We start from the raw sequence: 72,089 nt of genomic DNA, 5'->3' as shown, positions 1-72,089 counted from the left end.
AAAAGATCTATTTCTTTGTCCGTGCGTAAGGCCGATCACTGAACATCCCTTTACATTGTAAATTAGAAACCGTCTTATTTCCAAGTAATAAATCTCTTTTTTTGCATGATGCCTTTTGTCATGTTTGTAATGTTTTTTTTCAGCTGTTATGATCTCGTGTAAATGCAGTTTAGGTGGTGTTTTAATATTAATACAATATATTCATGAATCGTGTAATTGTATTTGTGGTGGTATTTTCATTTAAACATGAATCTTGATCAAGTCTGGAGAGGGCAGTAGCAAGATAGTTGACCAAGACTGGAACCTGTCTTGCTACGGTCAGATCACTAGATCACGACGCCCTCCACCTTTAAGAACGTTCTTTGACATTTCATGCCCGTTGTTTAAACCGTATATCTATGAACAATAGTTTAAAGTTAAAAAAAAGTTGTTTCAAAACGTTTAAGCAATTTCAAAGAGTTAAATCAGTTTCTGACAAAATTAAACAACTTGTTAGAGTGATGGGCTTTACACAACGTGCTTATAATTCATTCTAAATGGCGTTTTTCAGTGAATGTTATAGAAGATGATTTTTTAAATTCTCAGGCAATCGACCGATCGTCAAGGAGCTCTTCACCCATAAATTCGACCATCACATCAGAACGTTTCCTTTTTCCGTGATAATTCCTCCCAATGCTGCGTTCGATGTTGCTGCACAGTATACCTACGACTCTTCCACACCCGTCCAGATAATACTCAAAGAAGATGACCAATACATGGAGATCGATACCGAAAAGGCGACCTTTGTGCCAGCATCGCGTAAGTTTTGAATAATTAAGTTTAATTATTATCATTAATAATCATAATAATAATAATAGTAATGATGATAATAATGTGACTTACAAAGCGCCAAATCCACCCTGTAGAGTGCTGAAGGTGCATAATGAGCTATGAGTTAAATAAAAAAAAGTTTTTTAGAAGATTTTTAAAGTTTCATCAGAGGTACATTATTTTGTCTTCACGAAGGCTATTCCACAAAGTGGGGCATGCAAAAACAAACGATCTTTCCCCCAAGTTTTCGAAATTTTAGGCATGTCAAGGAAGCCAGAAGTGGATAAGGGCAAAGACCTGAATTTATTTTCATACTTCACAACAAAGCATAATGACATATTGCAAAAAAAAATACATTTGATAAATAAGATGACAATGGAAGTTAATAAAAAGGAAATATTAAGGAATCTGCATGAAAAGAGGAGCTTGTAGTGTCTGTAGGTTCCTTAAGTTCCTTAATTAAATCGCACGCGAAATGCCATATAGCTATTATGCTATTGATATTATGTTAAGTGTTCTAATGTATTTTTAACGAACTCCGATACCCAGAATGTGTTGCTGAGTAAGTAAATAAACTTCCAAACTTTAATAAACTTTCAAATTTTAAACTTTCATAAATTTTCAAACTTCACACAAAACAAAACTGAGAAACAGACCGATTGTTTGTTATCGGATATAACGTCATAATGGTGGCACGTCTTAAGTTGGACCACACTAATTTTCACAGTGAGTCTCACACTGTACACTGTGGAGCATTATCTGAAATCATCTTCACACTTAAATTTGACTGAGTATTTATACGGTACAAATCACGAATTCACATAGTCAACTATGTGCGCACAGTGTGTTTAAAGTATGCAGCACAATGCGTGGTCATGTTTATACAGTTTTACACAGTTTAATTTGAGCATATTAATAAAATTTTCAAAAATTTTCAAAATATTCCACCATGTTAATACACCGCAAACGCAGTGCCACACAGTGTAGGACACTGACACCCACACGCTGTAAAGGGATCAACAGTGTGGAGTCTTAAACGCACTGTGAACAGATTATAAACTCACTGTCAGCACACTGAACACACTTTGTGCACACGGTGAACACATTGTTTAGACACAGAGACCTAAATGTGAGCATACTGTGAACGCATTGTAAAACTTCTGTGAACACACTCTGGATGCACTGTGAACATACTGTGAACACACTGTGAACATAATGTGAACACACTGTGAACACTCTATGAACACACTGTGAATACACTGTGAACACACGTGAACACACTATGAACACACTATAAACACAATGTGAACATACTGTGAACACACTGTGAACACTCTTTGAACACACTGTGAACACACTGTAAGCACAACGTGAATACACTGTGAATTCATTGTAAACACACTGTGGACACACACACACAATGAATACACTGTGAACACAATGAGAAAACGCTGTGAACACATTGTGAATACATTTTGAATACATTTTGAACACACCATGAACACACGATGAATACATTGTGAACACACTATGAATCCACTTTGAATACACTGTGAACACACTATGAATACACTGTGAACACTATGAATACACTGTGAACACTATGAATACACTTTGAATACACTTTTAACACACTATGAGTACACTTTGAATACACTGTGAACACACTATGAACACACTATGAACACACCATGAACACACTATGAACACACCATGAACACACTATGAACACACTATGAACACACTATGAACACACTATGAATACACTGTGAACACACTATGAATACACTGTGAACACAATGAGAACACATTGTTTTCCAGCAGCTATCAATCTTAAGGTATAACGTTGGTCAATCGACAACCCCTATTAGTGGTGTTTCCAGTATTGCATGTTTATTCCTTCCCCCCTAGCTCTTACGGAATGTAAACCAAGGGCTTATAAAGGCACTTTTTTTCATTTCCAAGAACCGTTTACAATAAAAATACAGAGAGTATCAGAGAATGATTTATTGATGTCTATGTTGTATTGGGTGACGGAAAATAATTCTCACCATAAGAATTTTCTTCATTTGAATATTTTTAACTGTGTTTAATATTTTTTTGGTGTATTAATGCGCAAAATTCAACTCTGTTTGGGCTTAATTGAATAAACGCCCTCTGCGTGAATGTCGGGTTCTTCCTAAATTTGAAGTTTTTTCATTCCTATAATACTGGACCGATTAGGCTTACATATTAGTGTACAGATGAGAAGGAGAAGAAGGCTTCGTGCCATTTTCCATCCCCTAAATTGAATTTAACAAAGCAAAGAAAAGGGAGAAAGAAAAAAAAATGAAGGGAAAGAAAGAAAGATTGTATATAATTGTCTGAATATCATGTCAAAATCTGTCACATTGATAGATAAAAAAGTCACGATTAAGTTTTGTTCATTTGTTTCTTTTTAGAACTAATGCTGCATGTACTTACATGTCTAATGGATTTACATTTGGCCCGTACACAAATGAACTGACCAATCAATATCAATGTTACACGGGCATTCGGTTTGAAATACTGACCAGGGACCAATCAGTGCTGTTATTTCATATTTGCAATTCATCGCAAAGATGACTGTGTAACAGGGAGCCCCGGCCTACAAATGAAACAGCAACATTTTATATTTTAACATATATAAATATTTTTGTTTTGTTTTTGCATTGTATTAGAAACTTTAACTCTGAATCTCTACGAAAGAATTGACAAAAGGAATGAGGTCGGCGACGGGGGCATCCCCGTTGCCATTTCGACATCGACGCCGCACTCCAACGTCGAGAGGGACGCCGAGTCTGGAAGCTACTGCCACGACCCAATGTGCGTCGAAGGCGTCTCCGAGGGTCCTTTGGGTGTAGTTGTAAGTTTTACTTCATGTGAGCTCATCAGAGCACACTCTAAAAACAAAATAATAAAAATGACTAGGTAATAGGGTCAGCTGGGTGCACTGTTATTTTAGTCATATTTGACTATTTTCTAGTCGTATTTTACTAGAACATTGTTATTTTTACTATTTTTAGTCGTATTTACTAGAACATAGTTCTTTCTGACTAGAATATATGTCAGAATTGTGACTAGACATATCAGTTGCACCCAGCTGACTACTGATCTTGTCAATTTGACTGAGATTAAGAGTGCAACATTGAGTCATTTGGGCCCCCTCTTTTCAATATATATTATTTATACCACTTTCAAACTTGTTCCTTATCAGGCGCCAGCGCCTTTCACAAATTCAGATCATGCTACATAATTGTTTTAAGCCCTGCATGTATTCTTCTATTACCAGGCATCATACAACTTTTTGTCTATTTTTTAACCCCCTTTCTTCGCCATAGTGAACGCAAATATATGTTATTTGTTTCCATGCCAGGCTGTAAGAATTTTCTAATTGGTTGAACTTTGATTACATCCAGGTTGACTTGGTAAATGTGCATGTTCTTCTCATTTAATTATTCAAATTGTGTATTTGTATTTGCATTACACGGTTTGTATAGGGTCGGGGGGGGGGGCAATGGGGGGGGGGGGGGGAAATAAATGATAATAACTTATTTTTAAATTTCCTTACTCATTTCCTCGACTTTTAACCTGGCTCCATGAATCAATAACTCGTTTCATTTTTTTTTCACCAACTCGTTCCAGCGAAGTACTAGTTTTACAACTTAACTCGTTCACTCAAGTTTATTCTCTTGACTTTCTACTCGTTCTCTCGATTTACTTACTCACTCTCACGACCTACCAGCACGTTTTCCCGACTTACTAACTGGGTCTCCCGATTTCCTTACTCATTCTCTCCACTTACTAACTCGTTCTTTCGACTGAAGAACTTGTTCTCTCCACTTAACTCGTTACCATGGTTATTTTGACCTACTAACTCGTTCTCTCTACTTTCTTTAATGGTTCTCTCGACTTTCCAACTCATTCTCTTGATTTGTTCTCTCGATTTACGTACTGATTCTTAGGACTAACCAACGCGTTCTCTCGATTTACTGAACTCGCTTCCTCGACTTACTAACTCGTTATATCGACCAACTGACTCTTTCTTTCGACTTTACTTGTTCTCTCAATTTACGTAATCGTTCTCTAGACTTTCTAACTCTATGGCCTCCCTTTACATTATCACAACTTTTTAATCGTTCTACCGACTTTTGACTCGATCTAGACTCACTTATTCATTTTCTCGACTTACTGATTCATTCTCCCGACTTACACTCTAAAAATATATAGCGTAAAAATGCTCCATGAGGGTAGTTATGTTTCCAATCAACATTGGGCATTTCTTTTGGACATTTTTATTTATTCAGTGTGATGATTTTTTCCCCATTTTAACCCTGCCGCACAAAATGCTTCCCGTACGTAAAATACTACCCCAAATCAGAAGGACACATAATTACCCTCGTGCTGGTTATTTTTTTTTACAGGGTACTAGTTGTTCTTTCAGGATTTACTGACTCGTTTTCTTGACTTACTAACTCGTTATCGTGAATTACTTGCTCGGTCTCTCGACATGCTAACTTGATATCTCGCTTTACTTTATTATCAAAGGTTTTTCCATCCTGGATGACGGAACCGAACACTGTGATTCCACAGAATAACATGTTCTTCCTCACTAGTCTTGATCCGACAGGTGATGCTGTGTTCGAGGCTGCAAACACTCCACAAGGTATACCGAATTTATTGATAATGATGGTGGTGGTGATGGTCATGATGATAATGATGATGATTTTGATGAAGGTGATGATGACGGTGGTGGTGGTCATGATGATGATGTGATGATAGTGGTGATGATGGAGAAGATGATGAGGATGGAGATGATGATGATGGAGATGATAGTGATGATGGAGATGATGGAGATGATAGTGATGATGGAGATGATGACGATGATTGAGATGATGGTGATGATGGAGATGATGATGATGGAGATGATATTGATGATGGAGATGATGGAGATGATGATGATGGAGATGATATTGATGATGGAGATAATGGAGATGATGATGATGGAGATGATAGTGATGATGGAGATGATGATGGAGATGGTCGATCATGGAAGTGGTGATAATGGTGGCGGATATGATGATGACAATGGTGATGATGATGCTGTTGATGCTGATGACGGTGATAATAGTGACATAATACTCATTATATCACTAACATCCAAATCGTAGTATGATATGCATGGAGATAATTAAAATATAAAAAAGCTAATGATGTTAATGACGGTGAAGGTGAATCCAACCCCTTGAACGAAAAATAATGCGTAAAAATGAGTAAAAGAAAGTGTAAAATCATGAAATTACAGCGGAAAACCCGTAATTTTGATGATCACTTACACAAAAGGTATACGTGGGACTATGTATCATTATTATTGGGAATAAATACCCCACACCTGGAGTTCTGCGCTTAGTTTGCTAATTTCTCAGTAATTAAGCATTTTTTCCAAGAGTTTTTTTGTATGTATATTTGTGTTTACAAACACTCCGGTGGCCATTTTATTGGCTTTTGTTCGAACTCATTTGAGGTCCTAACCACAACTGGTATTTGTATTTTGTCCAAGGGTGGAAATCTCTCCCAGAAGCTGGGGGGGGGGGGACAAGGGGCTGGAAAATTTAACAAGCAAACAAAAAAGAAAAAGGTTATCACCCCAAAGTTGGTCATTTCGACGAAAATGAATTTGACAAAAAAAATGTCATTATCCCAAAAGTAAGGTCATCTCGTGCTAAAATGTTTTTATTTTGATTTTGAATGATGTATTTCTTACCATCATAAAAGACCACAAATAGTAGGGGGATATTTCATATTGTCCCCCCCCCCCCTTCGTGGCGTATCTAGGATTTTTCACAGGGGGTGGGGGCAAAATCGTCCGCCACAAAAAATTTGACAAGCAAAAAAAAAGGGTCCTCAACGGGATATAAAGGCTATTTCACAGCAGAACAAAAAATTGAAAAGCAAAAGAAGAAAAGAAAAAAAAAGCGATTCAACTTCTCGTCGGGGAGGGGTGGGGGCTGGGATACTACTTTGCATGGGTTGTGACTCGTAGGTACGCTAGTGCCCCCCCCCTACTATTTCGAGTAGGCCATCCTCCCCCCCCCTGGGATTTCCGCCCATGATTTTGTCTACCCCTTTCCGTTTCCTTTCAACAGAACTGTACATGATATCATCAGTCGATAACCAAGACCCAAGCGTGTTGCTTGCTAGCCTTGGAAAATCCATCGCCGACTTCAGGGTAATCCGCGTAGATTCGGGAAGCCAGACGTCACTCAAGGACATTTTCTTGAGGCTTGCAGATTCAGAACAACGACCGGAATCCTAGACTACAGCAATGGTTGTTGACGATCAAATCGAAATACATCACAAGGTGGAGGTATGTGTGTGTGAGGGTATGTGTGCGGGTGTGTGTGTGTGTAAGGGTGTGTGGGCAGGGGGTGTTTGTGCGTGAATCGGTTTGAGTGTGATGGGGGTGGGATGTGAGTGTGCGGGAAGGTCCGAAGATTATCAATAGTAATTCTTCTCTCATAAATCCCATATTTTAATAAACTTACAGGTTTCTTTACAGAGTTTTCTTTGTGATAAATGGTGAATAATTTGATTTTAGGCTGTACTTTTTTTTCGCTTCAATTAACATATGTATTATGTATATATAAAAATGTAAGAGAAAAGAATGTACATCAGACACTTACAACAAATTGAATTGATTTAGAATTTATTTATGACATTGTTTAAATTCATTTTTGTTAAGAATTGTCAAATGTAACCATAATATTTGTAAGTTCAAATCAAACTTTGTAATGAACGTTATATTTTACTATGTTCAATTGTGTTTTATGAGAGAAGAGAATAAAAGATTACTAAAAAAAAAAAAAAAAAAAGAAAGAGATTATGACAGAGAGAAAAAAGGGGGGAGACGGGGAAATCAGAAATGAATAAAATTGATTGTACTTGTGTATATGGTGTCTGGAAATAATACACTGTTAAGAACCATGAATCCACAGGGAGAAAAACAAGATTTGCAGAAAGCAATAACCGACTCATTCTGTAAATTCATAAAACAGGTTTTTTCTACAATTCAACAGAACAGGTTTGTATAAAAAGGGACAATGGTCTTTTATATAAGGAGGTTTAAAGGTTCCATATACCAATATCCTGTAATTTTTACATGATATTATGTAAGATTACGCAATCTGGTAAGATTATACAAGTGTTCTCGAGACTCTGCTGCAGGAACTTCTTTTATTTTAAGGATAAAATAGTCAGTTGCCAAATAAAAAGAATTTAAGAAGGAGAAGAAGACGAAGAAGAAAAAGAGAAGAAAAGAAGAAGAAATATCTTGGGCCCTTCAACAAAAATCTCAGCGATAGATTATACATGTAATCGTCGGATATCTATCTCGTTTTCAACTATTTCTACGCCTAGTAATTTCAAATTTCCAGATTATACATTGAAAATTGATGGAATTGCTCAGAGCATTTGAAATTATGACAATAAATCCATGATTTAACACTCTTATACTTGACAAGCCATGCTTTTAATCAACAACTTGGACTCCTGGCAAAGCACATCATATCGAAAAATGTGGTGGCATGTATTCAGACATAAAATCAAGTTTTTAATTTGCATATTCGTGTAGCATTACAAAAAATAATTCAGGGAAATTTTAATCAAATAATTTTCACAGAAGTAAGGAGTTTTAGACATATTAAAAATCAGAAACTCTGTTTCCAAAGCGTCGTGGTCTAGTGGTTCTGACTCTCGCCTTTAAAACATAGGGTCGTGGGTTCAAATCTTAACCATGGCGTGTTTTCCTTCAGCAAGAAATTTATCCGCAATGTGCTGCACTCGACCCAGGTGAGGTGAATGGGTACCCGGCAGGATTAATTCCTTGCATGCACTGAGCGCCGGTGATGGCAGCTCGAGCTAAAGCCAGGGTAATAATAGCAGCGCTTTGTATCCTCAGGCAAAAGGCGCTTTATAAATACCGCTATTATTATTATTATTTAAAATCCAAAGCTGAGAAATGTTGCACAAGGTATTACATGCTGTTATGTGTGCCAGCGCTATCACTGGTATGTTGTGAAAAGTCACTTATCACTTGAAAAATAATAAATTGTGTAGTTTGTTTGCATTTGTGTATCTTGTATTAATATTAATTAGCCTCACATTTCAAAGCTTCTAGGGGCTCCGCCCCCTCGACATTGGCGGCGGAAGCCCATAAAATTAGTGGGTGGTCTGCCTGAAATTTTGTGATGGACACATGTAAAACAAAATTGACAAGCCCCCCCCCCAAAAAAAAAAAGGTTATCAACTAAAAATTTAGGGGGAGGGGGAACGTCCCCACCTAAAATTTTGGGGGGACCTGTCTCCCCACCCCCCCCCCCGCTTCCTCCGCTTATGCCCCTCGAGCTCACCAGGGGCCCCATAGCAATATTTCGCTCGTGAGCAGTACAGATTCTCAACAAGAAATGTGGAGCTTCAACAAAAGTAATTGAGAATGACTGCTTTAGCATGTTGTTATGACCGCATACATTTGTAATTCAGAAGCTTCGTAATTACGAAGGTTCGGTTATTCCGAAGGTTCGTAATTCCGAAGGTTCGTCTATCCGAAAACGAAATAAGGTTCGTAATTCCGAAGGTTCGTTGATCCGAAAACGAAATAAGGTTCGTAATTCCGATGGTTCTAACAACGAACAACGAAATAAGGTTCGTAATTCCGATGGTTCTTAAATCCGAAAACGAAATGAGGTTCGTAATTTTGAAGGTTCGTCAATCCGAAAACGAAATAAGTTTCGTTAATCCGAAAATTAAATAAAGTTCGTATTTCCGAAAACGAAAACGGTGTTGTCATTACAAGATTACACGATATTATGCAGTTATAGTAATAACGATCGATGATACATGCGTGTGTTGTGGCCAAAAGCATGTATTTCATTAAGAATAGGCGCCCTGATCAAGCATAGGCTAATTTCGATTTTATCTGAGCAATTGCTGCCTAAGCAAATGGTTTAAAGATGCAGGGGATCAAGTGTGTTGGTCGCGTGCGAGTAATCTCTAGAATAGGATTTGCATTGGAGGGGATGTCATTTTTAATAACAGCTTCTGCTGGTAATAAAATAATACTAATAATGATCCTTGTGAGACGTTGAAAGCGCGAATCGCAAGCTCAAACTAGTAGACCAGTCATTCTCAATTACTTTAATTGAAGCTCCACATTTCTTGTTGAGAAGCTGTACTGCTCCACTAGCGCTAACGAGCAAAATATTGCTGAGGGGCCCCTGACCAGTGGGCTCGATGGGCCGGAGCCCCTTGAAGCTTTGGAATATTAGGATTTTTAAATTCTAAAGAGGGGATCTAATTAATATCAATACAAGAAACACAAATGCAACAAACTACACAATTTATTATTTTTCAAATGATAAGTGACTTTTCACAACGTACCAGTGATACCGCTAGTTCACTAGGGCATGCACGCATCACAGCAGGCAATACTTTGCAGCATTTCTCTTTCACAACCTTGGATTTAAATAATCGGATTCGGAAACAAAGTTTCTGATTTTCAACATGTCTAAAACCCCTACCTCTGTGAAAATTATTTGATGGTTAAAACTTACCCGACTTACTTTTCATGATGCCACACTAATATGCAAATTAAGAACTTTATTTCTTATCTGTATATATGTCACCACATTTTCCGATATGATATGCTTTGCCTGGAGTCCAAGTTGTTGATTAAAAGCATGGCTTGTCAAGTATAAGAGTGTTAAATCATGGACTTATTGTCATCCTAGTTGAAACTAGTTGAAACCGTGATAAATATCCGACGAACGGGGCTATTAGATCACGTGATCATAGAAATAATTTGTATACCTCTGTGGTAATTACTATTGACAGTCCTACATGAATTCATACACCAAGCATGTAAAAACCATAACGTTAGAATAAAATGAAATCATTAGAGATTTAGGTTCAAAATATAACTGACTTGTTTTTCCATTTGTATAAAATTATCATCAAATATCCATTCTTCATACATATTTTCCGATTTTTTTTCATACCGGCTCCCACGCACCACTCCGCAAGGCTATAGGTGCGCCACAAGTGGCGCGTGCGCCGCTATTTGAGAATCCCTGTTTTAAAATATACAAGTTCAGTCTTCAGGCTGGAATATTGCAAATTTTCAGCTTGCGCTTCGCACTCTCATTCGATTGGTGAAATATGCATCCTAAAGAGGTCACTAAATGCTTTCTTTAACAGGTTCCTTTTCTGGTCAGTATGTTTAAGCTCGCGTTTTGCGCTCGTGTTAATTCTTTAGTTAGATGCACATCTTTTTAATGACAGCAGAAATCTACTCGGATTTTTAAAAACTTACTTTCATTTTTTATTGACGTATGACTTTTATTTGTTGGCTTTACCCCCCAAACGAAAATCGTTTGGCCGCCCTTGCCTTCCCATCCTCATAACAATTGAACGGCAACAGTGTCCCCTGCCCCCCCCCCCCCCGCCTCTGCTTTCCCGGTTTTCATTTTTCGGATTAACGAACCTTATTTTGTTTTCGGATTAACGAACCTTACTTTGTTTTCGGATTAACGAACCTTCGGAACAACGAACCTTATTTCGTTTTCGGATTATCGAACCTTCGGAACAACGAACCTTATTTCGTTTTCGGATTATCGAACCTTCGGAGTAACGAACCGTCGGAATAATGCCACAAATGTTCGGATTAACGAACCCTTTTTCTTTTTCGGATTAATGAACATCGAGGTATAGGCAATTTACGTGTTTCGGAATTACGAACCTTCGTAATAAAGAACCTTCGGAATTACGAAGTGTAACCGTTATGACAATGTACTTAGAAAAACTGTGAAATACCAGTCGCTAGTGAACTCATTGTTGTTTTATGTGGATCTAAACAAAAACACAATTGAAAAGATTATGAATAATCAAAACAATCAAATTTGGTGCTTGTCTCATTGAATATTTAATCACCATGTCGCTGCAGTAGTACGAATTACCTATTTCCGATCATGCGCAGAATGGAACTCCGAACTTGCTTATTACAAGAGGAAGGGGGGGGGGGCATACTGCGGCTGCGTGGACAAAGACATCATCTGAGCAATATTTGTATTCTCTATCCCTTGCTATAAAAGGTGAAATAATGCAGTCGCAGAGAACAGTTATTTCATGAGAAAGTTTTAAAAAGTAAAAGATTGTCAACATCTTATCATAGATCTATAACTTATTTTGTGAAATCATGAGACCTTATAGGTGAAAACTGACGAGATCTATGATCACTAACACAGATAGGTATATGTGGGACAGTGTAAGTATTGCTCGGAAAAATGTCCGATATTTGAACGAATCCTTCTTTCTTTGCTTATTCCCCGCCAGCTATTACATGTTTTCTTCCTAAGCAATTTGAAACGTATTATATATTTATACATACAAATATTTAGGTGATCTTCTGAATGGATTCTCCATTTTGAGATCGTAGCATATGCACTGGCATTTCTCTGAAAAGGGGCCGGTACATGGTCCAGGATAGATATATATTTTATATCTTTATTATTTATATCTCAATAAATAGGGTAAAATTCACAACGCAAAACCAGGTGGGCTGATGATGTCACATCCCCACTTTCCTTTTTCTTATGCAGTTACCCTACATGAAATACTTTTTTTTTACTGAAACTAAGTTACAGGGGTTTGCCACGCAAGCTTTGGATTGGAAACTAGGTGTGCACTTGTTTATTGTTTGATTTTGTTGTGCTTTGTGAACGGAAAATGAATAAATCTAATCTAAATCATGTGTTTTTATTTCACACATGTGTAAATGATGTGTCTCCATTATTTTGTTTTGCTTACATTGACTTTCCTTTATAAACATCATATTAGCCGTATTACATCTCCTCTCTGTAATTATTAGCTCCTGATGGAATTCTTTGTGCAGCACCTTACTGTTGATCTCCGATAGAAGCGGAGGAAGAAGAAGAAGACGATGAAGCCGCGGCGATAAAATCCACATTTCTATTGTTCGAAATAGACATGAAATGAAATACTCCGAAAATTTGCATTTGCATTGCCCAATTGATCGTGGGCCCGGCAGCCGCTGTGCAGCACCAGATCGACGAGGCTCTATCCCTTCAATCTGTGAACGCCAAACAGGGTAGTAGCAATTTCCATCTTTTAACGTCTCTTGGTCTAGAAGCGGCGGTAGTTTGAATCCCCGATTGTGAAACGGACTCTCTACCAGCTGAGCCAACACACCGGTTTATAAAAACCTAATGCACTTAATAAGCTGCCAATCCAATTGTACTAGTTCATGGAAGAAACACTTTGAATAAATTCTGAATATAATACAAATACGGGGATCTGACATCATTAGCCCACCTAATGAACCACAGGGTTACACTGGAATAATGCAATTTTTTTTAATTCAATAACTCGTTGTTATCCGAATTCGACTATAATCAATGCCAGCCAACCTGGTAACTACCTAGACCTACGTTATTTTGAAAGGAACAACAAAGAATTCCTTTCGACAAATTTTTTATACAATCTTTTGTTATTTTTCCAATGCGGGGTGAATATGATTCATAATGTGTATTATTGTAGGCATACATTAACTTCCAAATTTTATTTAGTGGTGTAGGATTAAAGTTTGATAAAAAAATATAATAAAATGCAACTTGACGATTTTTAATTTATGTAAATCTTTTTCACTGTTTTTTCTTTTATTTGAAATGAAAAAATAATTTTGTTTTAAGTGTGAAAATTTCTAGTGATCTGCAAAATTGAAATGTATAGATTTGTAGAATCGATTACAAATCGGGACCAGTCGGATGGGAGTCAATAGACTCTCTCAGTGGATTGAGCAATGAAGTAGTCTACATGCACAGACTTGGGTTTTCTCTTGATACTTGGTGCATATTACAGGGTCTGAAAAGTGGGACTAGATTCACTATGAACTGTGGCTGCCAGACGGATGATTTGGAGCCTAGTCCTTACTCTAGACGTCATAATGATAATAATAATAATAAAATAGTAATAATCATAATAATGATAATAGTGATAATGATAATAATGATAACAGTAATAATAATAATAATAGTGATTATGATAGAGTATTTCTAATGCGCCAAATCCACACTGATTATGTGTTCAAGGCGCTGAGAAAAGAAGAAGTTTAAAGAATGCATAATATTCAAGTTTTTAATGGTTCGTGATCAATCATTTTTCTTATAGGAACGGGTGTGGAATGATATGTTTTTTCATGTACTAAATGCATAGCAATAAACATATTCAATTTTCTGGAAAAAAAAAGAAAATGACATTTCATTTAACTCTTACCATTCGCTCTGTACGAAAGCTGCATAAAAAATAAACCTTAACCAAATCTTCCGTAACAATCGATTACAACTTCATATTTTAATCGATTAGTCCGTAAACTTTATTGTTTCTTATGTTAGTAGCAAGGGTCAATATCATACATAACTATACAATTTTATTCTTTTAATAATCAAATTTAAGATAATCCTTTAATATTGAACTGTGACAGCACAATTTATATAGATTTTTTTTTTATTAACTTTCTTGCTTATCTTACTTACTTAAACTAATTCTAACTGTCAATTACTATTAAAAAATTGCTATAATGACATATGTCACACAAGATGAATGTACGACACTGACAAGGTGTTACGACTCTTAATTTTGAAAGAGGAAAGTCTTATTACTTTTAGATTTCCTCTATACATGTAACTCTTAGGCCCTTGCATCAGGGGTTATAGATTTGGAGGTGGCTCATGTTTTCATTCTTCCCGTAATTAGGGAGAGATCGACTTTTTCAGGATAAGTCCAAATATGTAAATGCCAAGAATTTTTTGGGGAAATCGGAAAATCACAAAAGATATGGATGTGTTGGCGGGAAGTGTATCGAGCCGTCCTCCTTGGTATAATTATGAAGATTGATGAAGAGAAGCAGTGTTCGAGTTTTGGACAGTGACTCTCGAGTGGTGAGCTGCTGCAGTAAAGCGTGTCAAACGGACATTGGCGACCAAGGAGGGGAGGGGGGGGGGGGGGAGAATTCCTGACAACTCAAGAGGTGGTTTCAGGAAGAAGTGGCGGAGTGCTTTTCGCTGTAACCTTACAAGAAGTTCAAATACACTGGTTCCAGCTCCAGCCTAAATCGGACATATTAGGGGGCCTAATAGTTGTAGATTGTAAATCTTGCCTTGAATGGAAGGAGCCCTCTCGAGCCGCCAAGGATGTCTCACCTTTTCGCAACCTTTTTTGGTAAGGCATGTTACGTAGGTCAAAGTGTTGTTGAAGCTCAGTAGTATGATTAGCTTTGTTGGTTTTAAGGCTGAGTTCATGAAGGTGAGAGGAGGTGTTAAGAATTGGTTGCCTGGCAGGTCACGTATTAAGTTCAAGATCTTACTACTCTCTTTTCAGTGTTTTCGACAAATGGCTCCATCTTATGTGTCAGAGGTACTTGTAAAATATGAACCTATTCGAAATCTTAAATCACTTCATAAGGATTTATATAACGTACCGATTGTTAAGACAAAGTTTTATGGTGAACGGGGGTTCGCACATGCGAAGGCATGTTGACACAATTGGGCAGTTTAAAACTGCATTGAAAACATATTTATTTAACTGAAAAGAATATTAAAGCATTACCAGCAGCTTACCCTTCACCTTTTTTTTTCGTCTAAAGCGCATTGAGACCTTTGTAAGGTGTAATGCGCTATACAAAAGCTGTTCTATTATTATTACTATATTCATTCTGACCCGCTTAGTAACGATTTTATTGCGATCAGTAAGCTGTGTAATCGATTCAAATATTTTCATTTCTAACGCATAAGACAGTGTAAAGAAAAGAAACACATTCTTTTATTTTTTAAACACTGTGTTATGCATACAAAATGTACGTAATTATTCATCGAAAAATAGCTTCTATTATGTTAATTTTCAGCTTAGTATCTACAACACAGTGTGAAAAATATAGGCCTACATGAAAAGTCCGGGGTTCGATCCTTGGCCGCAGCACCTATGCCCATGAGCAAGGCATTTAATCTACAATGCTCTTTTATCCTGTTTTCAAATAAATGGAAATGCTATATGCATTATTGGTAACTGCACTCGTTTAAAAACAATAGATAAATAGCCAGGCGCCTTCGACCATTCGACCACAGCATTCCTTACTTTGTAATCGATCTGTCTGTTGCTGTGTAATCGATCAAAATATTTTTAATTCTTTACGTCTTGCATTTCTTTTTTTACACCGTGTTTTAGATACTTAGCTTACGTCATTACTAATCTAAAAAATATAGTTACTTTATGTTCATTATAATAGCACGGAATCATCGTGACATTAGCTAGTTATTTGTTACTGTAGTTTTTAAATATGCTATACATTAAAGGGGTGGTCCGGGATGAAAACATTTATATTTAGATTAATAGAGTAAGATTCACTTAGCAATAGATGTTACATGTACTAGTATCAAAATACTAAATAATGAAACAAACATTTTAATAAAATCTAAACCAACTGGTCCACAACAACTTATTTCAACAAATCATCACTTCTTTGTAATCAATTAAAACAAAATAATGTAGTGCTCCCCCACGTTCGTAAGAGAAAGGGTCAATATCATACATAACAATACATTTTTTTGCTTTCTAATTGAATTTATAACAGTTTCTTAATATCAAATTGTGATGACACAATGTAAAAGAGTTTTTTTTTATTTATTTGGATTTATTATAACTGTTTATTTTTACTTTTATTTTTTTGTAATTTCAATCTACGATGCAGCAAAGCACGACACTTTTTACACTTTGCTGGGCTTTTACCCTTCAATTTTGGAAGAGGGAACATGTATTGCGTATAGTTTTCCTCCGTATGTTATGCACTCTCCCTCCCAACAGGGGATACGAGTTTTTAGGTGTCTGTGCTTGGTTTCCGAAAATTGAGGAGTATTAGACTTTTTCTTGGGCAGTTACTCTGGAGGGGTGAGCAGCTACAGTAGAGCGTGTCAAACGGATATTGGGGCCGGGGGGGGGGGGGGGTGGGCACTCAGTATATAATGCATAGTGGGTATGTGCCGCGGAGGGGACCCCCATTTTTGCACTCAAATTTTCGTTCCAAGGCATAGCATTTTTATCTTATCGAGAAAAAGAACAAAGAAAGTCGCTCCAAGGCATAGCATTTTTTTCTCATTGAGAGAGAAAAAAAAAGAAATCCCCTCCAAAGCTTCGCATATTTTTCGTTACGCCGTTCCGATCGCATTGATCTGCTACAATGAGCCGCAATTTTGGTGAAAAGCGGCCGCAGAGCTCACCCGGCGGAGGCCGCGCTATCTGCATGACCGTTCCATAGGGATGCAGAGACGCGCTCATACGCTGGCGATCCGTTCCAAGGACCCCCGTTTTCACAAACATTTGTAGTTCCGGAGCCCGTTCCGAGGACCCTCCTTTTTACAATAAGCCCGCTCCGCAGCCCCCATATGGAAAACTAGCGGACAGAAGGTCCTCGCTGCACGCGCGCACCCTTATAACACGCAGAATTCCCTGGCATCATACCCCTTTTTCACAAACTAATGTGTATCAAGGACAAGCGTTGATTCAGATAAAATTTCCGCCTTCCTGAAATGAATGTTAACAACTTCTTCTATCAGATGATCATAATTTTTTTTACATTCAATTGGTAGGAAATATGGCACTTTATTACATTAAAATCACTCAAAACCATCCATAGTCAGGAATATGTATTGGGATAATGGGTTTGGGGGACATTTTTATAGTACCCGGGTGGATTATATCCGTCGTCACATCGCTGGGTGATGATATCAAGAATTTCCGCCCAGTTTATAATAAAGGGCACATTGTAAGGCAAATACTCATGAAAGAATCATGGAGATTGGTTAATAAGGAAATAGTGCACTTTTATCATCAAATCAGAGGAGATTTTCTTTGTGATACTGATGTCCGAAGAGCAAACCTACACTCGGCGTGCATTCAACACATGGGGCTGGACAGAGCTTTTGTGTACGTCGGTGTGTTGTTCGAGTCACAGCGGTTTTCTAGCTCTTTCCATTGCAGTGCTGAATATTTTATTAGGAATATATAAATATATATACCTTGTCAGTCCGAACTATGGATATGAATATATCAGATACCATTATTTTTGCCAACAAAAATCAATTTTATTCTCTGAAAGTTGGATATGTCTCTGAATAATATTGTGACGGGTCCATTATGTATATGAGGGGTGCATCCTAGCTTATCACTGCATTGGTAAGTCTGAAATTTAAGTTTTGCTTATTCATTTAACTTTAAATGATGTTTTATATGTTCAAACAAGGATTATTTATGAAATTGACACAAGATATTGCGAATCAACGCTGAAACATTATTTGTGAAGACGTTTTATCCCTCTGTAATGCTATTTCCCCCATAAAGCCGCAATGGAACATTCTGCACCACTAGTCATACGATGATCGCGAGGTCTGCAAACGTCGTCTGCTATGTTTTTTACATGTCCGGTACACTGTATGCAAGTTTTCGATATGGTTTTTTGTCTCGCCTGCGGCACACCCCCACCATTTTTTGGGTCGAGTCCCCCCCCCCGGGATTAGGGCCGGGCCAGGGGGGGGGGTTGAATTCCAGACTACTCAAGGGTGCTTTCAGGAGGAAGTGACAGTAGAAGGTACCGAGAGATGCAACGTTTCTCCGATGCTTGAAGTGGATAAAGCCAAACCTCGGATCTTCAATTCTCAGGAGGCGGAGTGCATTCCGCTTAACCCGTCAAGATGTGTGATTACACTGGGGTACCAGCTCCAGTCCAAATTGGACATGCGTACCCAGATCAGAGAAATGTGGCTTCACCGAATTAATGGACGAGATCGAGCCCCCAATGATGATATGAATTGACAAACATGACTGAATATGATCGACAATTTAACACTGATTCTAGAGAGGGTACCTACTGAACGTCCTTTTCCCGAATTGGAAAGGTATATTACCACTTTGGAACTATTTTTTTTTTACTGGCGGAAGAATTAGGGCCGTTTAACTCTCTCAAGTGATGAAGTTGTTGTCGTTGTTTTAGCTTGAACGGCGCGTATCATTCAGTCGTGAATATTTGCGCCAGCATAATTTGCGGTAATTTTTATATAACTTTTTCTGTACTTAAATCAATTCAGTAAAAGAAGGTGTATTTGCGCAATTTAATCCTGTCAGGTCTGTCATAAATGCCTATTTTGAAAATGAGCCGGTCGAGGTACCCTTTCCTGGTCAGATACATATCCTGTCCGGCTTGTAGTAAACATTCAACCCTCGCTATTTTTTAAAGATTTTTTTTTAAAGTGTCACTTTAACACACTTGTCTTTGGGAAATAATTTAGGCCTGTGATACCAGAGTGGTTATCCGAACTCACAACAATGCTATTAGGATCCCAATTCTCTAACCACTAAACCACACAACCCGTGTTATGTTTACCCATCTTGTATTATTTCGTCATGTCTAAAAGGCCTGCGACATTAAGGAAATAAGGGAGATGGGAAACCAGTTACAGTAATAGCAATTTTATTACACCAACTTTAGGGCAAACCTCATTTAACGTGCGCGGCCATCGTAAGGGCCGATATGACAACATCTGTCACAGAGGGCGACATTTCACGCTACACTTCAAACATAATAACATATTGGCGCAACCACTTTTCTCTATCTTTCCATTGGAATTAAGTCAACCTCTAACCAATTGGCCTGGGGGACAATTACTTCCTAAACAACAAAATCAATTCAATGTTTTAAAAGGTAAAACAAAACTATATCTGTAGTTATCTCGTCAAACCATGGATTCCGGAGAACACACCAATAGACCTGCATTCCTGGAAGGTATCACATATTAATCAAAGTAAGTTAACAGATCAGTATCAATACAAAGTATTGGCCATTACCATGGTTACTACATAAAACAAACTAAAAGGCATAATGTACCTTTAACCATTACTAGTATATAACATGTACAACAAGCGTAAATAAATAACCGACATATTATCTACCCTTCTATCTGTAGGCAAAACAAATAAATAAATAACCAACCTCTCATCTACCTTTATACCTGTAGGCAAAACACACATCAAATAGTCAATCAGCATGACCTATTGTATATCAAGCCAACCAAAAAGGGGAAAAACTCTAATAGCTTTGAAAACATCACTATGTATGCAAAAATAGCTAAAACCTGTAAAACAGTTAAATTCATGTAGCAACATCAATATTTCCAACACACAATGTAAAACAAACAGTTAAAGCATGACTAAGGATAAGAACTAAAAAAGCATTACTACATAGAACACATCCATTAACACAATCATTGTGGACACTGCAGATGCATAAAACTAAAAGGGCATAGCAATACACAATACATTCCTAAGTACTATGGACACTTGTGAGCCTATATGCACAAATAGATACATACCGAAAAATGTCAAATGCAACTTACAATTTTTTGTGTGTTTCATGCGAAATATAAATGCAAATGAATAACCTCACTGCTGTGCATACTGAAGAGAAACAATCCTATCATAGGAAGCACATAAAAATATCCAATGATATATTGACCAACTGTAAGAACATGTAAGGATATGAAGGCCCACAATTCCTGCAAAGCAAAAGACAGTCTTTGCATATACTAGTAATAACAAATGCTAAAACAAAGTGGCAAACAAATAGGCAAAGGGTCACATAAAAACTTAAAAACTGGGATAGGTAAAGTAAAAAAAAAATAAACGTGTACAAATTGTTCCATTAGTAAAAAAAAGGTGAAGGTTCAATGGCACTATCCAGACACCACAGCTCAGCTATGAAATGTGCACTGTCTAATTAAAGGCAAACCAACAAAACATAACAAACGAAAAGCAGACTACTGGACTAGGGCAGCCCTTTTTCTTTGAAAATATGGAAAGTAAAATATGTATTTATAAAGTGCCAAAATAGTACTAACCTAAAATAGCTGATAAAAAGGGGCATGCAGGCTCACACTATACATCCTAATACTAATATCTCAACATCTAATAAAAAACAGTATGACATAAATACATGTAATTTAAAAACTAAAAGTAATCATAAATATCAAACTACCAACTCATCACTAAGATGGAAATTAACATAAAATAAACATGTAATTACTTTTAGTCATAAATAATTTATATATAAAAGGGAACAATCTGACACCTGAAAAACTGCATGGTAACCCAATATAACCAAAGGGATACAATTTATTTAGCAATAATCAAAACAATGATAATATGGTCCACTGGTACATTATATATACAAATGACAGCAAAGGCTAAATATATACGAAATAAAAAAAATGCGCAAAGCATATCACAAAAAAGGCAAAGAAAAGAGACAAAAGCATAATAGGAAACGTAAAAAAAAGAAGACTGGAGTATGTACTGTCCATATCAGAATGAAGAGCAAAGAATACCAGTTCATATACTGTCATGAATGAGTCTTCGATATCGAAGTCCATAGATAGGCGTCATTCTCAGAATGTTATGGAACATTAAAACAAAGTCTTTGCCCATCGACGTTCCTGAAAGGGCCTCTTGAAGAAGTGTCATATCAGTCGGTAATCTAGTAAGGGGTCCTGCATGATTTAAAGTCAATATCCGGAGGACGACCTGGGGGGAGTCCAATGTGTTCTCCAACGGGGTGACATGGCCGACTCTGTGAAGTCATCATGAGGGCAGAAGTGAAGGACACAACGGTGTCTGACCACCTGAACTGGGGATCCAACATCTTGTAGCTCCGGGGATCACTGGTAGGACCTGACGCATCACCGGGGACATCATCAGGAGAATCCGGGGGTCGACCAGGAGGGTCGTCAATCCGTAGGATACAAGGATGAGGAGCCATATGATGATGCACGGCAACGTTTTGCATGAGAGAAGGGCAATTAGAACCCTTGATCACAGGAGTAGAAGAAGGTAGGGCATTCAGGTAGCACCAACTGTTATCATACAACGTTGGCTCCAACGACTGACCACGATCTGGTTGAGATACAGAAACAATCTCAGATGAGGAGTCATGGACTGCACAGTTACTATGGTATAAAGATTGATGATCAGGAGTTGATGGCTGTTGAGGTGTTATAAGCTCACTGATAGGCTCTGTGGCTACAGGATGTCTGAGTCAGCAGAAGTTTCCATGTCTCCAAGGACTTCACTCGTAGGTGACTGGTCTGCAACAGCAGGATGGACTCGTTCGCGATTACAGGAGATCGAAGCTGAAACGAGGTGAGATCGATCAACGCCATCGGAAGCCGAGCCGGGTAAGCCTGCAGCAAGCGCATCGGATAGTGGGATAGCCGAAGGACCGTACGGATACGATGGTCCATCACCGAACGATACTACGCGCTTAGCTGGGCGGATAAATACATCATATAATTCCATGAACGGAATTCCAGCCTGTATAGCAACATCCAAAGACTCTACCACTAATCCTTTGAAGAGAAACTGTCTGTTGTCCCTTGTGAATGTGAGACAGGTCTCACCTACAATCGCAAAAGCAGAGGAATTGTCAGGAGGTTGAACTGATGGGGAAGTGGCGGTTATCTCACCCCCAAGATCTTGAACCGTAGAAAGTAGAATCAAATTCTCCGCAGACCCACTGACAATGCTCACACGGACACACTGATCACCATGGAACAGTTCCACAAAGGGAGTCACGGGGGCCTGATTAGGCACAACGAATGAACTAGCCACAGGCCTATGTGGCATACTGTGAGGACCTTGGACCTCATCTGACTCTAATGAAAGTCCATTGCACCAGTGAGGGTCTCCCTGAATCGCTGACTCTGACTTCGAGTCATCAAAGCAACCAAGATGTAACTTAGGATCGACAGAGGAACGATCCACAGCATACGATGAACAGTCAACGTCTTCACAAGGAATACAGCCTGGAACATGATCATAACCAGGGTCATGATCGACAATCAACTCATCGCAGGTATCACTACAAGTCTGGAAATTGGTGTAGCCAAGAATGCTAGCGGCCTTGCGAGCTCGAGTAATCATGCGCCTTTCATGGTCGGGCAAAAATGGACAGTCACCAATATGGTGGTGGTAACCATGCCGACTAGCATTAAGACAAAGTGGGCACACAACTTGGTTTATGTTAGGCTTACGATGAACTAAGGCGGGCCTAAGATTAGTCTGAATTGATGTAGGTGTCATGCTATAACTATCGGAAGCCTGGATATGTTCATCAGGACTCGACATATACTGATAGTAAGGTACATCACACTGGGCATCACACTTGCGGTCATTATTCATGTCATAATAGGCAAATCTATCATACATCTCTTTACTAGACCTACTACCGATATCATTATCTCTTGACTCATGCTCATCGTACACGGCTTGATGATTGTCACGCTTTTGGCTTAAGTGTACATGTAAAACTCGAATCTGAGGATATGATTGGCTATGTAGATCTAGATCTAGGCATGACTTTCGTCTGGAATTATTAAACTTATGACTAGCTTGATCACAATAAAAACTGACATAATCTTCTGGTTCAATCTCATCAACATAATCATCTTCTTGGTCATTCTCATAATCATCTTCTGGTTCATTCTCAACCTCATTCTTTTCATCATAACCATCTTGTTCTTGTTCATTCTCATCACCATAATCATGATAATCATCTGGTTCATTCTCCACGTCATACTCATTGGCTGGTTTATTCTCATTATCACAGCTACCATTATGACTGGCCATGTCACCGACACTGTCGGCGACAGGTTCAACATCAGCCACAAAATTAAATCTTCTGATCTTATTTTCACTATGTCTGACTCTAATTTCTTGATTTAATGTGTAATTTCTTGATCTACTAAGTGTGTCATAGCTTGATTCAGTAATTGCATCACTAGAAAAGTTGGAAAAGTCTGACAGAAAAGTACAAGAACCAACTTGACTGGGGCGGCCTCGCTCTCGGGCCTGGGGGCGAGGTCTTGACCTCGGTGAGGGAACAGCCATTCAAAGGACTGTATGTGGGACTACGGCACTGAGGTAGTAAAAAATTGTTACACCTATCACGACACATTTTTGCCGACCAACTGGTTGCTCGGATAGCATGAATCCCATCACTGTGCGGAGCAGGCAAGGTTCGAATCCCAGCTGTCACCACGACATTAAGGAAATAAGGGAGATGGGAAACCAGTTACAGTAATAGCAATTTTATTACACCAACTTTAGGGCAAACCTCATTTAACGTGCGCGGCCATCGTAAGGGCCGATATGACAACATCTGTCGCAGAGGGCGACATTTCACGCTACACATCAAACATAATAACATATTGGCGCTGGTCACACCGCCCGAGCGTTGTTGGAGCGGTCGTGGAGCGGAGAGAAAAAAATCATCACCGCTCACTCCCGTTCACCATTTTCGATTTCGATTGTTTTTATTTTGTTTTGTTTTATTTTCCCCCAATTTTGTGAGCGAACTTCGGCCCCCTTTTCCTACCGCTCCACGACCGCTCCAACAACGCTCGGGCGGTGACTAGGCCTTAAAGGCATAGTCACACCGCCCGAGCGTTTTTGGAGCGGTCGTGGAGCGGAGAGAAAAAAATCATCACCACTCGCTACCGTTCACCATTTTCATTTTCGATTTCGATTGTTTTTTTTTTTTTTGGTTTTCGATTTTTGTTTTCGATTTTGTGAGCGAAATTCGACCCCCTTTCCCTACCGCTCCAACGACGCTTGGGCGGTGTGACCAGGCCTTCCGCTCCACGACCGCTCCAAAGAAGTGAGAAAAAAACAATTTTCCTCGAAATTTAGAACCAGCATTCGTATAATATACTGTCAATGATACGTGGCACAATTAACAGCCCCACTCCACCCCTCGTTTGCTGATCACGTGCTGATGACGTCACAGCCGATGCTGATCACACTTATTGTATTTCCCGGGTGTCATTTCCCATCAAGACATCATTAATGTTCTTGAATATTCCTATAAAGGAAATAAATCGATAAATTAGAATGTGGAAATAAAAATTCATGGGATTGGGATGAGAAAGGACAGAGTGGAAAAGGAATAAAAAAAATCATTTGGCCATGTAGTGTTACATTTCTCCAGCAGTGTTTCCATAGATCCAAAACAATTTCCCGAAAGTGAATCCCAAATGTCACGAAATTTCCTGGAATTTTCAAGTTTGATCTTCAACAAAAATCGGCCTATAATACAGCGAGCCTAAATTCAGCCCAAATTACAAAAATCAAGGAATTTAACTTTTTTTTTTTTGGGGGGGGGCGGTTCACGCCCTCTTAAAAATAGGAACAAAAGTACGAAATGCGAGCGCGAGCGGAAAATTTTGAGCAACGTATCGCGGTAAACAATTCTTAAAAGATAACATGAATATTGAAAGTTGCAACGTGTGATTGTTGTTTGATTGTAATTTTCGGATTATCCGAAATTACCTGGGCTTTTTTTTTATTACCCGAAAATTACATGGAAATGACCCGGATTACCCGAAATTCGGGTAATTTCCTTCAAAGTGGAAAAACTGCATCTCTTGGTGATATTAGAAGCAACAGATTTCCGTTTTAGTGAGATAGAGGTTCGGAAGTTTATCCTAAAAGTTTATTGTAAAAATAACTTGAAAATAATTTCAAAAAGTATTGCCGAAAATTTGAGAATAACCCATCAAATAACTAAAAAAGGCTATTAAAAGTTTAATCATTTGATTTGTGACGTCATATGCGAGGAGCTTGCCAATGAAAACATCATACAAAATTAATGAAACAACATTTTCTCAGAAAATTGTCATTTTTTTTTCAATTGGGTCGACAGTATATCAACAGACAAATAATTGCAATATTAGGCCTACAATACCTACTTATTCTAGCCGTCATATCCGCCATCCTCATCGGATTCTTCTGACTCTGAGGATGAAACTTCTACGGGTTCATGTTCTGAGCAATTAACTGCATATGAGAGGTCTCTCGGGCCAGGGTGTGCTTGATCAATGATAGTGTAAATACCATTCTGCCTTCTGATAATGAAACTACGATCTGGTAAAGAAGTCAAGGTCGCAACAACGTCTCCTCGTACATATATCCATCCCGTTTGTGGTGTATCTCGAAGACGTTAATTGTGACGCTACCTTCACCCGATAGGCCTGAGTACCGTCTGGTTCGACGAGGATCGATGCTGTCAGAAATCACTACAGAGCCATGGCCCTCGCCGGCGCCACGCATGATCAGTTCCATTTCTATGGATGCACTATTTGTGTCGTTTGTGACGTACGTATGGTGACCAAGCGTTAGCTCTCGAATCATGTAAAACATGTTTCTCAGTATGTCTTTAATCATGCTGGTATAACGTGAGGGTACCATATTGGTCATCACTGGAACTTGGATATTCTCACATGATACAATGGTTATTCGCTGATCCACCACATGATACAATACATCCAGGAATCACACTTCATGTCATTATCATCTTCCGCATACGTACGTGCAACTTGCAACTGCATGTCGGGACGAAGAGGACTTTGAGCAGCTCCTATAATAGTGGGTGCCATTTCCAACACGTTATAGTCCTAGAGTATACCGAACAATATTCCCAATTATTTTTAGTTCATTACAAATTGGCATAACATGGGGCCGGGCGAGTTCCAAGCCAGGCATTCAGCTCGGTCTACAACACCCTCCCCCGGGGGTGGGGCTGTAATACATAACTCTTTTTTTATGCGTGACACCCCCCCCCCCCCCAAAAAAAAGGATGGTCAATCGCGGGGTCAAACGTATATGTATTTCTTTCTAAAGCTTTTTTTAAGACTAGCCAAACGTTTTTAGGGTATGCTTTCCCAAAGCTTTTTCTCAGGGGTAGGCCAATTTTCCTCCTCGTTTCTGAAAAATGTTCGTGCCCGACTCGTTTAGGGGTCATGTTCTGGCAATAACTTGTTTAGGGGCCAGAATACAGAGACACTTTCTACAACATCCTATCCGATACTCAATTTGGTTTCCGAGAAAAGAGTAGCACTTCCCATGCAATACTTTCTTTAGTTCAAACAGTTGCCAAAGCTTATGACAAGTCTTCGAATACGATTGGTTTGTTCTTAGATTTTTCAAAAGCATTCGATACAGTTGATCATAATATTCTCCTTTATAAACTTCCTCATTATGGAATTAGAGGGGAACCACTAAAGTGGTTCAAGAATTATCTAACCGGGCGTTCACAGTTCGTTTCACTTGATGGTAATATTTCTGAACGTAAACCTGTTCTTTGTGGAGTTCCACAGGGCAGCATTCTTGGCCCACTTTTGTTCATTACTTATATAAATGATATGTCATCAAGATCGCTTCAATTTATACTTTTCGCTGATGACTCTAATATATTTCTGTCGCACCCCGACCCAGATCAATTGACGCAAATATTCAATGACGAACTAAAAAATGTTTCTAATTGGATAACAGCTAACAAACTCTCTCTTAACCTAGCAAAAACTAGCTACATGCTATTTAGCAACAAGATTACGACTGTACCAAAAGATGTAATTTTAAATGATACTGTTATTCAAAGAGTGCGATCTACTAAATTTTTGGGACTGTTCATTGACGATAAACTTTCTTGGAAAACACATATTGATAATATTTGTAAAATCATTGCTCACAATATTGGTGTCATTAGAAAATTTAGTCACTTCTTACCCCATTATATTTTGTTATCATTATATTCAACGTTAATTTTACCTTATCTGAATTACGGAGTTATTGCATGGGGTAACGCAGCGAATTCTCAAATTGATAGACTTTTTATATTACAAAAAAGAGCGATTCGTATTATTAGTCATGCAGAATTCAGGGCACATACAAATATTCTGTTTTTGAAAAATAAAGTCTTGAACATGTTGAAGGTTAAAGATTTATATTCTTTTCAACTTGGACATTTAATGTACAAGTTTATTAATAAACAATTACCGTTATCTTTTAATAATATGTTTGTAAAAAATGATACAATTCATAAGCACTTCACTCTCCAGGCGGGTTCCTTTCATTTACCTCTGAATAGAACGTCGTTTGCACAGAAGACATTTGTTTTTACTGGTCCAAAATTATGGAATTCTTTTTCAAAGGATATTATACAATGTAATTCAATACAAAATTTCAAAGGAAAACTGAAAAAATATCTTCTGGATTCATATTAGATTATCGTTTTTTTTCACAAAGTTATGTGATTCAGAACTTAATATGTAATTACATGTGTTTGTTAATTTCTCTTTGTATATATGTTTAATCGTTTTATGATTTCTGTATACAGTGTATACTGATTCATTAATTTTTATTTTTATTCATTTTTATTTTTGTTTATTTTTTTATTAATTGTATATATGTATTGTTTATTTCTTTATTTTATCTTATTTTTATTCATAAAATGTACTTATGAAAGGGGGCCTTCACCCTACAAGCTCTGCTTTTTAGTTGGTCTCCTTCTCTTTCGATTTCATAGCATTATTATATTATAGAAATGATGTATATATTATATTTTGTAAATGTGTCTATTGAACTATCATTGTAAATGTAAAAAGATTGAAAGAGAAAATAAATGAATTGAATTGATTCCTTTGAAAATACAATAAAAATCTCTAAAGATAGTCGAGAGGCTTTTTGTCGGATGTTGGTGTACCGGGGCAGCATCGGAATCTCTCGAGTCTGTACAACGAAATACTTGCAATTAGTCCGTCCGGTGCAAATCTTCGGAAGATCTGCTGTCCCAGTCAACTAACTTAATACAAAATTAAGCCTCTCAGCTCTCCATTGTGATTTCAATTGCATTTAACAAAGAATTTATGCGTTGGAGAGAGTGTTATTGCAAAAGCATGCTGGTCCAGGCCGTCCAGGACGCGCGTCCAGGACAAAGAATGAGTCAACTTTCAAATGACACCACAGGTTGGAAAACAAACGGCACGAAACTATTTGTTTGTTTATATATATATATATTCATATATATTGTAAGACCCTATACATGTACAACAGCTTTGGCAATTCTTTTATCTAAATATTCCTAATTTTGCAGCTTTTTTGTTTCTTTAAAAGAAAATTAAAACAACACTTTTATTCAAAATATTCCTAACTTTGCAGCTATGTTACAATATCATAGACGATTTGCCATATCTTTTTTTTTTTTGCTTATCTTATACTGTATGTCCGTTTTATTATTCCATTTACTATTGTAACCTAAGTTCTCATATATGCTTTGATTTTTGTATATATTTAGTAGCCTCGAAATTAACATGTATTACTTTAAGAGACTTTACCTCACAAGGCCACTATTGACTTTCTTTAAGCCCTCCTTTTCGTTTCTCGTACACAGGCCTAATTATACACGAATATCATTGTATTTATTTTTAGTAGTTATTATGCATGTTTACATTTCTTAAAATATTGATTCATATATTCGAAGTGTATTTTTCTATGTATATATATCTATACTCATTGCCATTTTTTAGAAATGAATAAATGAACAAAACTTAACTGAACTGAACAAATTAAGTAGCAGTTATTTCGGAATGTGTAATGATCTTTGTAAATAATCTTGCATGAGTTTAACAGAGCAAACGAGAATTGGAATCAAGTTCAATGCACACTTTTCATGTCATTGAGTGATTTCAAGTTCAGTGTTGACTTTTTGGTGTTGGTGTTGGGTAAATTTTTACACGATTATAACACCAAACATAAAATGAGGATGGTCCCGAAAAGTCACTCACTAGTTGTTGGGATGTCAATAATGTGATCTGGATCAGTTTTACAAGCTCTGAATAAGTTTTGGAGCTAGGAGAAGCAATCAAAATTTCAACACCAACACCAAGGCCAACACCGAACTTGAAATCACCCATTATCTGTTTCGGGTGAACTTCAGGGCCTTAAGAACGTTTATTTTTTACGGAAGGTGCAGATGTCATTTAGACAAGAAAACGAGAAGATTTTCTTTACAAAATGAAGATTATTTTGTTCCCGAGAAATTTGATAAGCAAAAAAAAATATGATAACAAATAAAACAAATTAAAATGAAAGAAAGAAGGGCTTCAATACAAAATGAAGGTCTTTTGGTCGCAAGAAACTTGACAAGCCTCCCCCACCCAAAAAAAAGGTTTTCACTACAAAATGAAGGTATTTTTTTTTACATTTCGCCATTTTCTCACACCGTCCGGAATTCTAGGGAGTGTTGTCTATGGAGAATTATACACGCAACACCCCCCCCCCTGGAAAATCTTGGTAAACTTTACATTTCTTAGAACCTACTTAGAAATAAGTTTACACCTACATGCAAGCACAAACCATAGGAATCAATACCAAATACCAATACCCATGCATGAACTTTGCTATGGATAGGCACAAATTATAACATGCACAATATAATGTCCCCAATAATGTACAAATTTGCACAGGTACATATAATAATTATCACCTTCCTTGGTAGATAATCAAACAGCATTTGAACTCACACACAATACACATTATAAGGATGAAACATGTAGAAAACGTTAAATCCATGCAACATTTCTGATTAATTATATAACGCACATTAAACAACATGTAATGTATGTAGGCGCCAAATTGTTTTATTCTATAAGATCTATTTTGTGTAGTATAATTAGGGCTGGATCATTTCTGATCTGGATGAATTGAGCACTTTTCACTACATTTCTCAGAACCTACTTATTATCAATTATTTATTGCTCTGCCCTTAAGAATGTACTGAGCGACCTTTTTCACTGAAATTATTTGTACTAAATAAAATGGCGGCATCAATATGCGGTCTTTGTACCCTATTATTATTGATGAACTCATTATAACATAATGCGTGTTTGCATTTGATATCTTATCTGCACTCGAGAAGATAAAAGTGTGAAAATTAAGAAGACTTCTTGCGCTAATTCATCAGTGCTCGATTGCATTTCATTCTGCAAATATTGTAAGACATGTACACAGTAAAAACGATTTTCAAAAGTTTATACAAACGCTGTTTCTTACATAATATATGAGACTTACAGCAGTAAATTAAGAGTTACAACAATCATGCTTAATTAATTGAATTATTAAATATCAAAAATAAAATTCTGTTGTTTAAGATTACTGTCCCCCCCCATAGTAATCAGCGTTGTATCATGCACTCTTAAGACAAATTAGTCAAATTGACTATAGACCAGTAGTCAGCTGCCGAGTGGGTGCAACTGATATGATAATCACTGATTATCACATTTATTGCCTATATTCTACTCAGAGTTATCCCTGTTTTAGTAAAATACGACTAGAAAATATAACACACTGTAAAAATTGTGGTGTTAAAGCTGACACCAGCTTGTGTTAATAGAGGACCATAACCTAAGGTGTACACGTTAGAGATTGAACATAACACCAAGGAGTGTAAATATAACAACCAAAGGTGTTACATGAAGCTATATGTGTTAAACAAAGCTGCGAATGCAACACCAGTGTAAAATAACTGGTGTGGTCCTTATAATGTATACCATCTGTTGCACCCAGCTGACCTTAATCAACTAGTCATTTTGACTGATTTTTTTTAGAGTGTAACTTTGGTGTTGATCAGGACCACCGTCATGCATTTTCCATGTGTTAAAAACGTTGGCACTAATGCAACACCTAATGTGGGTGCTATCACAACACCTGCGGTTGTTATCTTTATACCATTCAACACCTCAGGGTGTGGTGTTCTCGGGACACCAACTCGAGTCACTTTATTACCTAAGTGAAAAGTGTAACTGCAGGTTTAGTGTCCTAGTTTGCATTGAAGTGTCTTGTTCTGAAAATATTTTGATCACGAAAGTAAAGGCCTACATTACAACATCAGCTAAGCATGCAAACAAAAAATCACAGCAGATGGTCATGTTATACGTTTTTATACGGTTTGGGGGAAAAAGGTGAGGGTGGTTAAGCGGGTTACACTTCGTAATTCCGAAGGTTCGTAATTCGGAAACACGTAAATTGCCAATACCTCGATGTTCGTTAATCCGAACATTTGTGACGTTATTCCGAAGGTTCGATAATCCGAAATCGAAATAAGGTTCGATGTTCTGAAGGTTTGTTAATCTGACAACGAAATAAGGTTCGTTGTGCCGAAGGTTCGTTGGTTCGAAAACGAAATAACGTTAGTTAATCATTTAGTTTTCGGACTAACGAACCTTCGGAAGTATGAACCTCATTTTTTCGGATTAACGAACCTTCGGAATTACGAACCCCGCTTCGTTTTCGGACTACCGAACCTTCGGAAATGCGAATCTTCGGAATATCCGAACCTTCGGAATAACGAAGCTTCGAAATTACGAATGTATGCGGGTTGTAAACGGCACCTGTTGCACACCAATCAGTTGAAATAAAAAAAAAATAAAAAAAAAATCAAAATTCACTTAAAACGAATACAAGAAAAACAAGTGTTTTTTCTTTTCTCAATTTAAAATCGATCTTTGAATTACTCCATGCTGTCAATAGGTCATTGTCGCCAAGCTGTTTTCTCCATAGTGGCTTTGTTTTATTTCCACTCTTTCCACAAAGCGAGTACTTGTTTCTTTTGTGTCCAGTGGTTGCACAGGCTAAATGAGGCAAAGAGAAAGAGAGAGAGAGAGAGAGGGGGGGGGGGGGGAGAGATAAAAGAACCATGTAAGAAGCTTACGATCAATTGCAACTTTATTTGGGATCCTAAGATCAATTATAAATCTTGCAATCAAATTATTTATTGAAAATCAATAATAGGTCATACAACTTTTTTTTAGAAGAATTTTGAATTGATTATTGCCAACTGGCACTTGATATTTGCAACTGAATGCAAATGTATATATTTTTGCATAACTTCATATAAGAAATTACCATACGCAGCAGGTGGGGCCGTGGGGTTCACCTCTTCATATATTTTGAAGCAAAAAAAATAGTCTAAGGTGCGTATTTTCGAATTTATTGTTTTTCTTTAAATCCGACTAAAACACAGAATTATCAAACAGCTTGTTGTTCTTACTCTCTTACATATAGTTTAAAGAATTCAGTTTTGTTAATTACCTCATCTGTATTTTTTTCTGAATAGGGGCATGCACAGTTAACAAAAAATAGATTAAACAATTACGGAGAACGAATTGAAAACGGTTCCGCTGTAAATTCTACACACACTAACTAATCGAATGACTAAATTCAACCATGGTTTTAACACTACGTCTACACCCTAGTCCAAATAGCAAACCATAATACCTTGGTCACATTTGCTCTACGGCGGCCGTACGGCAAGTTGAAAAAAGCTGTTTTAATATATTTTGGTACCATCTACATTTAAATTCAAATTAATTCAAATTAATAAAACGGCTGTTTTCGACTCGCCGTACGGCCGCCGTACAGCAGATGTGACCAAGGTATTAATCCTCAACCATATTATCTTGACGAAAAAAAGCAAAGGGCAATTGACGCTGGATAACTGCCCACTTACCCAGTTAGCCTCCTCTGCAGGCGGAGTTCCCGCTCTCCGTATCTTCTACGAAGAGATTTGCCCCATATTTCTGATCTACGAGAATCAGATTTCCGCTCCGCCGCTTTACGATGAAACTACGGTCCGAATAATCGTTCCTGGTCGCCGCAACCTCGCCCGACGAATCGAAGACGGTAACCTTGATGCGTCCGTGGTCCGTTGGAAAGCGCTCGAACCGATGAGGGTTGATTCCACGCCTTTCAACACGATCGCCGGAGTGTTTTAGTTCAACTACCACGCGTTCATTCGTATCGTTTGCAATATGAGTGTTGTGTTGCTGCAAGAGAGATACTAGTTTTACGATGTCTTTCCGATCTACGCCAGATAGCTTTGCCGCGAAATCAATTAATTCTGACTCTCTTGCCCTCTCCCAAAATGACATTTTATACGATACTTTCTTTTACCAATTGGAGCGGCGTTAATCTCGTTCGGTAAAAACCGGAAAATAATGCGAAATTCCTTGGTAGCGTCATGCACCGATCGAGTGTCTCAGTTTCTGGTGGCACCATGCAGAGGCGGTGCAATGGCATGGGGGAGGGGGGGGGGGGGGCGCAGGGGATATATGACCGCCCCAAATAATTTGAGAGGTCAAAAAGAGGGGGTTTTAAATGGTAAAGAAGGGGGATTAGTGTCAAAGGTAGGCCTATTAATAGCTCATTTGATCGTATTGTTGTTGAAAATTTTCACATTAATTGTTTATCAATGTGCATGGGATAAAGGTGAATGCTGGTGACCCCCCCCCAAAAAAAAAAACACTAAATTACAAAAACAAAATGAAAGCAAACAACAAACTGATCACACTTGGAAAATGTATTATAAATTTCATCAGATTTCTTTTCATTGGCCTATAAGAATTTAACTGTCGCATGACCATCCCTGTTGCCACTCTTTCTTTTGTTCCTCCTTTCATTCCCAGTATCCACAACATAATAATCATGACATGCATTAACACTGAACAAACATGATATCGGAATTTCTTTCTGATATAATATAGATAAGAATTGGTTGACCCAAATAATACCTTGATGAATCATTGCATTTTGTATTGGTGATAAAGTGTCATAAAAAATTAAAGGCTCAGGACTTTAATAGTAATTAGATCATTTGGAACTTGTAACTCGGTTGCTTTTACCTCCCTATCTAAAGGTAGTTAGATCATAATAATAAACTCTTCAGGATTGTGAGATTTCCATGTTTTATTAATACCTCGGTCACATTTGCTCTACGGCGGCCGAACAGCGAATCGAAAACAGCCGTTTCATCCATTTATATTCAGACCACGTACATGTAGCTATTACAAAAAAATGTTGAAACGGCTGTTTTCGACTCTACGTACGGCCGCCGTATAGCAAATGTGACCGTGATATTACCCATCCATTTAATGTGCGAACGTAATTACAATAGGCCTATCAAATGACGGTTATTATACTTACAGATTACATTAAACTACATTAGTATCATCTTTATACTGTTAGTACTTATAAGATAACGATTGTGAGTTCGAAGTTCAACCTACTATTCACTGGATTTCATTTTTATTTTATGTGATCATAACATGAAACCAAAGTATGAAAAATGTACAGATAAACATGCATAGGCGGCGGAAGCCGGGGGGGGGGGAGGATGGGGGACGTGCCCCCCCCCTAAATTTTAGGTGGGGGATCGACGGTCCACCCCCCCTAATTCTTTTTTATAACCTTTTTTTTTGCTTGTCAAAAATTTTTGGTTAGCCACTCCTAAAATTTAGGTTGATAACCTTTTTTGGGGACGCTTGTCCAGTTTTTTACCTGTGTCCTGTGTCCATCCCAAAAATTCAGGTGGACACCCGGCCTTAAATTTTTTTGGCTTCCGCCGCCAATGTAAACATGTCTACTTTGTTTCCTCCAAAAAGAAAGAAATGAGATCATTATGCTGCGTAATTAAAATAAAAATGAAATGTACCATATACAGTATAGTAAATCAGGGGCCCGTTGCAGAAAGAGTTGCAATCAAACGCAACTCTAAAAATCACGCGCAACTTGATTTTCAACCAATCAACAGCGCGCATTTTTGACTTGCGATTGATTTTTTGACTTGCGTTTAAACGCAACTCTTTCTAGGCTGTGTTCGTAAATCCTTGCAAAAAAACGTATAATTGCGATAAATTTTGAAAATTCTATATTCAATTTTAGTTCTCAGTCTCACAATCGACATCGACCAGTCCGTCCGAATCGTATTGTCGAAATAAAAGTTAATTACAAAATGGCTCAGTGCTAATTTTTTGTTTTTCCGGGCTCCGTTATATACCAATGGCGATGTAGATCTTCTGCCCAAGTTCAGAGACGTTTTCTCGACTAAATCGTTCCACGTGTGTAGATCAATAATACATTTATCTGAAAAATAAATAAGCGAGATATTTGCTAAAAGGGACGTATGATCAAGGAAGAAAATGAGAAGGAAAAGAGTTATGATGAAGAAACTAAAAGAAAGAATATTTTTTCTCAAATATACCTCTGTAAAGAATTGCAATTATTCTTATATACGGTTAGTTTTAATGACATTGAGTTCAACTATTATTTATACAAAATTCTAATATTACTTTGTCAAATAATATTATGTATATTATCATGAATATTGAATTAAAAGTTTTGGCAGATATGATTTATTTATGTAATGATCGGGGAATGTAGAATCTAGTATTTTTCAACAGGATGAATTTGATAGGTGTCATGTAATTGGTATATGGTACAAATAACTGAATTAAAAAATAATTAGGGGCACGGCGCAACTAGATGTTCCAGGGGCTCCAGGGGCCCGTTGCAGAAAGAGTTGCGTTTAAACGCAAGTCAAAAATGCGCGCTGTTGATTGGTTGAAAATCAAGTTGCATGTGATTTTTAGAGTTGCGTTTGATTGCAACTTTTTCTGCAACGGGCCCCGGGGGGGGGAGGGGTGGATGTGGGGCTACCTACAATTAAAAAAGTAATAACAATGACATGGTTATCAGCAAAATAATGTGTTATAGGAATAACTTATGTGAGACTGAGGATGCTTGAAAGAAAAAAATATGTTTATGTATTTGCATAGGTATGTTATGTATCTCGCATCTAACATGTAATCCAAGATTGTTATTTTTTTCTCTTTTTTTTGTTTTGAATCCATCGTTGTTACTATGTTATACTTTTTTTTCTAATGTTTTTGTTGATGATCCTGCAATGTCAGGATTTTATATCAATAAACTTTTGAATTTGAATTCAATTAAAAATAGGCTAAATAGGATAAAGATTAACGGCCAACGCCTCTCTTTTTATACTATGCTACCTACGGTCTTTGTTTCATCCTTTCCTCAATTTTTGTTCATTTTCAACCCTTTTTTCTGCACTTCTTGGATGATGTATATGTTTGAAAAGCACTCGCTCCCCCTGGCATCGAAATCGGGGGGGGGGGGGCATTTTATAACTCATCATTTGATGATGTTCAAAACATATTGAACACTGATATAAACATTTGGTTTCGTATCCCCCTCCAATCTTTAGAAACGAAGACACCCCCAGCATTTCGAGTATACTATTTATGTTTGGATTTGAAATCAATTCAATTCAATTCATTTTTTTTTCAATTCAATTCATTTATTTTCTCTTTCAATCTTTTTACATTTACAATGATAGTTCAATATACATATTTACAAAATATAATATATAAATCATTTCTATAATACAATAATACTATGAAATCGAAAGAGAAGGAGACCAACTAAAAAGCAGAGCTTGTAGGGTGAAGGCCCCCTTTCATAAATACATTTATGAATAAAAATAAGATAAAATAAAGAAATAAACAATACATATATACAATGAATAAAATATAAACAAGAATAGAAATAAATAAAAATAAAAATGATTGAATCAGTAAACGATAATTTAATATGAATCCAGAAGATATTTGTTAAGTTTTCCTTTGAAATTTTGTTTTGAATTACATTGTATAATTTCCTTTGAAAAAGAATTCCATAATTTTGGACCAGTAAAAACAAATGTCTTCTGTGCAAACGATGTTCTATTCAGAGGTAAATGAAAGGAACTCGCCTGGCGAGTGAAGTGCTTATGAATTGTATCATTTTTTACAAACATATTATCAAACGGTAATTGTTTATTAATAAACTTGTACATTAACTGTCCGAGTTGAAAAAATAAAAAATCTTTAACCTTCAAGACTTTATTTTTCAAAAACAGAATATTTGTATGTGCCCTGAAATCTGCATGACTAATAATACGAATCGCTCTTTTTTGTAATATAAAAAGTCTATTAATTTGAGAATTCGCTGCGTTACCCCATGCAACAACTCCATAATTCAGATAAGGTAAAATTAACGTTGAATATAATGATAACAAAATATAATGGTGTAAGAAGTGACTTAATTTTCTAATGACACCAATATTGCGAGCAATGATTTTACAGATATTATCAATATGTGTTTTCCAAGAAAGTTTATCGTCAATGAACACTCCCAAAAATTTAGTAGATCGCACTCTTTGAATAACAGTATCATTTAAAATTACATCTTTTGGTACAGTCGTAATCTTGTTGCTAAATAGCATGTAGCTAGTTTTTTCTAGGTTAAGAGAAAGTTTGTTAGCTGTTATCCAATTAGAAATATTTTTTAGTTCGTCACTGAATATTTGCGTCAATTGATCTGGGTCGGGGTGCGACAGAAATATATTAGAGTCATCAGCGAAAAGTATGAATTGAAGCAATCTTGATGACATATCAATATCATTTATATAAGTAATGAACAAAAGTGGGCCAAGAATGCTGCCCTGTGGAACTCCACAAAGAACAGGTTTACGTTCAGAAATATTACCATCAAGTGAAACGAACTGTGAACGCCCGGTTAGATAATTCTTGAACCACTTTAGTGGTTCCCCTCTAATTCCATAATGAGAAAGTTTATAAAGGAGAATATTATGATCAACTGTATCGAATGCTTTTGAAAAATCTAAGAACATATACCAATCGTATTCGAAGACTTGTCATAAGCTTTGGCAATAAAAATAAACATATCAATTTGTTGTGTACAAAAAACGCTCCTTTTATTCATAAGGCATAGAAATGGGACGTTTAACGCACAGTCAAGTCACTAATACGCGCCGCTGTCTTCGCATATCGTGCAAGCAGTTACGTGTATAGTGGCGGGCTGCTACATGTACATTGCGCTAGATACATCCACTCGGTCCCACTTCTAGCTTTCATCACCCCTTTCACATTTTGAGCTTTATTTTTCTTTGTATTATCTAAGAAATATCAGAATTAGGGCAGGTTAAAGTTTCAGAGAAATTTATAGAATTCAGAACTTGCAATTCGCGGGAAGAGATCCCTGCATGTATTAGCGTTCTACAGTCTGCTTTGCGAGTTAAAGAAATTCGATGTGGTTTAAGTTTTTACAATCAAATCTGATGTGACTAAGGTAGGTATTTTATATCACTTTTGTTCTCATTTTTTTAAACAAAACCTCTTAGCTTTCGCGTTTCCCGCCGTAAAAAGAATTATTTTGAATTCCTAAATCTTTTCCCATTTTGTAAGCGCTCATCTTTTCTTTTGAAAACAGGTTTTGTTTTTAATCACAGGAAGTCAATTGAATTCGTGTTGATTAGGGTATTAGGGACGAAAGAGACGTCTTAATTTAATTGAATTTGATGAGATATCTCAAATTTTGCGCTCTGCGAGGAAGGGAGGACGCCCCTCCCTGCACCCTCCCCATATAGGGAGTGCGCTTCGCTCGTTCTGAAAATGTTTGCACGCTTTGCGTGCACTTACCGCCCCCTCAAAAATTAAATCCTGGCTACACAGTTGTTCCAGATGCATTCAATTTATAATCAATAAAATACTTGAAATGTCACTTTTGTTTCATCTGGCACTTAGCTAGAGGAATAGGAAGACGGTCATCATTTTCATATGATGACATGTCCTAAGGGTGTCGCAGTCCCGGTTCTACGTCAAAACTCAAAGTAATGAAACATATAAAAAAGCTTGAAATGTAGCTGACATTGACTCAGATCGGAATATCAAATAGCTCGCGCTCGCTTTGATTTTCATGATAAAAGATTATTTAGAATTCCTATTCTAGGTCTAAATATGAAACACGCACGCGCATATTTATTCAGATACCCAACTTGTTCGCTAGACCTATAAAGCTATCCTGTTCACAATTACAAAAACTGAAATTGAATTTCCAATTCTTTATGAACAAATGTCAAAATCTTCAGCTCGCGCTTCGCACTCGCATTATTTGATTGTTGAAATATGTAACGTCGTCATGGCTAAGTGAAAGCATTCCTTAACAGGTACCTTTCCGATAAGTTCAAAACGTATATGAACATTGTGCTCGAGCTTTGCGCTAGCATTATTAATTTAAGGGAGATCCCAAATTACTCATCCTTCTCATGATTTACAAAACATCAATAGAGTGTCTCGCTCAGTAGGTCTAAATCTCGAATTTTTCTGCTCGCATGAATTGTTTAGTTATATTCTGTTTAAGTTACAAGTTACGAAAGTTACAAAATTTGTTTAGAATTTCCATTCTTTATTTGATATTTGAAATATGTAACGTCTTAATGGCTAACTGCATGCAGTCTTTAACAGTTACCTTTTCAATCAGTTCATTTCTACTCGCGCTTCGCGTTCGTAGTAATTATTTATTCGCATACACATCTTTTTCAGGATAACAAACATTGACCAGCCATTCTAAATATTCTTTTATCATGAAAATCAAAGCGAGCGCGAAGTGCGAGCTTAAACTATTTGATATTCCGATCTGAAAAGAGTTTTCAGCTCTATTTTTCAAGCACTTCCTATTCCTCTTGCTAAGAACGAAATGAAATAAAAGGACAATTTAATTATCAACTTAATATCTTTTTCGTTAATGCCTTATGAGAATGAGGGCGCGAAATCTGATAATATTATGGCCTGAAAACTGGACATTTTTTGTAATTATAAATAGGATGCATCAGTTAATATATTTTCAACCATTAATGCGAGCGCGAATTGTGAGCCAAAATTTGTTATAAACTATGTAAAGTAATTTATGTTTTGAACAATAAAGATTGAAACAAAAACAACTTCCATGAAAAGGGTAATTTGTTGTACAATCAATATTGAGGCATACATAACTTGCCAATCAAGATGCGAGCGTGCAGCGCTAGCTGATACATTTTGACAATCAGACCTGAAAAGGGATATTTTGAAAACTTTATGGAATAAACGAAAATAACTGGTACCTGAAAATCAAAATTTGCGAGCGCGCAGCGCGAGCAGAAAATGTTTAATTCAGATTAAAAAAACTGACGTTTGTACAGAGCAGTTTTTAAAAATAAATTTGTTAGTCACATGAAATAATGAAAGTTCAGTTTAGGAGGTAATTTTTTTTTGGATATTGACTTCACTTTAATAATATTTAACTCCATATTGAACAAGATATGAAATCACCTTAACAGGTAATGCGAGCGCGAGGCGCGAGCGAAAATCTTATACATTGACATGAAAGATTATTTTTTACTTTTATTTTATTCCTCTTCCTCCTCTTCTTCTTTCTCCTTTCTTTCCCCTCTTTTTTCTTTCTATCCCTTTTTTCCTTGTTTGCTCTGCCAATAGGGGGGGGGGGGGGGGGGCTCGCCCCCTTCGATCCGCCTATGTCTTGATCTTTAGTGGATTTCCCTCAAAACGTTTCTCGGCAATAGTTTTGTATTAGTTTTTTTTTGCTATTTTTACAACAAACTTATCTTCAGGGTGAACTTCTTCTCTAAGGACTGCTTACGGTGATATGTAAATATATGACATCTCACCAAATGAATAATAGGGTTAGGATAAGCTGAATATTTTATCCGGAGATGGGGACTGAACGTTATGAGCATTTTTTTTCAAACCATGAACAGGATCGATGCATGTGTATCTTACTAAAGAATTGATGAGAGCACGTAGCCATAGGCGGCGGAAGCGGGGGGGACGTGTCCCCCCTAAATTTTAGGTGGGGGGGACGGTCCCCCCCTAAATGTGTTTTCGATAACGTTTTTTTTTTTTTTTTTTTTTGCTTGTCAATTTTTTTGCCTGCGTCCCCCCTAAATTCACGTGGACCCCCCTAAAATTTTGGTTGATGACCTTTTTTTTTTTGCTTGTCAAAAAATTTTGGTTAGCAACCCCCTTAAAATTTTGTTTTTTGGGGGCGCTTGTCCAATTTTTTACCTGTGTCCATCCCCAAATTTCAGGTGGACACCCCCTTAATTTTTTGGCTTCCGCCGCCAATGCACGTAGCGCTACTTTTTCAAATTTTTCATGACTTTTTGTAATTATCAACAAACTGGATGCGTATCTAGATATTAAAAAAGAAATACAAGTCAAATCACGAGAAGGATAATTTGAGCACATTAATTTATCACACATAATGTTTAATGCCAATTGTGTTATCCAATCGAACAGACCATTTATTTATCTCTACAACAGTCATTGCCAGCGCACGCCAAATTTGGAATCTTATGTAATTGTGCAAACGCTAACTGAATGGGAAAAAATTCACAAATAGATTATCAAAATTGTTGTTTTAGAACACTTCATTGCAACTTGAGCAGAGCATGTACTCGTATAATTTTTTTTTTCAATTTCAACTTTTCTGGGCCCGGGGGAAAGAGGGGGCCAATGCCCCCGACCGCCCTTGGTGCCACCGATCATTTTTGAGACAGTGTCCTTTCATACAGAAAAAAAGCTTGAGTCCGTCGCAAGTCGGAGAACAATAACAGCAAGGAGGGAGATGCAAAAAACATGAAGATAACGGAATCCCAAAACAACTACAGGTGTATTCCGAAACGAAACGACCATGTTTGGCATTAAGTGATAGAAGAGCTGTATGAATGACCGACAATTGCGGTGGCCGGGTCACGACATATGTAATATATGCGCCAAGTTCAGTACAAAAAAAAGTAGTATAAACATGTAAGTAGCTCCATGAAACAAGTGGCTGTAGCGGAGTGAGTGGTTGCTTCTAAGCGCAATCACATGACCCGTATGGAGAGAGTGGTTGCAGAGGAGTGAGTGATTGTTACAAAGAGCAATCACGTGACTCGTATGGACCGAGTACCTTGCGGAGTGAGTGATTGCTTTTAAGCGCAATCACTTGACCCGTATGGTGAACGTGGCTGAACGGGAGTGAGTGAATGAATGCCGATTCCAAGAGCAGCCACTTCGTCTCCACCTCGCTAGGGTTGCGTGTTCACACTCATGATTGGCAAACGTTTTGTTACCATATTCCTCTTTACTTCACACTCGTATTCATAACTACTTTATGCAGATAAATATATACGAATAACATAGTGCCTATATATTTCATGGGGACAATTTTTTTGTTATTTTGATATAAACTTTGCTCTGAATTTTCATTCCCTTATATACCGAAAGTAACTTTGTAGATCTTGTGGCACATATTTCAAAGATGCAATAATTAATAAGAGGCTGCTATACAGCTTACATGTATATGTGAATTCGGAATAAACAATGCCCATTTCTCAACCAAATGATAATCTGCGATCACAATTTTCGAAAATGGGTCTGAGTGAGTAGACTATTACAACAGGATAAGAAATGCCTATCGCAGTTGGACGCCAAACAAGATTCTGACCCACATAAAAGGGATATTGTCCGCTCTCTAGGCACAGTGTTTTAAAAAAACACACTTTTCGTATCCACTGGTGAGTGCTCGTACATTCACCCGAGTGGATGTCCATCCACTGCAGTGAGGGGCTCTCCAATACGATTCTAGATCTCTGATTGGATAAAACTGTACGATCACTCACTCTACCGAGTGAGTGATGATAAAATACGTACAAATCATTCACTCACTCGAGTGAGTGAATGAATGAATGTTTATGGCATGAAGGGCACGTCATAGTGCAGGGGTGTTCAACTTACATATCGTGAGCGCACTCAGCTGCGTGTTTTCACTTCTTCTCCTTACTCTCCTTTCTTGTCATTTTTCCTCGCATTACTTGTTTTCACAAATTTCCCTCTCACTTTCCTTGTTTTCTCACTCCCTTCGGTTTTGTAACTTAATTCTTGATCACTTGCATTCAACCCCCGGTCAAAAAGGGTACGGTCCTATCCAACATACACTCAAGTCATCGCTGTACGAATAAATGAAAACGTGCAAAATTCTTCACGCGCTGCGTTGCCTAGCTATGCGTGTGTACTGTGTACACACAATGCCATCGGCTGAACCCGCCAAACTATAGTGACCAATTATTGCAAAAGCTTTTGCAAATGTGAAAAGTGACAGAGGTTTTTTTATCCAATCAAAATCATTCTTAGGTATTCGCAATCTACAGCATTTTCTGCAAAATGTCTTTTTTGATAGGGTCTATTGTGACGTATATATTTTTTACAACAATGTGAAGTCGCACCAAACGTTTCGTTTCTCGCACTTGCTCATTAGCTCATGTACAAATGGATTTTCAAAATCATCAAGAAAGGTTCCAAAAACCTCAAAAGTGACAGAACTTAATTTGACTAAAATTAAATGAAAATCATATCATGTTCAAGGTGAGAATCTGCTCTATTCTATTCTGTTTTGATAGATCACCTTGTTGACGCGTTTGGGAGATATCTTAGCAAATCCCTCAAAAACGGCGTATTTTCTATAATTCTCCATAGGGAAATAATTTAACACGCTACGCACTGCAAAAAAGGAGCGCAAACAAATTGATATGCTTAGCTTACCTCATTGGTGGATCCATAGGGGGCGGGGCAGCCGACCAAATTAAGTTATAATGTAAAAATGCCGTTAAAACAGAAGTGTCCCCCCTTTTGAAAGTGATGCCTTTTTTGCATGTCATTTTTTCGTGGATGAAATACCCTTAATTTTGGGTCAAAACCCTTTTTTTTTGCTTGTCAAATTTTTCATTGGGAAAATGTGCTCCCCCTTTTGGAAAATCCTGGATCCGCCCCTGGCTTACCCTATGATGTAGTTGTCTGATTTTTATGTCGTTCTGTATCTTCCGTGAAGGCAGTCGCTCCATATTTCTGGTCTACAAGAGTCAGTTTCCTATTCCGCTTCTTGGCGATGAAACTGCGATCGGAATCGTCCTTCCTCGTAGCGATAACCTGCCCCGACGCGTAATCCAGGAGAGAAACCGTGATGCTGCCGTCCTTCGTTTCATACCGCACGTACTGGTGAGGAGCAATCGTACACCTTTCTTCGCAGCCTTCGGAGTGTTCTAGTATGATCTTTACGGGTTTATTCGTATCGTTTGCAATGTGGGTGTGATGCTGTGGACTATTTCGTATATCTCCAACTTGCCTGCTGGAATCTGAGCCGCCTGCCCCCGGATCAGACATTATTCCTCTATGTGCATGTGCGTGATCGATATGCCTAAATATTATTTAGTTATAAGCAATGATTTCTGTTATAACGGTAATCTGTATGATGAACAATATATTCGTGAGAGTATCAGTCATTACTTGAATTACTCAGATAATCGTACTTTGTTCATGTTTGCATATAATGCTGGCCCTAATTTTCGCTGGAAATTCAGTTTTATATGTTCTTTATATGAGTATAAGGCAACGTATGAGACTTATGTGGGCACCGGAGTTAATTCCAAGGCAGTTAATATTGGGGATATTACATCACCCATACACACATATTAAAGGTCAAATCCACCCCAGAAAAATGATGACCTGAATAGAGAAAAATAAACAAGGATAACCCTGAAACTTTCATCAAAATCGGATGTAAAATAAGTTATGATATCTTACAAGACAGTTATATGCACACCTCAGTGGAATGCAAAGGAGAGAGTTGATGGGGTCCCTCACTATTTTTGTATTTTTCTGTTACTTTGAATAATACAATATTTCATTTTTTTTTACAAATTTGACACTCAGACCAACTTGACTGGACCATAAAATTCTAAAACAATGGCAATTCCACATATTCAGGGAAAGATTAAATTCTTTCACATTACCATCAGAATATTGCAATACTTAATATTTCAATAACAAAATATAAAAGAAATTGTGAGTGACGTCATTAGTCCCCTCATTTGCATACATACTGCAGGATATGCATATAATTGTTTGTCAAATTAAGCGAAACTGAAATGTCATAACTTTCTTTTAAACTTGATTTTGATGAAATTTTCATTATGCTTGTTGGATTTTTTTCTCTTTTTAGTAAAATCAGCTCTTTGATGGAGTGGACTTGGTCCTTTATCTTTTATACACCTAAAACACAAAATAACAAACAAACCAAAAATAAACAACCACTATCATTCCAATTCGGTTTATGATATATACTACATAGTATAATTAAACAAATCAAGATTTTTATAATTTCATACATGTGAAAAATTACACAATTATATTTTTCTACATAATATGGCACATGAATTCTTCTTTTGCCATTTTTACAATGGTAGAGTCACTCCATATGTTATGCAGATTTAATGGAACAATTGTGCTGTATTCATTAGGTTCATAAAAATTACACGGGGGGGGGGGGGGTGATTTAGCCCTTCAAATGCTCAATAGAGCCCTGGAAATCATTCCCATTCATTGCAATGTAAAAGCCAGTGGCAGATCCGGGTGGGGGGTGGGGGGGGGAGCACTGCTGGCCCGTGCCCCCCCCCTTTACATCTATCTTCAAAATTTATGATATATATACTGATTCTACCCGAGTGTACCCCCCGTTTTGAAAGAGAGAACCCCTTTTTTTTTGCTTGTCAAATTTTTATCAGGAAAATGTACCCCCCCTGTTGTTTGGAAAATCCAGGGGCGGTCATCAACTTTTTCATTTCTCTACAAGTGACACCACTATGATTGTCCAAAAACGGTATTCTGAACATTGTCTTTTCCCTGCCAAATCTCTCTAAGTTCTTTCAGAAACAAACCAATCAAAATCTCCATAGCATTTAGTGATCGCAATATTCAACTACTCATAACTTTCTCATAATTTGTTGGATTTTTCTCAAAACTTTCTTTGATTTTCCTGTTTCTACACAAGCCCACTTGTGTCAAAGGTTTCATTTCCCTTTAATAATACCCCTTTCATACACCCAATTATGCGGCTAATAGCCGCATAATTTGGTCATCGGAGGGGGACCAGATTTTGACTTTATGAATGCATTTCGAAAGTAATGCGGATAATTGCCACGGTGCGGTCACAAGGTCACCCTTTTCCAATGCAACCGCATCGGAGGGGGTGTGTGCGGTTGCCATGACAATTATCCACCTTTTTCAGGACGGGCGCTCGTAAAAATACTGCAGATTATTTTCGGAGTTTGTGAACGCAATTTTTATTGAATTATCCGCATTACTCTTAGGCGGCTAATTGGAGGAGGGGTTCATGAAAGGGGTAATAGATTAAATCATATTTGTGAATCCAATGCAGCCTTTGCAAATTTAGGGCCCCGTCGTACAAGTGGTTGTGACATATTAAAATCAAATTCAAATTATGATTGATTACAAGTCAATTTGAGATCAATCCCAATTTGAATCTTGTATCCAGGGGTGTAAGTGGTCACAAATAAAAAGATCTGAAAAAGGATGAAGAGTATTGAAAAAGTCTGAAATAGAAAGAGCTCCCATACTTTTTGTACAGAGGAAAGCCAAATATAAGCTGAAATTCAGCTGAAAAAAAAAAATCTGAAATCAGATATAAATCTGAACCCTTATACCCCTGAGTATCATAACCCAGGGGTGTTATGATACCCCCAAGTACCCCTGAGTATCAGAACTCATAACTCAGCATGCCCCAGATCTTTCCAATCATAAAACTGGGGGAAAAATACATATCACACACATGTAAACAGAAGTACCTACATCAGTAAATAATGTTAATTCTCAAAATTAAATACAAATTTCAAATTCACAGGGAAATGTCATAATCATACATACATGTATAAAATCCAAGTTTAATTGAAAAGCGACATACAGTTGTGGAGTTAGATGTCATAAGGGAGAATTGCATGTAAACTTTAACGTTGACCTGAAAATGACCTTTGACCTTACCATATGACCTCAGACTGCAGCATAACAAGCAGGTCCCCAAAGTCCATCTACCATCCAAGTTTGGTTCAAAAGCGACTTACGGTTGTGGAGTTAGGTGTCAGAAGAGTCTTGCATGTAAACTTTAACGTTGACCTGAAAATGACCTTTGACCTTACCATGTGACCTCCGACTGCAGCATAACATGCAGGTCCCTCAAGTCCATCTACCATCCAAGTTTGATTGAAAAGCGACATACGGTTGTGGAGTTATGTGTCATTACAGGTTTGTGACAGACGGACGATATTTGGATCCCTTAGTCTCGCCTTCACCTCCGGTGGGCGAGACAAAAATATATCTATAATTGTTACCCAGTAATTGTAATGTAATAATGTTCATTTATGAATCCATCATAAATGAGAAAATATTGTAAAACCAGCACCACCCTCAATTTCTGGAAGCCACAAGTGCTTTGGCTTTTTGGGGAGTGGATTTATATTTGCTGACCCCGTACTTTCTGAAAAACACTTGAAAAATGCGTAACAGAGACATCTTTGCGGGAAAGCAAAGTCGTGTACTAGCAAGAAATTCTTCAGGGCCTCGTTTTACAAACAGTTAAGATCAATAAGATCAATCACAACTATGGACCGCCAGCAACGTCAACATCTAAAATGCAAATTTGTCAAAATATTTTCTAGATATCATGTATGTTCAAGCATTCATCGTTTTCTTAAAGTTTCAGTGTGATTCTCTTTGCTTACTAAGGAGATTGTGCACATTTCCCATACAAAATTTTATGGTGTGAATGAATTTCCATACAGTTGAGATTGATTGGATCAATCGTAACTCTTTGTACGATGGTCTGCTCATCCTAGGACAACTGTCAGGCCAGGGAAAGTGGGATATGACTTCACCATAAGGCATTAACAAAATTCTTGAATGATAAATACAATAGTTTTCTTCCCCAATGAACCATGGGAAGGATCCCAATAAACACAAATAGAATTACAGTTTGAACAAATTCTTGACACTCTGACAGCTTCCCATAATTTAGGCCAGACTTAGACCATGGGCCTCCAAGCCCTCCCACATCTATAAGTATGTATACACTAGTGCTATATACATACATGCAAGTCAAATTCACAAATATCCCATCTTTTCGATAATTTCAAGTGTATTTGACTGAGAGAGATATATGACACACATGCACATGTATTCTTTGTCTGATACCAGTAAATACATTCACAATAAAAGTCAAGGAAAAGTGTCAAATGCTATCCAATACCTTGTCTTACAAAGAGTTGCGGGTGACATGATCAACCTCAACTAAATGGAAATCCATCAGAGTCATAATTTTTGTTACAAGAAATTAGCACGTCTTTTGCAAGCAAAAGAGCAGCATTCTAAATTTCAAAGAAAAAAGTGAATCATATATCACATTGTATCAAGAAAATATTTTGAACATGCATAATTTGATGTTGCTTGTCATCCATATTTTTGGTTGATCAGATCAATCGTAACTCTTTGTAAGACAGGGCTCAGATGTGTCACTGCCTTGTTTCGTCCCCATCAAGTACTGTTCTCGACATCTCCAAGGTCCATAGAGACATTTGCACAGTGTGTATTGTACCCACTATCAACTCCTGTTCTGGTTACCTGAGCAAGGAGATTCACTGAGATAGGCCTTAAAGGTGTTGCTTCCGCTTTGCTGATATCGCCTGAGATGTGTTCTTCATGCCTGTTGGCGTCATTCAAGAGTTTCTGATGGGAATGTAGGTTGGTTAAATTACCATGTTCCATGGCCGGACTGGAGTGAGGAGTCTTATTTTGGAGGCTTACAGTTTTTGCAGGATTATCCTGGGCAGGATGACTATGTGGAAGGTCCAATGAGATAGGCCCTTCCTGCATGTCAGCCTCTTGGTACGGAAGCGGATCTGAGGTACTTCTTTGAAAGACGGGATGGGAGATGTGAGCTTGTGGCATGGTAGGACAATGTTCCCTATCTTCACAATGATGGAGCAAGCTTGATGAAAGTGTTCCGACAGAGTCCCTTCTATGGCTCTGAAGATCTGCCTCGGATAAAGACAGCATTAGCCAATCTTCCTGGACATCTGTGTTTTCTCTCTCCTCTGCATACTTCCTCAAAGAGTCATAGCTCCGGCTTGTTGTCATACAGCTCGGGGCGGACTTCTTTGTAAAAGACGTCTGCATCCGACAATCCTCAACCCTGTCAAAGAATTGCACTTCATCAAACCTCAGGTTTTTGGAAGACTCTTGTTTGAATTGCCCACCTTTGCACGTTTCTGGGGTATCCTTTTTGGGAGATGCATTCGCTATCAAGGATACAGAACTAAGGTCCATTGCTGAGATGGCACTTTGATCACCCTTGACAGGCAGTCCAAACGGTGGATTGAAAGATAGCGTGCCGTATCGCATGGTCGATGTCAGACACGTTGCTGGTACCGTGGGGCTCTGGAATGGATATGATTGTTCTCCTGAACGCATCCCATGCTTCAGAGACGAGGAACAGGCTTTCCCAACCCAGGATGCACTGGATTGATCACATGACTCGGTCGACCTGCTGGAGTTGGACACAGCACCATCCAGAGCACTTGAAGTTCTCACAAACATCTTTGGCTTTGCAGGATAATGGGAGGCAATGTCTTCAGCAAAAGAAGCGAAATCGTCCTTGCAGTCCGAACCATCATTTTTTGTCCCACCATATTTAGAAACTTTGATAAGGTTTTCCCTAAGCTCTTCACAACCTGACTCAAAATGTTTTTCTCTCTGCGGAACATCACCGGTCCCCGCTGCTGATACATCATCCACCGATTCTAACCCTGTAGCATCTTCTTGAGGACCTGTCCGCAAGAACTTTGTCACCTTACTACCCGCATCGTTTTCAAGATTCTCCACTCTCTCTAGCCGAACACCCCCAACCTCTTCTCGTCCATCCAGGGAAAACAGACTGGTTTCCATCAACAGTTCCGCGTTGCTATCGTGCACTCGTGACGACGTGATTGGCATGCCTTGCCCCGAGAAAGGATCACCACCGCTTTCCGGATACCTTATAGGGCTGAATTCTGTCCCGATGTGGAAGGAGACCATCTTGTGTCGTGCCTTGGATCTGAAAGACTGGGCATTGACCCTGTCTTTGGATACGCCTTCTTCAGTCCTGACAGGGGAGATTGGTAGATCACCAGTCTTTGGTATAGGGCTGATGGCAGTACTGGCTTCCAGCGAGAAGTCACATGGTATGTTCTGCCTCGGTGGACTGCTAGCATGAATGTCCTCCTGAATGTGACCTGTTTGAAGAAAAGCAATAAAAGAATATGAAGAACAATAAAGCATTTATGAGTAGCTGATTATCTAGTCGCCTATTCAAAGGGGCTCTATATATTATTCTAATTTGAGGATCCCCAAAATAGAGGAGAAATCTGAAATTTTTTGTAGAAAACAAATGGAGAGTTGTCCACGAAATCAACAATTTTGAAGCATGTTTGCCAATTTGAGGATCCCCATAGAAAGTACAACACTTCTCAACCTTCCATAACTCGCTTATTCTACAACCCATTTTGACGAAACAAGTTTTAGATTGCTCCTCTCATTTTATTCTTTCTGATAAGTTGGATTCTCTCCTTGTGGTGCCAAGAGCCTAATTACAACCCATTCAGATTTTTTCAATTTGATATTGCTGATTGACAAAAGTGTATGAATATGATTCTAAGTCTAACACTGACTCTAGAAATGGTAACTACTGAACTTTCTTTGCCCAAATTGGAAAGACATATCAATGATTTGGAACTATTTTTTTGACTCGCGGAAGAATTGGGGCTATTTTACTGTTTCAGTTGGTGAATTGGATCCCATCATAGCTATCTTCATAAATGGAGATTTATTTTTAAAATGAGCTGGCTATGATACCCTTCTCTGGCCAGATATGGAATGTCAGATAAACATCCTATCCAAAGGTGGTAAACGTTTGACCCTCGAATTTCACGTTTATTTTTTATGAATTTTTCGAAAGTGCCATTTTATCACACAAGTCTATGGGGAATGTTTTACGCGCATGGCACCTTGTATTTTGGTTTCCTTGAATGCATTATCATCACTGAACATGTGAGGACCTACCCCTGTTACTCATGAGACTGGTATCCATACTGCTCTCTTCTTGAGTACCATGTAGTCTTGATGAACAACCTGGTTCATTTAGCATTGAGATATGGTCACCAATCCTCTGTATGGGGCTCAACTCTCTGGTCAAGCCAAGCGTGAAATCCTTCCTTCTCTCCATCGCATCTCCATCCCCTCCTCCGCCTCCATCGTGCTCATCAAATTCTTCTATCGATCCGTGAGCGAATTCTTCCTCTCTGTCGGTCCTATCAACAAATTCGTCGATCCCCTTGTGAGGAGGCTCATTCCTTAGGTCAATCTGTCCGTCCCCTTCTCTTCTATTCTCGTCCGTTCCGCTAAACTCTTGAGAGAAGTCTCTCCTTCTCTCCATCCCTATATTTTCATCTCCTCCTACCTCAGCCATGTGGGGTCTGAACTCGGGAATATCAGGCTTGGAGAGACTGGTTTCCATCATGTTATCGGAAGGCTTTGTGGATTGGTAGAGTGAGTTGCCCTTGATAATTAAGGGTGAGATATGGTCACCATTACTGAGAGACTCCACGGGGCTGGGTGCAATAATAGGACTTGGTGGTAGACCTGTGAGACAACAGAAAAGGACAGAAAGAAGGAAAACGGATGGAAGGAAGAGGAGAAGGGTGGCAGGGAGGATTGAAGGGAGAGAAGATTAGGTTGAAAAGAAAGGAAGGAAAGGAGGAAGGAAAGAATGGAATAAAGGTAGAAAGAAATAGAGAGCAAACAAGAATTCCAAAGAAAGAAAGAATAAAGGAGGACAAGGAGAATAAGGCAAAGAATGAGAAAAGGAAGGACGAGAAAGTGAAAGACTTGTTAACCCTATCTAGGCCGGGGGGGGGGGGGGGCCTCGGAGGCCCCCCCCTCTACGAATCGCGCGATATTTTTGCCGCGCAAATTTTTTTGACCGCGCCGCTCGCTGACTTTTTACTTTCAAGTCTTGCGCAACTTTTGAGACCAATTTTGCGTCACCCGGGTACGTGGTTCCGAAATTACGCAACATTATTTAAGTGCATGTCAGACCAAAAATTGCTCAAAAACGTGATTTCGTGTACAAAGTCAATGCAAATTGTGTTTTCAACCAAAATTCATAAATGCATGATTATTTTTAGTTTTGCTGGTCTAAATGAATTTATTTTATGCTTTTTATGATCACAGAAGAGTCCCCAAAAAATTTCATTGAAAAAACAATGAAAAACAAAAGGTCAAAAAACAAAGAAATACATAAGAAATTGCAAAAAACAATATAATACATAAGAAAATGATTTGATATCGCAATTTTTTTCATGTACACTTGCTAAGAATACCACAAAGAGTTTCTATACCAAAAATTAGTACATTTGGAGCTTTATTTAGGGAGTTAGAGGAAAAAGAATGATTTCGCATACTAATTACGCATTAATTAGCATAATCACTTAATAGCGATTCGCATGAAAAAAATTACTATACAATCTTGTAGATTATGTCCCAGGCAACCCGCGTGCCGATTTTCGGCGCGATCGCGCGGTCGACGGCCGAGATCTTAAGGGGGGCCTGGGAGGCCCCCCCAGCCATATGAACTCCCAAAATACCCCGGCCTAGATAGGGTTAAGTTTATTCACATTTTTTTTTCCTGTTTAGGCTAAGACAATGTAAATCAGGGAATGAAATATTGGAATACTTTGGAATGACACTTTCCTTTCCTTGAGGATCCCATAAGTTGGATAGAGGCAATGAAAGTAATCTGTTTGATAGCATTGCAAGGCAGATTTCTTGTCTGAAAAACATTTAGAACCTCATTTCTTGACAGTATCATGAATGTTGCTATACCATGGACCATCTACCTCCATGCATGGACCAAACAATCATCTATCATCTATTAACCAAATTTTCAACGTCATGATACTGTAAATCCAAGGCAAGTGACATATGTACCTTTACTGTGTGGAGCTTCTCTTATTGGCGACATCAAAGGAGAATCCATTTTCCCACACAGGGGTGATGCTTGGAGTTGTACATGAGGGACTGGTCTAATTGGGGTGGTCCTGTAACGAGCTATTGGACTAGACGAAAACTGGCTCTGTTTGGATAGATGAGAAGATAAGGGTTAAGGTAAGGGTTTGAAACTAGAAAGAGAGTTTTAAAGGGGTAGCTGATAAAGGAATTGATGGCTGAAGCTGTACATAGCTGTTCTGTCTGCAGCCATCGCCATTATTGCCACCACCACCCCCTTCATTATCACCATGCTGATCATCTCCAATCTTCATCATTACAAACATGATCATGACCTTCATTGGCATCTCCACCACCATCATCATCATCATCATCAACACTACGATCATCATCATGATCATCATGCCTATCATATCATCATCATCCCCATCATTATCATTGTTACCATTACACCATCATCATGATCACTGTCATAACCATCATCATTATCATCATCATCATCTCAATCCTCCTCCTCCCCATCATCTTTATCATCATCATCTCCATCATCACATTTATCACCGTCATCATTACTATTACCACCACCACCACCATCATTGTCATCATCCATCTGTAAATGAGAGAAACATAACTGCAACTATATCAATGACTAAATTTTACTAATCATGATACTCCCTGAAAAGCACACACACACACAACAGCCCAACTGACGCAGAAAAAAACACCCCCACCCCGACTAAAAACATGAAATAATGAACAACCCACTTTCCCATATCTCACCTCAACTGAATTAGGGGTCTTCGGCATACGTCCGTAGTCTGTCGGGCTGCACTCCTCACTGGACTTGATTGGTGAGATGGAGGGGGAGAACGGCCCGCTCTCCCTGCTACTAGCCGATAGAGGGCTGGCCGAGGGCACTCCATTGGAGCTGGACTCACTCTGTGTGAAGAGTTTGCGGCGCAGGGGAGCGACGGGGAACGATTCCACGCTGGATTTAGTGTACATGAAGCGACCCTTTCCTACGATATGAAATGAGAGCTAAGCCTTGTTAAAGGCCATACGAACCAGCAGCCTTAATGGCTCCACTTCAAGTCCTCAACTACTTACATCTGGCAAGGTCCATTACAAATGATCGAACATTTTGTGCTGAGTCCATTGGAATGAATACACTAAATCACTCCTAAATACATTCAATGTGGAATAATTATATCGTACAACTTAAGAACATTTTAGTTTCTCAACAAAAATAAAATCACAGGCTAATTTAGCCAAGTGCTATATTGCTAATAGTTCTCAAATAATCTCAAAGGTATATTTTAAGACTAGTCGTTAAAACACATAGTCAATGAGAGCAACAGACAGCTTTCCCTTTAAAGTGTGACAAGTAAAATATCAACTCAGTGAACTGACAAACAGCTGTGAGTGACCTCTCATTGACTGTGACAGGTTAGCTACAGGGTTGGCGACTTTTTTGATTTTAAAAAAAAAATAAAAAAAATCGGATTTATTTGATTTAAATCAGATCTTTTTGATTTTTTAAAAGTTCCTTCGAAAAAAGGGTAATTATCTCCCCCCCTTACTCTTACAATGACATCAATATTGATGTTATACATTTCACCCCTAATATTGTTCTTAACCACATATTTTGTAATTAAAATCCAGTAAAAATGGACAATTAAAAATAAATTTGAGGAATTGTGTATCTGAACTTATTTCTATCATACATAGGCCTATGAAGAAATATTCCATAGGGAATTCCCAGTGAGTAGAGAAAATTCCCATCTGGGATTTTTCATTCAAATATTTAAAAAATCCAAGAGAAAAAATCCCTTATCAAAACTGCCAACAAACCCTTTGCCAATTACTAGTATTCATGTATATTGTAAGAGAAATAATTCAAATCAATTATTTTTTTCAATTAGTCACAGCTTTACAATAGTCAAAAAAAGACTACAACTGTATATGTTTAGGATCTTTTTGATAAAAAGCTCTTCTCTTGCTACAGATATAGATGCAAAACTCTCAGTTTTGGAGAACGATATAGGAGATAGCTTAGTCAAAGGGTGACTATACTACATTTTGTTACTGTGATTTTTTTTTACATTAATCTACAATTTTCATTCCCATATTCTCTACAAAAATATCTGTTTGATGCATGAAGTATGAAAAAGAATCTACTTACTTTTAACTTAAAGGATAAAATCTGCAAAACTGCTTAAATTACAACATATGTATTACAAAAAGAAGTATTTTATTTTAAATGAGACACAGCTTACAACTGCCAATGATTGTAACTGAAGTACCTGCATCTTAACATTAAAATGCAGTGTTAAATGTTTATTTTGAGTTTTGCAAATTGTTGTTATAGAGCTCTTTCCATTATTACATGCAGATACAAAACTTCCATTATTTGTAGCACTGAGCATAAAATGGGCTGCAGTGGCTTAAAAGGTTTATAAGAGAAAGCTTATGACTGTACTACATTATGTTAATGTGATTTTTATAATTATGTTATTTAAAACATCAAATGTATGATAAATGTAACAATATGAAATAAGAGGCATGTTAAATATGTTGATTACATGCAGGTATCATTTTTTTTTTATTTTTCATGACAGAAGTAGTTATGTGTAGGCGAAGGATCAATACTGGAAAACTGCCAACAAACCTTTTCTCATTGACTTTTATATATTATATATTTTTTTTACAAACTGCTCTCTGAAAAGTTGGATTATGTGAAAACTTTATGTTAAGAAAGAAATTGACTAATAATAACTGACAAAGAATGTAAAATTTCAGAAGGAAAACTTGACATAATTTACAAAAAATGAGTACCTATTGACAACATACATCTGTAGTTTTTAAGGAATTACCTGATTTATTAATTTGATTTTAATTTGTTTTAAGTAGATATGAAGACTTTGTTGATCTTTTATTGATATAAAGTTAATTCAAAGTTTTTCAGTTGACCTGAAGAATTAAAACTGCATTGAACAAATACTTTGTCCATGATTTGTACATTTTTTAATGGAAGTGATTTAAATCAATGATTTTTTTAAAAAAAATCATGGTGATTTAAATCGCGATTTAAATCACGATTTAAATCAACGTGATTTAAATCCGCCAACCCTGGTTAGCTAGTCTTAAAACATACCTTAGAGATTATATAACCCTTAGTAATTCAGAGATTAAATGAGCCTATGAATTCATTTGTATAGAGAAACTAATATGTTTCAAGAAGGTATTTGTTTGGCTCCTTAGTAATATAATTATTGCAGTATGAACATACTGAGTAGTGAATTACTGTTCTCTTTCAAGTGGGTCTATATCACAATACTACACTGCTTAGAATGGTGCATTATGGGTCAGGAATCTGGCCAGATTTGAGTCATTGAGGACATGCAGTGGTGCTATGTATAAAGGATGTTGGTCTGCATGTAGTCTGTACTGGCTTTGATACTTTCTGCCAATCTTATCTGTATACAGAAAGTGACCTGGGCGCAGTAACACAAAGGTTTGCGATGAATTGCAAATATGAGAGAAGCGCACTGATTGGTCCCTGGTCAGAATTTCAAACCAAATGCGCGTGTAACGTTTATATTGATTGGTCAGTTCATTTAGCGATTGATCGCTAATCTTTGTGTTACGGAGCCCAGCTGTCTATAATGAAATGATCCTGTCTGTAGATGCCACACAAATAATGATATTGCCATTTTTTGAAATATATATTTGATAATAATTTTTCGAAAAGTGTCCAGACCAAAATATAGCAGTGTTGGGGCAATATTTAGAAACGTCAATACACCCAAATTATGATTTTATGAATTAGCATAAATGTATTTAAACATGAAAATAAATAATTTGGGTACAATTGACAATCGAATTGTGGAGATTACGGTATGAGTGACATCGTGCCAATTTTAATCGCGATTGCGCGATCAGAAGTCAAGATCTGAGGGGGGGGGGGCAAAAACAGCACCCCCTCCCCTTGGGTTATACAATTTAAGAATAGCCTGAGCTATATATGGTCAAGAGCTAGACAGGGATATATCAGTTTTATGAAACACCCACACTGACCCCCCCATACATGGTCATGTGTCATGAGGTCGCCCCCTTTTGCGTTACATGGTAATTTTTGCTTTTGTGATGCACTTTCAACTTTAAAAACATTTATCTGACAAAGTATACACCCTATGATAGCAGAAGTATACATTTTCTGAAAGGAAATTGCACAAGGAATCCAAATCTGCACTCAAAAATAGCATTAGGTGTAAGGCAACAGTTTTACATGGACTTGAATAGGGAAATTCTGATATTTTTTTTAATCTCATGGTTTTTGTCATAAAATTTTGTGTAGTCCCCCTATGACAAAAATAATGCTATATTATGACAGAACACATTCAGACCTTTCTAACAATATATAATTGTGTAGGGTTCATGTTCAATTAATGATCTGAAAATTTACTCCGACTTTAGCCAAAAAAAAATCATGAGTTTCAGGAATCGTGTACTATATATCAGGTATTATAATGCTTGCAATACCAACATTTGTTGGGTTTTCTTTGCCTTGTACATCAGAATTTATAAGTTATTAACATTTTAAAAGGAATTGATGGTACATGTAGGTACATAAACAATTCAAAGGAAAAGTAACAATTGAAATGTAAGTTACACAATTTGCTTACCGAGGCTCTTATTACAATGATCTGCCAAGAGATGATGACATGCAAGAGACAATGTCTATAGGTTCAGGAGTAAAGACTGAAACAATTTTGCCGATGCTATACATATATTCATATGACTACTGCAGCTTCATGAAAGAAGTTTCTAAAGTGCAATTGCACACATTAAATCCACATAGTCTGTGTTTGATAGTTTAAAGCCATGGCAGGTTTTGATGAGTTCAAAGCCAAAATATAGTATGCAGTCCTTTGGTATGATAGCATTTGAGGTAGGTTATGTCAATTTGACCATTTCACACAGACACTTATTGTTTTTTTATAATGTCAGTGTGTGTATTTAGTGAAATACGTATACATGAATGTGTAATAAGACATCAGTGAAGATGTACAAACTTGGTGCTTTTAAGAAAATAATGCTAAACCTTCTAAAATTCGTAACACATTTTCTGGATGTTTGAAGGTCATTGACCTTTGTCAGTTAATAATTTGGATGATTTACCTAGATACTAAGCAGTATTTTCATCCCCTCAGAATTGTAGGAAGTGTTTTTTTTTAATTGATGCAAGTTTAGTGCTAAACAATAACTGTCATTCAAATATGTGTCAATCTGGAAGAAATGTCAAAATTAAGACATTGCAAATTTATCAGATTTTTATGTTTCAACCTTATCACACAGGTCTATGACATGGCCAAACCTACTTTTCAATCATTAGACAGTAAAGTAGAGTATGTTAGCTTTAATTTGATACCAAGTTTGTAGGTTTAGGTTTAGGTAAGTTTTAACAAAAATATTGATTTTTTCCCAAAAATTGCACCAAAAATTGCGTTTTCCCATTGACTTTGTACAGGCGGCGCCGCTTCCGGCACCACCCCTCATCACCTCTGGTGTCCTGACTTTTGAGAGCTATAACTCAAGTTCTATAAAGTCTACAGCAATGAAACTTTCCAGGCTATTGCCTTATTAATTCAGCTTTAAAATGATACTAAATTTGTTGGAATAGCCTCTATGGTTTTGAAAATAATTAAGAATTACTAAAGCACGAAGCCAAAATGTGTAACAGCACCACCCTTTTTGGGGGGCGAGCTCATGACGCATGACCAAATGTAAGATGTGTCCCTTCCCATGAAGATAGAATTGTGTTGTACTTACCAAGAAAAGCTTCCAAATCAAAATTGAGTGGAAGAGTAATGGCCGTCTGACAGCTCACTACAGAGAGAGATGTTATAAAATAAATTATTAATCATTTGCAGAATTGATTGTATGCTTGTTATATAATGCATTCATTCATTCATTCAATTTAACTACTTTATTTACCTTTAACATTGCATGTGTTCTGTCGAGGTGTAGTGGTTCTGACTCTCGCCTTGTAATCAGAGGGTCGTGTGTTCGAATCCCACCATGGGCTAGCGTCCTTTGGCAAGGCGTTAATCCACACTTTGCCACTCTCCACCCAGGTGTTAAATGGGTACCCAGTAGGATGTGAAAGCCTATATGTAGTACATGTATGCCTAGCAATTAAGTCTTGGAACTCTTTGTTGGAATGCTCCCCAGGGAGTGGAGAATGTGCATACATTGTATGCGGGCATGCAAGGATCCGATGACCGGGGTAATAATAAGTCTGTAAAGCGCTTAAAGACGTCGTTCCGATGTATTAAGCGCTGCATAAATGCGGACCATTATTATTATTATAATTTACTGTGCTACTTCATCATTCATGCTAGAAACTGCAAAGGAAGTGTTTTAGTTACTATTTCTAAATGCTCATGAACTATCACAGTTTGAGGCTTGTATTGTAATTGTGTCATAACGGGATATAAGCCAGATTTCAAAATACAAGTTATTGAGTTTTAGCAATGTGAAAGAGAACTAGAGATCTGAAGAAAACAATATAAATATGGGGAAAAACGTATTTGCATGAATTTTTACAATTTTTTCTTACCATCAACCTTTCCCGACACACTTCCAAGGAAGGATCCATTCGTTGATGAACAAAGGGAATTATCCGCTGAGTGCTCACTTAAAACTGCAAGAAAAATAGAAGATATATATGAGCAGCAGAAATAAAAAGGCAATTTCACCCCCGAAATGCTCAAAAGAGCCCTGGAAAATTAAAAAAAGAGCCCCCGAAATTCCCCATTCACTGAAAAGCAAAAGGTTATCCAATGTTGCAGAATTTAGGTAATTGGATGTAAAAAGCTTTGTTTCACAAAGAGTTCAGTTTGACTTAGATTTGCACTTTTTTCAAATGAAGGTGAAGCATAAAAAGCACCCCTACATTGGTCAAATTATGCTTAGGGGGCATGAAGTTACCTTGTTACCTTGAAGTAACCTTGATGGCCACATCTCACTGTCTTCATGAGGGTGTACAGATGAGTGTGGCAGGGTTAAGGAGGCTCTTAGAGCCCATTTAAAAACTCAATTTTGTCTTAAATTGCAGGAGTGTTGGTGCCTCAATTGTGGACTGTGGGAGTTTATTCCATTGATTGACAACCCTTTGGCTAAAGAAGTGTTTCCTTATATCCAGTCTAGATCGTTGCTTGGCAAATTTAAGAGTGTCCTCTTGTTCTGGCACATTCTACTCTCTGGAAATAATTGTCCGGGTTTGATTTGTCCATTTGTGTAATAATACGGTATGTTTGAATGAGGTCTCCCCTTTCTCTCCTTTTTTTCTAACGAAAAATAGAGTTCCTCCTAATACTGCTTTAACTGTTGGCAGGTTTGGTAAAAATATACCTGTTCACACTCTGACCAGAGGAGTGGGACAATGTACCAAGACTTTGATACCTAATACCCAAATGAAAAGTAAGCTGAAATGCTAAACGCACTGCTAAATATTGGTGGCTTTGGTAAGAATCCACGTGTCAGGGGTGCGAGTGGTCACAAATAAAAAGATGTGAAAAAAAGACTGATAAGTATTGAAAAAGTCTGAAATAGGAAGAGCTCCCATACTTTTCGTACAGAGAAAAGCCAAATAAAAGCTAAAATTCAGCTGAAATCAAAACAAAAAAATCTGAAATCAGATAAAAATCTGAACTGTCACACCCCTGACCTGTTCACACTCTCACCAGATTTTACCCAAGATTTAGACACTTAACGCCTGAATGAAACGTAATTGAAACGTTGAATTACTTTCAAACTACTGGCAGTTTAGGTAAGAATCTACCTGTCCACTCTCTGACCAGGGGTGTAAGACAATAAACCAAGAGATTCAAATATACGTATAACATCCAAATGAAACGTAAATTGAAACGTTTCATTTTTACTTACTGCTAACAGTTGGTGGTTTGGGTGAGAACGTGACCTGTTTCATTGGCTTGGATTCTGACCAGGGTGACGGGACAACTACTTTCTGCGAGAAGAACTGTAAAATTGGAAGAAAAATTAAGGGAATGGTTCAATACTGTGATCAACAAACTCTGTATCAATTAAGCTCAATATGAAACATAAATCTTACAACCGAAAACATGATAAAGTTCTATTATATAATATAAAGTGGATTTTCTGAATGAGTATTAAAGTCATGTCAACTTAACCCTATCTAATTTGACAATGCATGGAAGAAAAATTTCTTTATAAAGTCCTGGGGCCCATTTCATACAGAGTTACAACTGGGCCATGTCTTCCAAAGATTTGCGATTGATCCAATCAATCATAACTGTGGACCGCCAGCAACATCAACATCTAAAATGCAAATTTGTTCAAAATATTTTCTAGATATGATGTATATTCATACATTCATCATTCTATTGAAGATCCGGTGCGATTGCCGATTCTCTTTGATCAATATAAGGGGATTGTGCAAATTTCCTGTTGAAAAACTCATCGTATGGATGGATTTCCATAAAGTTGAGATTTATTGGATCAATCTTATCTCTTTGTAAGACGGAACTCTGTTGTAACTTTGCCAATATGGCAATTTCATTATTATTATGACTATATTATGATGCATACATTTAAGCAATTTTGTGTATTCAATGATAGGGCGTAACATTTTCACCTTAGCCCTACTTAAATGAATAGATTGAATTTGAATTGATGTAATAATACCAGAACATGCTATCAGTAATGTATGTTGAACTTAGATTTTTGGTAAGTAGTATATACATGTATATTGATTTGTTATTGTAAAGTGCATTGAAATGTTAATGTAATGCGCCATATAAATGTAACTTATTATTTTTATTATAACTGTCATGGTTACCATGGTAAATATAGTTGTTATAATGGCAAAGTTACAATAGTTCTAACTCTTAATGAAATAGGCCCCTGATGATGGTAACTACAATGGTAACGTGGCAAACATGCATTTTATGTACAGTAGACTTTGCTGGCTTTCCATAGTTGCGATCGATCTGATCAATCGCAACTGGAGATTGATCCAATTGATCGCAACTTTTTGTCAGATGGGCACCATGACCCTCTGATTGCACCAAAAAACCAAGGATGTCGACCCCGTAAAAAAGAATCGCAGGGGTTTGAGGGATCAAAAGGAATTTGGAGTGGAAAACGGGCAATTTAAACATTCTCCAACAGACATGTGCAGACATACACAAGTTTGAGAGTTGACAATGCATGTATTTTTCAAAATCATTAAACCTGCAATACTTAAAGAAAATAGAATACTGTGGAAATGGTGGAAAATGAAATCTCACCTGATTAATTGCTTGTTGGACCTGTTCTTCTTTCTCTTTTGGGATGAATGATGCATCCTGTTGTTGGGGTAACTCGTCTATATCAGCTGGGAAGAGCAGAGACATCTGATCGATAGACCACCGAAAGCCACTCTTCTGTTTAAATCAGAAAAAAAAAAATTTACCATGCATCATCACCATCATCATTTATTATTAATACTATATTATTATCATTATCAGTATTCTAAACGGATACATTTCTTCCATGTCTTGATTTATTTCACCTGGGTTGAATGCAGCACAAACTGGATTGATTTCTTGCTGAAGGAAATTGACACCTGGGCCCAGTTTTACAAAGAGTTACGATGGTCTGATCAATCTCAAGTATATAGAAATCCATCAATGTCATCATTTTTTCTTTCGGAAATTTACTTATTGTCCTTTGAAAACAAAGAGAAGCATACTGAATTGTCAAGAAAACAGTGAATGTATGAATATACATCATTGCTACAAAACATTTTGACAAAACCATGTAATTTCAGATGTTGATGCTGCTGGCTTTCCATAGTTGTGATTGATCGGATCAATCGCAACTCTTTGTGATACGGACCTCTGGAGTAGGATTTGAACACACAAGAGTGACGAGACAGGAGTCATACATTAACTACTATGTTTTTGTATTTATGTAACTCCCGTAGGAACTCGGCAGGACAGCATTTTTTTTGCTGGTAAACACCAAGCTGGTATATAACCAATTACCTAGGAAACATTTTACGTCTAGGTTAATCAGTCATAATGGCTGACATTATAGATAGTACTTATTCTCGGGCCTTTTTATGGAAGTGGAGACAATGGCAAAGCGGGGATTCAACCTCCCCAACTTGCGATTATGAGTCCAATGCTCTAACCATTGGACCACACGACCAGTGAAGCCTCGACTGAATCAAAACGATTTCCTTAGTCCCAAGAAATTTTTCCCTGTACTAGCTTATACTTCTGTGAAGGCCTTGACAAGGGTCAAAACACAATAACGTTTGAATTGATCACCTGAAAGCACCCAAATAGTTCCTACAAGAATTTACCTTCTTGCTACAGGATGTGTTCTGACTAGAGTTGAAGTCACCTTCTTTTAATCTAAAGTAGGGTAACATAATAACATTTGAATTGATCACCTGAACGCACACTTAGTTCCTACATGAATTTACCTTCTGGCTAGAGGATGTGTCCCGACTAGGATTGAATTCACCTTCTTTAAATCTAAAGCAGTGTCACATAATAACATTTGAATTGATCACCTAAACGCACCCTTAGTTCCTACATGAATTTACTCTTTGGCACCATGGTGTGTGCTGACTAGAGTTGAATTCACTTTCTTTTAAACTATTAAGCAGGGTCACATAACGTTTGTACTGATCACCTGAAAACACCCTTAATTCCTACACAAATTTACCTTCTTGCTACAGGGCGTGTCCTGACTGGACTTGAATTCACTTTCTTTTAAACTATTAAGCAGGGTCACATAACGTTTGCATTGATCACCTGAAAGCACCCTTAATTCCTACACAAATTTACCTTCTTGCTACAGGGCGTGTCCTGACTGGACTTGAATTCACTTTCTTTTAAACTATTATGCAGGGTCACATAACGTTTGTATTGATCACTTGAAAGCACCCTTACATGTACTTCCTACACAAATTTACCTTCTTGCTACAGGGCGTGTCCTGACTAGACTTGAATACAGATGGGCTGAATGCAGGTAGATGCATGCTGTCAAGACTAGCTGTATCAAATGGATTCACGGTCAAGTTTGCTGATGACGTCATTGATGATGTCATTGACAAAAGCCCTTCCTCCTCCTCTGCCATGGTGATGGAGGATCAATGAACAGGTCAGGAATGAATCTGAAGAGTAGGCATCAACCTAATTTAAATTTTCACACAAAAAAAGAAGCATGCAGATTGTTATAAGGGTCATTCCATGCCAATTCACCCAATGAATGTGCAATTTTGCACCCGACCCTCTCGGAATTCGTTGTAATTTGGTATACATAAAAGTCCCTAAAAAATTGTGGCTGCAATGATAGTGAGCCGTCTGTGTACTAGGAGAAATTTGAAAAATAAAAAAAACTCAAAACTTGCTGCCAGGGCCAGGGGCCGATTGCACGAAAGGGTCTTTCCAAGGACCGTCTTTCGTGTCGCCCATTTTTTATGATACGCTATAAGCGGGGTGTTTCTGAAATTTATGATAAAGAATAAGATTCGGTAGCTTGCGTTTAAATCAAATTTTATACAATTTCATGATATAGTCTCACATCATTGAATCATTTTATAAAGAAATATTTTGTTTATTTTAACGGACAAATGAAATATGTTTGCAGATGATTTATTTAAAATACGTTTCACATGGTGCATCATAAAAGATGGGCGACACGAAAGACTGTCCTTGCAAAGACCCTTTCGTGCAATCGGCCCCAGCTGTCTAGATCTGATCAAGCCAGGATGGCCAGCGCCAGGCGGCTAATCAGGGGCATGAGGGGGGCAGACTGTCGTAACTTTCATACATTGTGCAGAATTCCCATCAAAGACAGGCAACAAGTACAACCACAAACTCTACTTCTAATCTTAAATCTACATTTAAACAGATTCATTCAAAAATCTGAGTCGAAATGACAAATCAATATTCAAGTTTATTGCATAAAAGGGGAAGTCACCCTGACAAAAGTTTAGTAAAAAATAACAAAAAACTAATTAAAAATATTGGAGAAAATTTAGGGAAAAACATTCAAGAACTGGAAAGTTATTTGAATTTCCTTTTATTTGTGTGATGTCATATGCAAACAGCCTCCAATTTATCATGAATAAAAAGAAATCAATTAACAAAATCACACTACTATAAAGATAACTAGAACGAGAAGGATAAAGGACTTGAACTGGAACCATGACTGCTGGAATCATCAGCATTCTTCCAGAATCTTGGGTAAAGGTAAATATTACTTTCTCCAAAAGCTGCAAATGGTTAACCTAAATTCTGTATATCAACAGTCAAATAATTTCACCCCTGCTCCCGAAAGATTTTTTTTGTCACTTTATGTATGATTAACAAAATTGAAATTCATGCATTTCATATCACATAACTAATGGGAAGTGGGGCACCTGGTTTAACATCACAAATAAAAAAAAAACTTAAAATTCTAATAATTCTTCATTTCTATTCTAAATCTTCAACACATTTTCTTCAAACTCTTACCAATAAATATATGTTATATTATTAGTTATTTTCATAACAAAGTTTCCATCAGGCTGATCTTCACCTTTAGCTTAAAGCCTCGAAATGCAGCCATCTCATTAATTCAAATCCATCTATTGTGCTTCGACGTAATTTTCATATGGACTGAAGTTAGTGACTATAAAAGGGTGAGCTGATGAAAGTAATCTCTTTGGTTGCTCTAACTTCAGTCCATATTAAAATTATGGCAAAGACAAGCGAAGCCAAGTCTGAGAATTCAAAAGATGACATCGAGATTGAAGCCGAAATACAGCGGTTCCCGATTGCGATATTTGGTAAAGCGGTGGGCAAGTTGTAAATTGACTTCAAAATGTGACTGAGCAGTCAGTAGCATGACTGTCTTTGCAAACAATCTTCTGCTGAGGAAATTTGATGAGAGGACAGGTATAACTTAATAGCCCTGACCTAAATAGATGCTTCTTTAATTTAGGCCTAGGCTCGAGTCTAGATGAGTGACTGAACTTCTAAATAAGAAAAACAATGTATTTTGTCCCCAAGAAAAGACCAAGACGCCCACTCACACTAGTGCGAGGTTTTTTATTAGTATACTTACGTCGCACAAAGAACCGCGTTTGACTTGAAGTTGAAGGCAGCTCGCATCTATGGATTTCTAGCTAAAACTAGAGGATCCCGGAGGGGCCACTTACATTGACGAGCGGATACTATGCCCGACCAAAAAAACACGTAAAAAGGATGTCTTTTTCACGACAGGGCACGTTACGTACGTAACATGATAAGGGTGTCAAAAACACAAAAATAATGAAAAAAGGGTATCTATTTCACTAGGAAAATTACGTGTTTAGGGTCGAATTTGCGAGGATGATAAAACAAAATTCAAATGTTTTATAAAGGATGTCCTTTTCGCCCCAACACTTCCGTGTTTAGAGTCCCATTTGCGCGAGGTGTAGAAGGTGGGGTCGTACTAAACCAAATAAGGTAAAGCCGACGACCGAAGGACTCATAACAATAAACATTCCTCTACTTGTTTAGGGGTTCATTTCAGGGAATATTTGCCAAGAGTATCGTTTTGTTTCCAATACTAGTTAAGGGTAGGGTTTCACACGCCAATACTTGTTAAGGGATGCATTTTCAGAATATGGAAATTACGCGTTTAGGGTGCTTTTCGAGACCCCATGGTCGCGCATGGTATCCACTCGTGAATGGAAGTGGCCCCCAGAATAGAGGATACTAGTACAGAGCTACCAAGTCTCATGCATTATGCGTGAGACTCAAGCATTTTGGACTCTTGTTCATCCCCTCAAATCTCTGTCTCATGCAACTATCACAGCCTATCCCCATATACATTGTACACAATGTCTGTGATCTCACTCAGATTCACAGAAAATCTCACGCATGGCTGGTCTTTGAACTTGGCATCTCTGCTAGAAGTACTAAGTAACTAATGTATTGTTGTTAATTGTTAGCATGATCATAAGTGGGGTTGGCGTGCTGCGACGGCTCACGCCACTTCTGCCTGGCGTCCACAATGGCTGAACACACATCTCTTACTTAGGTCACCTAAAATGACCTAGGCTTCATTTTTCAGTGCGCAGCGGCATGTATTAAAACCCTTGACTTGAGTGGGCCAGGCAAAGCGCTAGTCTGCATGTCTGTCTGCAGGGCCTGATCTGTAGACCAAAAGCTTCGGTCTATGTCATGTATGTTATGTTGGTTGACCATGTTGGTTGTTTAGCTGAACTTCGTTGGCTTCACTCACCAAATACAGAGACCGAAGGTGAAAATCAAGCGTGATCTGTACTGTAGACAGTGTAGTCTGTACTACAGTAGGCTACAGCAGGGACTCAAATTTCAAAATTGAACTTTGAGAATGATTTTGAAGAGCCCCGACAGGGGATTTTGCATTAAGTCCCTATGGTGGCTGCAATGATATCAATATATATAAATTATTTATGATCACAAAATAATTTTAATATTTGTTAAATAAGATTTTTTATCTCTAAATTGTTCGTTAAGACGGCATTGCTTTCCGGAAGTACGTCATGCATAAGCGGTTCAAGGGTCGACGCTATTGTATTTCCGTTGTTTACATGTGGAACGAGAGGTCTACGCGGCATCAGTTAGGTAAGAAATCTTCATTTTTTTACATTTTTTAAAGTAGTATTTAAAACCTTCCTACGCATTAGGCGTAGGAAGGTGTAAGAATTAATAAAATTAACAAATTTGTAGTTAGTTCGGTTTAAAAAGATGGATTTTGGGGGGAAATCCATCTTTGTTTTGGTCGTTCGCTGAAGGCGTTATGGAGAGAGTGTCAAGACGTCAATGATGAAAGAATGTAAGACATATCTAAAAAAATCATCATCATTGCGTCCTCAAGACTACAATCGGCCCCAGCTGGTTAGATCTGATCAAGCCAGGACAGCCAGCGCCAGGCGGCTAATCTGAGCTCCCCCGCCCGCTCCCCGTCGAACGAAGCCCCAGGCCGCTGCTGAAGCCTGACCATGTCCATGTTGCCTTCTTTCCTTTTTTGTAAACAAATCAAACGACCGAGAAAATGCCAAACAAATATTAATAAAATGATTAGATTTGATGTGTTTATGATAAAGAACGTATGAGCATACTATACAGCATCTCTAAGCTCTCTCAAAACTACGGGTAAAGTCATCAAATAAAAGAAATTGAGTTATTTACCTCGGCCTGCACCTGGCTTAGCTTGAACTCTTCAATTTTTGAAAGCGGCGCCGACGTACGTGCTACCGGTATGGCAATAGAGGGCGCATATTTTGTAGCAAAATATCGTCGACCGCCTGCCGAATCCAATCAGATTCCAAGATAGAGGGAAAATCAGCTGTAAAATTTGGCTTTTCAAAACCCGAAATGGACGAGAAAACAGGATCCGCTTCCGTAGCATCTGCTAGAGAAGTGCTAGACAGTGAGTAAACTTAATCTTAATATGCTGTGACGCAATGAAACGTTCTTTTAATGGAGTGTAGCATTCACAGCTCCTACTTAGCAGCAGAGGATGTTTAATACCGTAACGCTCAATGATTTTCGGCCGGGCGTAGCGGGCTGGCGGCATCGGTATGCATGGTATGCAAGGGCCTGGTTACAATAATCATTATGGCAGTGAGTCCAAACTTCGCGCGTGTCCAGGACCATACATCGCGGACGGTCATTTTGTTGTTGTTGTTGTTCGTTTAGGGCCTGTTTCACGCCCTAGTAGTCTCCTCGGTAGACACTTGGTGTAGCTATGTGCGAATACGGGGCATCGCGAGCGCTGGTTTTGGTGGCACGGTTTTCGCGCGGGTTTTGTTACGAGTGGCATCGCCTCTGTGTGGGCGGCTCATTGAAAATGGGGTTTAATGCGCATGCGCACATAGTAGGTGCAATCTCGTGCCTTTTAACAGACAGCTGAAGATGTGCTCTTTCTGTACATATAAGTTTCAATGTGGATACTCGCCTGTAAAGTGTGGATATCGGAGCTTGAAAGTTCATCAAATTTTTGGACGCGTAAATGTTCGAAATTTTTAAATGGTAAGTAAAACAAGAATCCGATTACGTATACAATTTGACTGGAAATATATTTGAATTATCAAAAAATCCAAACTTACGCGATTCTGACGTTGCGCAGTCCAGATATAAGAGATGCCAGCTACCCCTGTCACAGCCGGTCTCGGCAGTCGAGCTGCCCGATGCGCCTGCCGTTGGCAGGGCGATGCTACCCTTGTCACAGCCGGTCTCTCGTCAGTCGAGCTGCCCGATGCGCCTGCGGTTGGCAGGGTGATGGGAGCGGTCGATAGTGAGTCGTTCATGCTGGATTGAACTAGATCGTAAATTGCTTACTTGATGATTATGTTGTGCCTTTTGGGGGAAATCTCTGTCATTATACCGTAGATAATTATTCTGATATTGATTTTAATACATTCATTTGTCACAGAAAGATTTTATCATCCCAAGGTTATGTGACTCAAGAGTCGAGTCTAGGTGGTTGATTATCGTTTCATTTGGAAACTGGATTTGCTTTTGACAGTGGAATATCAATGTTGACTTTTCTAAAATTAAATTCATGGGTGGAAATCCCAGGGGGACACGTCCCCCTACCCAAAATAATAGGGGGACATGTAACAATAATACATTTTTTTCTTTCTTTTTTTTCTTTTTTGGTCAAACTTTTTGGGGTGAAAATGACCTTACAACAGTTTGGGGATAAACTTTTTTTTAACTTGTCAGAGTTGCCAGCATCCATAGGCGGCGAAAGCTGGGGGAAGTGTACCCCCCCTCAATTTTTTTTTTTTTTGATAACCTTTTTTTTCTTTTCTTTTTTGCTTGTCAAATTTAGTTTTCTGCGTCCCCCTATAATTTTTGGTTGATAACCTTTGGTGTATTTTTTTGATTATCAAAATAATTTGGTGGTCCCCCTAAAACTGTTGGCTTTCGCCACCGATGCCAGCGTCCCCCTACCTTTGGGGCCAATTTCCGCCCATGATTAAAATGCAAAAAATTTGTTGTTTAATTTTTCACTCTCAGAGGAAATATTTCACTTCCACATGGCTCTATTGTCTATTTTTTTTTATGTTATTCATTTTTTTCTATTTTATTATAATTATTATTTTTTTTTTCAAGAAGGGTGCCGGGGGGGGGGGGGGGGGGGGAGGGTTGTGTTCATAAGTTGAAATGGGGATGGGATTTGTATAAGTTTTTGTGTCACTTTTGTTCTCTTGTTTTGAGTGTTGGAGCTTTGATGCCTGTTTTTGTTGCTGTTCAGAGCTTTATTTATGTGCAGTGATTTCACGCTAGAATATGAACTTATTTTTCATTAAAAAAGGAGTGCTCGAACATGGCCTTTGTTGTAATCATACATATCCAAGAAATGCATATATTAAAGCTTAATTTTTGTTTCCTTCTTGATACTTGAATTACATGCAATGCTACATCTTTACACCCTCAGACTCTGCTGCTCATCCTTCCTAAAAAAAATTGTAATCGAATGCGCACGGTCTCCAAAATGAAAGGTACATTATCCATCTATAAACAAATTGTTGAAACAATAAAATACATAAAGAATTGGTGAAACAATCAAATACATCAGAAAAGCACACTTGTATTTTTATACCATACAAAGTACATGTACAAAAGGAATGATATTTTTTATTTGTAAAAAAAGACCCCATACATACATGTACACAATACTAAAGTTGAAAAAGAGCTAATTGTAATTTATATCAGAAAAACAAAGAAATACATTAGAAATTACAAAAACAATACTTTAAACAAATTCATTTAGGAAATTATCTACATGATGCTGTTTTGATGCCAACTAAATTATATACAAATTATCTCTCATTATCACCTTCATTTGGCAAAAAAAAGAGGCGAGTAATTGTAATTTGCATAATTAATTAGAATTAATTAAAAGAAATTATTTTACACACAAGAAGAAAAATTACCAAGTGAAATGATTACACATCAATTGAGTTTTCTTTCACCTTTCCATTGATACCTAAATTACTTCAAAGGGCTCAAAAACAAAGAAGTTAGAGCCCGTTGAAGACTTGGGTTCAAAATGGTCACAAAATGGTCACAAAAATCGGTTATGCACTCCATTGACTTTACATTAAGACAATGACCACAAATTTGGATAAATATGCGCGACTTAAACTGGAATAACTTTATAATTTCTTGATGAAAATTTGAGTTCTTGGTATCATTTGAAAGGTCTTTTTAAGGGCTTTCAAATGATACCAAATTCATTGAGATTTGAGGATTTTCATTTTTTTTGTCACATACCTATTTGGTGTTAGGAACTCAAATTATCTCAAAAAATCTCCACAAAAGCTTTGGTGCGTGAAGTTAGGTCACACTTTTTCTGAACGGTTTTCCAGCACACAGCCCTCATTCGCCGATCGGAATAGAATTTTGAGATCGCGATACTGGCGAAACCCTACTTTACATTTTCGTTCATGATTTTATAGTTTATGATCTTGCCGTCAATGTGGTAACCGTTTCTTGCATTGGTTTTGTATAAATTATGAACATTTTGTGAACAAATTAAGCCTTATGAATATTTTTGAAAAGTGCGCGAAGTTTG

At 37.6% G+C, this 72,089-nt stretch overlaps 2 protein-coding genes across 2 annotated transcripts in view; one reads left to right on the top strand and one right to left on the bottom strand.

Annotated features, from left to right (window-relative positions):
* LOC121416613 overlaps window positions 1-7,160 on the top strand; it is a 15,649-nt gene extending 8,489 nt beyond the window's left edge. Inside the window, exons 5-8 of the mRNA XM_041610102.1 lie at window positions 586-798; window positions 3,510-3,694; window positions 5,377-5,494; window positions 6,975-7,160. Coding sequence (XP_041466036.1) covers window positions 586-798; window positions 3,510-3,694; window positions 5,377-5,494; window positions 6,975-7,144 — 686 coding nt within the window. The 3' untranslated portion in view covers window positions 7,145-7,160. The remainder of the gene's footprint in view (window positions 1-585; window positions 799-3,509; window positions 3,695-5,376; window positions 5,495-6,974) is intronic.
* Window positions 7,161-47,587: 40,427 nt separating this feature from the next.
* On the bottom strand, window positions 47,588-68,747 carry LOC121417404. Its single transcript, XM_041611096.1, has 10 exons — window positions 68,693-68,747; window positions 64,459-64,678; window positions 62,780-62,914; window positions 61,395-61,488; window positions 60,067-60,150; window positions 59,277-59,333; window positions 54,225-54,463; window positions 53,427-53,571; window positions 51,501-52,079; window positions 47,588-50,674 (listed from the first exon to the last, which is right to left on the bottom strand). The coding sequence occupies exons 2-10, from the start codon at window positions 64,621-64,623 to the stop codon at window positions 48,939-48,941; spliced, it is 3,234 nt and encodes a 1,077-aa protein (XP_041467030.1). The 5' UTR covers window positions 64,624-64,678; window positions 68,693-68,747; the 3' UTR covers window positions 47,588-48,938.
* Between the last annotated feature and the right edge of the window lie 3,342 nt (window positions 68,748-72,089).

The sequence above is a fragment of the Lytechinus variegatus genome, chromosome 6 (genome assembly GCF_018143015.1).
Source record: "Lytechinus variegatus isolate NC3 chromosome 6, Lvar_3.0, whole genome shotgun sequence".
NCBI lineage: Eukaryota > Metazoa > Echinodermata > Echinoidea > Temnopleuroida > Toxopneustidae > Lytechinus > Lytechinus variegatus.
Note: the sequence above shows the minus strand (reverse complement) of the source record. Positions and strands in the feature narration are given on the sequence as shown.

Coding starts and splice junctions, on each gene's coding strand:
- LOC121417404 (XM_041611096.1), bottom strand. CDS start 64,623: ATGGCAGAGGAGGAGGAAGGGCTTTTGTCAATGACATCATCAATGACG. Junction 59,334..60,066: donor TGTGTCGGGAAAGGTTGATG/GTAAGAAAAAAT, acceptor CTCTCTCTGTAG/TGAGCTGTCAGACGGCCATT. Junction 54,464..59,276: donor TGATTTGGAAGCTTTTCTTG/GTAAGTACAACA, acceptor TTCATATCGTAG/GAAAGGGTCGCTTCATGTAC.